General features: G+C 44.2%; 1 protein-coding gene and 1 long non-coding RNA gene across 2 annotated transcripts in view; both read right to left on the bottom strand.

Moving 5' to 3' along the window:
- The window catches only part of LOC135373058 (uncharacterized), a 1,532-nt gene extending 994 nt beyond the window's left edge, over positions 1 to 538 (bottom strand). The window contains exons 1-3 of the long non-coding RNA XR_010416248.1: positions 507 to 538; positions 276 to 370; positions 35 to 152 (exon numbers count right to left, since the gene is read on the bottom strand). This is a non-coding gene — a long non-coding RNA (uncharacterized LOC135373058). The remainder of the gene's footprint in view (positions 1 to 34; positions 153 to 275; positions 371 to 506) is intronic.
- Positions 539 to 29,286: 28,748 nt separating this feature from the next.
- On the bottom strand, positions 29,287 to 71,053 carry LOC135373059 (xaa-Arg dipeptidase-like). Its single transcript, XM_064606363.1, has 6 exons — positions 70,793 to 71,053; positions 70,137 to 70,288; positions 63,915 to 64,064; positions 60,886 to 61,027; positions 52,296 to 52,538; positions 29,287 to 29,735 (listed from the first exon to the last, which is right to left on the bottom strand). Exons 1-6 carry the CDS (start codon positions 71,007 to 71,009, stop codon positions 29,440 to 29,442), a joined length of 1,200 nt encoding a protein of 399 aa, XP_064462433.1. The 5' UTR covers positions 71,010 to 71,053; the 3' UTR covers positions 29,287 to 29,439.
- Between the last annotated feature and the right edge of the window lie 1,036 nt (positions 71,054 to 72,089).

The following is a 72,089-nucleotide window of genomic DNA, read 5'->3' as shown; positions in this document are numbered from 1 at the left end:
CAAAAAACAAATTAACTGAACTAATGTAACGTACCTTCTATATCAGACAGTAAAGCTTGTAACACCCCATCCACAGGAACCAGTGTCCAGACACAAAAGTGCTTGAACTGGGAGATAGCAGCTAATCGGAATGGCGATCTTTGTTTTCCACCCTGGAAGCACAGGTTGTAACTTTGAGGGCAGATTTAAAAGTGGTGTCAAGATGTCTGCATGCGAGTGCACATGAAAAGTTGAACATAGATGAATACTCAAATTATAACATCACATTGTCATACCTGTTGGTGGAGGTGGACTGCAACTAACGTGTCAGCAATTTCTTCATGACCAGATGCAAGCCAGATCATGCTTCATTTCCGCCTTCAGCGTGCACCTGTGATAATTCAGAAGTTAGATTATCAATAGTACTATTGTGTTGTTAATCGTGGTTATATCAGAGTAAGCGCAGTAGGACAGCTGCCAATCGATTCATTACGCTTGCTATTTTTTATATCTGAACCTCGACTTACCATTTTTTGCTCTCGTTTTTTGCCTTGATCCTTAGTGGCACGTTCAAAATGTTATGCGTCGGGCACCTCAGATTTTCATCAGACGATTTCGTGCCGAGATTCCAAATTGCCTCTGGAGTCGCGCGTAACCTATGATAACATTCGTGGACGAAATCCTTGCAGTGGAAATTAGCAGGCACCACTGTCAGCCAAGAGCTTCGCACTGCTTGGTCTTTTGGCAGCTTATAATAGGTAACACTTGAATGCACCGATGAATTGTTCTAACAGCGTAGCACTCTCGCATCTTCGACAACTTCGCCGTGGCATATTTACGATTCATATCGCTCCAGCCCATAAAAGGCAAGGTCAGAACAAGGAAGTGCACTTTCCCAACGACGCTGTGCCAAAAAAAAAAAAAAAACATTCACATGCTTTGTCTCCGGCTTAGCAACAACATAACAGCTGTTCGCTTATGTACGATCCACAGAGGAGGAAACGAAAGAAGCCAAGCAGCCAAGCCAAGAGTCCATGCCAAGCCAAAGACAGATAAACCGAGAGCAGTGACGTCGGTGCGCCCGTGCGCAGGGTTTGCCGACGGTCTGACGACCGGGCGTGGGAACTAAAAAAACTGTTTTCTAAAAAACTACGAACAGTTGGAGCAAGATATTTCGCACACATATTCAGTGTTCGGTAATGAACACACAGCGCGAGTATCGCTCAGTTCTGCGGCACTTCAAAATCGGCATATCTGACCTTTAAGCTCGCGGTCTCCGAAACCGACCACGTCCAACTGACGACCAGCCCTGTCAGACTAGACGAATCACCATGCCATATGTGAAGGGAATCAGCGAGTCTCTGACACGTATACTAGCGAAGGAAGGAATACGTGTGTCTCACAAACCCGTCTCAACAATCGGACACTATATACCGCGGCCGAAAGATCGCCCACCGAAAGAAAAAGCACAAGGTGTAGTCTATAAAATTCCATGCACCAAATGCAGCACATCATATATCGGCGAGACAAAAACTTCCCCGAAAAGCTACGGCAACATAAGAATGATGTACGGAAGTCGGACATCGAACGAAGCGCTCTCGCTGAACACTGTCAAGTTCGAGACCATCCTATCGACTTTCAAAACGCCTGCATCATCGACCTTGAGGGTAATCAAATCAAAACAATGTTTGTAGAGTCCTAGCATATACAATCCACACCTGGAAACTTTAACCGATCTGTTGGAGCGTTACCCAGCGTATACGTCAGCGGCCTCCGTCACGTGACTGAAAAACAATCCGGCGAATCACGAAATTCGAACCACGGCAAGAACGCTGCTGCCAACGGTCACTACAGTCACCCCTGAGGAAGGAGCCGAACTGGCTCCGAAACGTCGGGTATCCCCGTCCTGTAACTTGGTTGGAGATTTTCGTTACTATCATAGTTCTCACCCAACCAGACACACTTGTGTCGAACATGTTCACTTTCAAGTCTTTACGCCTTGACTACGGCCAAGAAACAGCAAAGTTGGCGAAGCGTTACGTCAATGTGATTCGCAGCATTTCAATCTTCAAAACCCACCTCCAATTTACGACCACCTGCCGAGACATGGACTTGATCCCCCGAAGCCTACGCATCAAACGTCTCGGTCACACTGCGGGGGGACAGAATATCTTGGCACAAGCCGAACGCCGTTTGGTAATTGCCCGGATCCACGAGTGCAAGTCAACATTGAGAAGAAAAGATCTAGATCTCTTTTTCATTCGTCGGCAACTCGAACATCGCATCCCAGACTTATTTCAAACGCTGGACTCGTTTGCCAGGACTTGTGCCTCCACTGTGGCAGAAAAACAGCGGATATCTCAAGACCGAAAACTTACCTCGCTAGCGAAGGCAGACAGGACACAGCCCAGCGCCGACGTCGCCGGATTTGTAAAAAACATCTCTTCGAGACAGCTCTCACCCCTCGAGACAAGTGTGCTGGCGAAAGGTCACGGCTTCAACCTTACAACGGCACGACCACCTCTGGCAAAGACGGTCGCAGCTGTCGAAGACGGTATAAGACACCTGGATTCCAGCATTCAAGAACAAGTGAGACTGAAAGCGATTGGAATTATGTCAAAAATCCAAAAACAGCAACGTCACAACATAACCAGGGAAGAGCATAAAGCACTTCGAAGCCTCGAGGAAGACTCGAAGATTGTCATTCTGCCTGCTGACAAGGGAAACTCAACGGTCGTCCTAGACCGGCAGGACTACGATGGCAAAATCCGAGACCTCCTTGACAACAGTACGTATGAAAATCTCAAAAAAGACCCGACATCGCAGATTCAGACTAAGCTCGGATCTATATGCACTAAAAAGTCGGGGAATATGCATGCTACTATGCACTAAAATTGGTCGTAATATGCAGTAAAAATATGCACCTTCCGAGTTGACAGTTTTGACTATATCTTAAGTTACGTCGTACAGCAGTCGAAGTAAAGTTAATATAACGTAACAGCAACATCTTTATTGCAGATAATACAGAGAAAACGTCATATTCGCAAACACAGAAAAATGTCAGGGCTAGGCAAACGCAGGTTTCAAGGGCTGAAGCCGTTGTAGAATACGTTTGACACACTGTAGCGTTCAATGTTCTCCTCTGTGAACTTCTGGCGCCTATCGCTCAAAATATTCTTGTAATTGGAGAAGGAGCGCTCTACGTCGCACGTTGTCAGCGGGGCATATTTGTAGGCAGGCAGTAGTCCTGCTGGCACGTTTTCGGGCAGGGTAGCGTTGGGCGCCGAAGCCATAACGTTGCCGTCTGCCTTGAGGGTGCTATATCCAGGGTTCTTTTGGAGCACGGCTTCGAAACACGGGATATTAGCAGCTACGAAAGCTTCTGACAGATCGAAGCAGAATTCGTCGAACTTCGGGTGGAACGATAGGGCATGGGCAAGTAGGGGTTGCGATGTGCTGCCTTTCTTTGCCTTCTCAGAAACATGGAACTGCGACCGCACGTGCTGGTCCACCTGGAACGTCCGCGTTGCGTTGACCTGTCGGGAAAAAAAGGAAGACGAATAATCGGCTCATCAATAAATTATTTGCGTAAGGAACGGCGTATAATTCCGACGCAAGGGGGCTAAGGAAACAAAAAGCTAGAATAGGAAATAGCGGGTGTGATACGCCTAGTGTGTCCCGTACGAAATGGATATCGAACTCGGAAATGCTATGGTGTCCCAGCGACACAAGCAACAGCGTCGAAACTAGAATAGACTACGACGAAGAGAACTAAAAGAGAAAAAGTCACCCACAACAGAACTTGTTGAGGCGTTAACCCCCGGCGCCCAGCGATAGAACGCGGAAGACAGCTCTATCTTGAGCCGCAACCACTCATTCTTTTTCACAGCTTTGATTAGCAATATTTACTCGAAATATTTCTGCTCATTGACCAGTGAGGAGTACCATGCCACTAACGCAATCGACGTCAAATGTTGACAGTTGTTCATGCCCGGCTTCGTTGGCCGCTGGTACTCAAATGCAGTTGCGCCTGTCTCTCTAAAAGGGTTCCATCCTTACCTTCTTCTCACATATCCTGCAGAAGAGCACTTTTCCGTCCGTAGACAGATCCGCCCGGTTTTCTGTCGTCCATCTCTTGTACAGACACGCAGTTGAAGGTTTAGGTCTCGTCATTGCGGGACGACGCTTTCCACGCATGCCAGGCAGACGCAGACGCTTGAAGTGACAACTCCCTGCTCGGCGGCGCCCAAGCGACGGACGCGCGTGCCAGTCAGAGGTCATAGTGTCGTCGCGCGAAAGAAATTGAGGAAGCAGGCGAAGAGACGGTATGAGTCGAGCAGCACGTCAGATCGTCGGCTTGCAGTACAAAAATATGCCTTTAGAAGTTAGCAGTGGTTGAAAAATGCCAGGCCTAGAGCGGGGAACGATCATGTGGGGTTAGCATGAACCGGTAGCAGTTGCCTGGAACTCAAATCAATGCGTCATATCGGACACGGCGGAAAATATGCAACAAAAATGCGAAATATGCGGTTATGTACGGAATATGCATTTTCATGCACCTAAAAACCATGTTGAATCGTCTCTACTTGCTATGAAATGCGCTTATGTATCGCCCAGACCCAAGAGCATGTCAAGGAAAAAATATGCATTTGCATGCGGATCCGCCCTCTAAGATACTTGCTGATATATTCAAGAAATACCCAGATGCAAGAGCCCTCTACTTACGACTTATCTGCAGGAACGGTAACGCGCCTGGTTTCTATGGTCTCCCTAAGGTCCACAAGCCCGGTATCCCCCTTCCCCCATTGTAGACTTCAGATCGTCCCCTCTTCGGGCGTTATCCTGCTACCTACACAAGGTTTTATCCCCGCTCACCGGAAACACCCCAACTCATGTACGAAACTCTGCCCACTTCGTGGAGCGCGTCTCACCACTCACCATCAGCGCTGACGAGTCCCTCGTTTCGTTTGACGTTGTCTCTCTCTTCACGAACGTGCCGGTCCCACTGGCAGTGGACGCTGCCAGGATGGCACTTGAGAGGGACAACGACCTGGCGACTAGAAGCAACCTCAGCGTTCACGAAGTGTGCCGCCTCCTAGATTTCTGCCTCAGCGGAACGTACTTCTCATTCAACGGAGAGTACTACAAGCAGACTACCGGAACAGCAATGGGTGCGTCAATATCGGTAACCGCAGCGAACTTGGTGATGGAATCAATTGAAGAAAGGGCCCTGCTATCCCCCGATATTAAACCGAAAACATTCTTACGGTACGTAGACGATTGCTTCTGTATTTTGAAGAATTCCGATGTTGACGAGTTTTTGGCACGCCTAAACCGCATCGAGCCATCCATCCAGTTTACCGTGGAACTCGAGAGGAACAACGTTTTGCCTTTTCTCGATGTACTCGTAAAGAGAGAAGGAAGTAACCTAAAGTTCACCGTGTACAGGAAGCCCACTCATACGGGACGATATCTAATGTTTGATTCCAATCACCCTACTTGTCACAAGGCTTCGGTGGTTTCGTCCCTTTTTTCGAGTGCTAAGAAGATTTGTTTGTCTGAGAAAGACAGGAAAAAAGAAGCAGCAGCAATCACTTCAGATTTAAAAAAGAACGGATACACAAGTAGCTTTGTTCAGAGAGTCGCCCGTCGTCAAGCTCGCGGTCTCCGAAACCGACCACGTCGAACTGACGACCAGCCCTGTCAGACTCGACGAATCACCATGCCATATGTGAAGGGAATCAGCGAGTCTCTGACAGGTATACTGGCGAAGGAAGGAATACGCGTGTCTCACAAACCCGTCTCAGCAATCGGACACTATATACCGCGGCCGAAAGATCGCCCACCGAAAGAAAAAGCACAAGGTGTAGTCTATAAAATTCCATGCACCAAATGCAGCACATCACATATCGGCGAGACAAAGAACTTCCCCGAAAGGCTACGGCAACATAAGAATGATGTACGGAAGTCGGACATCGAACGAAGCGCTCTCGCTGAACACTGTCAAGTTCGAGACCATCCTATCGACTTTCAAAACGCCTGCATCATCGACCTTGAGGGTAATCAGATCAAAAGAATGTTTGTAGAGTCCTGGCATATACAATCCACACCTGGAAACCTTAACCGATCTGTTGAACCGTTACCCAGCGTATACGTCAGCGGCCTCCGTCACGTGACTGAAAAACAATCCGGCGAATCACGAAATTCGAACCACGGCAAGAACGCTGCTGCCAACGGCCACTACAGTCACCCCTGAGGAAGGAGCCAAACTGGCTCCGAAACGTCGGGTATCCCCGTCCTGTAACTTGGTTGGAGATTTTCGTTACTATCATAGTTCTCACCCAACCAGACACACTTGTGTCGAACATGTTCACTTTCAAGTTTTCTGAAACCTGTATTATTATAATACGTAATACAAATACAAAATGTATTAGAGTAATACTTTTATATTACAAAGTATTGTAATACATGCCCAGCCCTGGCCTTGGAGACCAGAACAAAAGCTTACTTAGCTGCTCGTAAAGGGATTATCGTCAGCCAGCATTGTCGCGGCCCGTGTAAGAGACCACCGAGACCAATAAACCTCTTCTTTTTTCGGTGCGCTTATAGAGAAGTGAGATGAGTTTATTAGCTTCACATGAAACGTCAATTGGCTCGATTTTGCCGCTTCGGGTTTGTGCTTACTCAGTCAACTGTCTCATAAGCCTAACGAGAATCTCTCGTATTTACGGTTAGTGGAAGGCCGACTTCACAAACATTCCAGTAACGTTCAACAGGACTGCCCTGTAATGTTCGTAATGCTGAAACAGCCAGCAAGCGGATTACACACAGATAAATGTTTCTTAGGATAACGGCACTTGGAACTGCAGCTTTATTTGTTGTTTCTCTTTCTTTCTTTTATTGATCGATTTATTTTTACTTTTATCTTTCTTATTTTTATTTGTATTTTTTCATGAACGCTCCACGTGAACCAATAAGAAAAAATCGATCAAGCGGCCGCTGCACAATTATTTCCGCCCACGCAATGAGCAACAGCCTTTTCCGGAACCCAAATTCACGTTCGCGAAGCAAGGAAAACCAACGACAGCGACGGGAGGATATATTTATTAGACGAAAAGGGGGGGAAAAAACGGGCTAAAGGTCAGCCAAACGGGACGTCGGCTTGCTATTCCGGAAATACATAAATAAAATAAATTAAGAAATAAGAGATAAATGAAACGGACGCGACGGAACAGCACGTTAGTTAGTTCAGGGATCCGGACAAAATGTCCCCGGACGAAATGTCCCCGGACAAATGGTCCCCGGACAAAACGTCCCCGAAAATGTCCCCGGACAAAATGTCCCCAGATGCCGTCCGGTTGCACAGCCGTTGGTACCTCAAATGTGACAAACGTTTTTCATGCTATCATGTGCAGGGTTGATTGATTTAAATCAGCCAGATTTAAATCACCGATTTTAATCGGGATTTAAGTAATCAATATTTAAATCACCTCCCTTATGTTATATTTGAATTCGAATAGTAAATTAAAACTGGAGACGCTGGGGAAGATGAGACTGAGCCTGGAAATGAACCACAGCCTGAAATATATTATACTTCAGTAACTTTTAGCGCAAACAGCGTCACGTGACCCCTTCAGTGGCTCTCCGGCACACTGGCAAACAATTTGGTTACACATGGCGGGTGGTCATTCCACGAGCGTAAAACTTTTCCAGTTATTTCTTTTTCCTATTACTATTCGGTGTAATTCATAATATATAGTTTTCAAATAGATCTCCATTTGCATTAGCTAGTAACTGTTAGCCGCACTGTTAGAAGTCTAGGCGCCCTTGTTTGTATGTGCTCAAAAAGTGATTTCGCTACTACGAGGTGGCACACGGAAGCCATGAGGTGAAGATCTGTCTTAGAAGACAAAAATCAACTCAGTGATTTAATCAATATTCATCATAGTTAAATGAAAAAAATCTGAATAATTTGATTTTTTTAATCCGCCGAACAAGAATCCAGTTGAGGACTGGCAGACGGCTGAGTGACGGCAGCTGGGGACATTTTGTCCGGGGCCTTTTCGGGGGACATTTTGTCCGGGGACGTTTCGTCCGGGGACATTTTGTCCGGGGACATTTCGTCCGGGGACATTTTGTCCGGGGACATTTTGTCCTACACCCGTTAGTTCATTATTAGGTTAGTAAAAGTTCGGTGTTTGCATTTTCACGTTCAGGTTAGTCTAAGTGGGCTTTGGCAGTTTCCGCGCAGAAATAGCCAGATGACATTTATTTACAGTAGTTTATTTTTCAACGGGGACTTCCATCACGTTATTTTGAGATACGGCCAATTTTTCGATACCTGTTCCCTGGATTTTCCATCTTTCTACAATCCTTGCTAGTTGCAGGTTGGATTACCCAAAACCTGTACCCGTCCGTCTTTGCACGGCGAACAAAGGGAGGCCTTCTGAGGAAGAGACGGGAAAGCTCCGTGTCACTGGGGATTCTCCGCTGAACTAGTGTCTACAGTGAACGAAAGGTCTGGTGTAATGTGAAGTACCCTGTGAAAACCAAGGAGTGTCTAAAAATATAGTACTGAAGTTTCCGGGTAATAATCAGCGCAATTATGAGACGGAAATCGTGCTCCGAGACCTCGTCGCGCGTCTAGTTCCTTTCATTTTATCTTGTTCATTTATACATAAAGATGGAGTTCAAGGAGTTTTAGGAGCTTCCTCCTTCTCTTTTTTTCTTTTTCCCTTTTTTTGAATAGCTGTTGCTAAATGCAATGCATTTATTTGGGCTGATTAAGCCTATCAAACGATCAAAAAATCATAACGCCGAATTGTCAGAAGGCTGAAAATGGAAAGGCCAAAGAGACACAGGGTGAGCACTCCAGTGAATGACCACTGAATGGGATGGTGTAGATTATGAAAACGTTTTGTGGCTATTGTATTAGAAATCAAATAACTGGAAAGCATAGCATTTGGTGCTCGCAAATAGGCTTGCCAGCGAAGATGAAAAATAATAATCTACAACATGTTTACTACAAAAAGAAAGTGTGTGGTGGGTAAAGTGAGGCTAATTCTGCATTAAAAGCCCCTGAAATATAGATGCAAGTAAGAACTGAAATCTAGACAGCCCATGAAGCACATCACAGCCGACCGAGTGTTATTGTTCGCTTTTCGGATTTGTTGAAATTGGGAGACATAGGGTTCCCTTTTCGTTTTTGTGTGTGTTAATAATGAATAGTTAAATGTACATTCCATTGAACAAGCAACATAAAATGGACGTAGTTCGCTAGCGATATCGTTCGCTGGATGCTAGTATTTCTCTACTGTCGGTCAGACACAGGTGTTACAGTTGTCCTTACATCTTTTTCTGGGCCGATGTTTATGGGTCATAAAAGCTCTACACCCACTTATTCAGGCGTTTCAGTGCGGTTTCATTGCATTGACAATACGGTTCACCAACATAGAAAGTATTAGACAACAACTACAACATCACTGTGTGACCGCCACCAACAACAAAACAGAACTATATATGAAAATACTAGTATTCCGGTTGAGTTGGGAACTACTTCCGACGATATCCACGTTCAACGAGCGTGAAGTCAGAGCCTCAGGATAGTGGGCATTTGCGTTTCATTTCATTGATACGAATACAGAAGGTAATGCGTCATTGCGCTCAGTATTCTGTAGTACTCCCCTTTATAAAAGAACGCGGCTAACATATCTGCCAGAAATAAGTAGAAGGTAGCAGGACCTTGGAAAATCACCACTGATGAATCACCTTGTGTCATAGTCAAGATTTATTTGTTGTTGGAGAATCGCTTCCTAATCTTACCGCGTTGTCTGCACTCAGCAAACTTTGCGAGAGAGGAACAGAAAGAACAGATGTAATCGGCACAATGCAAGCGGCGCAGTGGGTGTAACCGCATGTATGTTCCTTGTTCAATGGTTTTACTGTGCATTAGCATGCATGTTAATTTAAAAAATCCCGTCTCCCAATTTAAACAAATAATGTGATAGCACTTGATGATCCGTTTCCTCGGCTGTTCACAACGGCGCTCCTGTAATTACCGAGATACGGAAAAATCGTCCCCGGTGGGAACCTAGGTTAGAGCCCGGTCCTAGGTTAGTTTTCAGGGTTAGGTTAGGTTAGTTTAGGCTTGTTTTTGACAGTTCACCGTCCACAGTTCATCGCATCGTCCTCATCACATTATAACTGGATATTCCGATATCCTAAGCTGTTTGGAGAAGGCGTTTGATCGAAGACCGCTTGGTCGAAAGCCGGTTGATCGACGCCGTTTGTTCGAAAGACGTTTTTTCGAAGGGAGTTCGAAAGTCGCAGCGTGTTTTTAGCACCTCTTTTTCTGTAACTTTTGACTCGAGCATATGGAGCATGAGGCAATCAGTGTCCTCCCCTTTTTTGTTTGTTTCTTGCTCTTTTTTTTTTCAGCTAAAGAGGGGAGACCACTGGTTATTTGCAAACCTTTGTCATTCACGAACAGCACAGCCTTCTGGCTTTTTACTCCCATCCGAAAGGAAATAAAATAGAATTGAATAGAACAATGCGGAAGTATCCCGCGTAGCAGTAGGACACATACCGAAGAAAATGTCTTCAAGTTGGGAGCAGCCAATAGTCTGTGCTTCTTCTGGGCACCCTTTTCATTGCTGGGATCCGAAATGGGATAGTGATATGTGCACGAAAGGCACTCGAAGTCTGAATGCTAAGAAGGAAATTTCGCCATAGTATAAAATACTGTGGGAATATTTATCCCACTCGCGGGTCCCCCTGTCCATTCTGTCGTTGAAGAAGGACACAAGCAACCAAAGAACAAGCAAACGGACAACAGTTTAATACCATACCGGATCCAGCCCAGCCCAACGTTCTCTGTCCACCAACGCCCGGAGCAGCTGTCTGCGTGCCAAGCCAGATAGGCCCAGGGAAGCCTCTCTCCCGTGCTGCACGCGCAGCTTCGCTTTTATACCGAAAGTACGGCCCATACATGACATCACAACCACGTGTGCGCACCACCCACACCACGTTCTGAGATGATACATGATTATGTTATCGCAATCTGAGAGCGATGCAGCGGTGCTACAGAAAACACGATAACAGTGATCGCTTCCTAAGTTAGATAACATTCGAGATAGTATGTTCCCTACAATACAGATAATGTATTAACAGCCATATAAAACTTTAGTTCAATCTTGTTTAGAGTATGCATCTGCTCCAAACGATGCAACAAAAAAATCAATCAAACGACCGCTGCTGTTTCGATCAAAAATGTCCCGCGTTCGATCAAACGGCTTTCGTTCTTGCGGAGAGGATTTGTCCGGGGGACTTTCTTCCTGGGGAAATCTTTTTCGGGGAGGAAAATCCGGCATCTCGGGCGAGCTTTGATTATATGAAACGACTTCTCCGTGATCATTCCTTCATTTGGCCAACTAGCGCTCATATTAATCTCTGGAAGTCCCAATTTTGTAATTGCATCTGTGTTGCCCTTCAAGAATAGTGATTTTCCTAAAATACGCGTAAATTTGGCTCACATGGTGTCCAGTTCTTCAGCTTTTCCACGACCGAATTTCACGTTTTCAAGTTTGGATTGAATTAACTGAGACCTCACCATCCAACACAACGAAATCTGGAGTAAAAATTTACGCTTCAGAAGTTCTTCTAAAAAAAGAAAAGGCATATATTATCCTGTCCCACATAATAAGGAGGCCGGACTGCACTTTTTTGCAACACTCGAACAAGAACCTGTTATGTTGTCAGGTGGCCATTGTTATTATTTTTCTACTCTGTGTCCTTCTATTTTTTGTCGAATCGTTCCTCTTGGCGTCCAGGAAAAAAAAAAGTACTCTGTTGGGAATATCGCGACTCCCGCTGCGAGGCCTTGCCGCTCGACCTTTCCATATCTTTGGTCGGTTTCCGTGTGTCGACCTGAAGCCTTTATCGCCCTTCACCTCCTTTGTACGGTTTTGCAAACTAGCACACCAGAAGAAAAGGCGTCCCGTGTCACTGGGGTTGTCGACTGACATTTTTTCTGAGCGGGTGTAATGTGAAAAATGTGTATAAAAAATGTGTAATGTGTAAAAAAAGGAAGAACATGGGGGGAAAGGAGCCTTTCAAATACGTTACTGAAGTTTCCGGGTAATAATAAGAAGTCTGTTCTACGACGGAAATTTTGAAAAGTCTTTTGCACCAACACCTTGTAAATGAGGGGGGGAATATGTTTAATGCAAAGTAAGAAGGAAAGGGAAAGGTTAGCCACGGTGTGGGCTTGCTATTCCCTAATGCTTTCAAGCAAACAGAAGAAAACAGCTGGGGTACAGAAAATTATCAAAAAATACAGAAGTAAATGAATTCAGATATTTGGTAATGCTTACTCACCAGAAATATACATATCAAAATGTAATTTTTGCATGAATAATAGAGTTATTATCAAGGTAAATGTAAGCGAGTGCAGAAGAAAAAAAAGGAATATCGTTTCGAGCACTAGAGTTTCCAGACTCGCATTGTAAGCGCTGTGTGTAGGCGATGTATATAGCCTAATTTACAGCCGCTGGTAGATCCAGTTGAGAGCCTCCGAGATACCGGCATCCGTACTATCCGATCACTTGTACGTCGGCATACAGTAAGTATGCACTAGTAAAACAATACGAAGAGCAACTAAAAAATTCCATAATCAGTCAGTACAGGCGCCAGTGACTTGTGAAAACAATAATTGTAGCATAAATATATAACAACAAAATAAAAATAAAGTGCTCATATAGCAATAGGAGACAAGCAAAAAGACTTGAATGTCTCTAATCGAACTGCAGACCTTTCGTGGCAAAGTCCGACCTTTACCTGTCGACAAACAGCGCAGAGGGCGCTGGCCGCCTTAAACCCGCGAGATCAACCATGCACAATGGGGATTATTTCGGGAATCGGAAGCGAACGGCGTGATAAGGACGGCGAGCGTGGCGACATCTAGAATCGGGAAAATCGTGAATCGGAGTTGCTCCCCGACTGGTGGTAGCAACACATATCCTCCAAACGCCCATTTCCACGACGTCCCAAATCAACCAAAAGCTCACTTCATCCGAAAAAATATTCGGAGGTTCTGAGCTTTTGGTTGATCTGGGCACGCGGGTGGCAGTGACCCATATCCCCCAAATGCTCTTTCCAACCGAGCGCCCAGAACCACCGAAAGCGGGATACTTCAAAGGACACCTTTCCCCTGTTTAACAGGGAGAGGAGGAAGAGTGAGCGGTTCCCAAGTGTGCGGGAATCCAATGTACAGCTCGAAGCAGAGTTAACTGGAACGCTACTTCGACTGGCGGAGTTAAAGTCCAGAGCTCTGTCCAAACGGTTCTGCTAAAGTCGGGGAGAGAGCAACCCTAGCGGCTCTTACGAGAAATAAAGGCAAATAGTGTTTCGACTGTGTCACTGTTTCTGCGGGGGTGTCCGCCTTGGCATGAGCTGTTGACTCGGCGTTGCCCTCAGCTGTGGTTATCATGGCGATGTTTGTTTGTGTGTTTGCGGCGATTATGTGAAGGTGTATGTCGGCTGAATTGCATGGATGCGATGACTTTATTTCATTGATACACGCGAGAGTGGTCGCGTTCGCTCAGTGGGGCATTTTCAAATTGCTGATGAAACAAAGGAGGATACACGGAGTCTAGTGGCAAATTTATTGGATTTGGTGTCCGCCTTTATGTGTTAATGAGACAACAGCATCGCATCCGCGTGATATCGGTCAGCATACACCTTTACATAATCGCCTCAAACCCAAACAAACGTGGCGATGACAATCACAGTTGATGGTAATGCCGAGTCCCCAACTCTTGCCAAGGGCAAGGCGGACACCCTCGCAGCATAATGGCGAATTCGGGTGGTCATTTCGTGGCAACTTTTTTTTCCAGATCTCGAACAGTCTTGTTCCTTGGTCGAAACAAAGCAATCTCGCATGTTCGCGTGGCGCTTTCCGAACGCCCAGAATAGCACTTTTTTCGCGCTCTCTCGAAACTATCGAGCAGCGGGTTGCCCAACTCTATCCGGTGCCGTCAAATCAGCACTGCAACGGTGACAAGTGCCCTCATTGGCCGGTACGTCGAAGTTCACGCAATTTCACAGATGACGGAACCCGAAGACGGGCGATCGCGATGCCGCAAGCTTGATCCAAGTGTACGAACTCTGCCCTGGTTCAAAAGGGATGAGGCGAGCCTGATCCTGATCTTAAAACCGCTAGATCCCTGGCACTCATGTTCGGGTGGCAACTGTCACGTGATCCAGCTCGGGAGCCGACCTAGCAATTTTCGAGCGCTAGGCCGTATTGCCATAAAATGACCACCCGAATTCTCCATAAGTAGGACAGTCGAAACATTATTTCGCTGTATTTCTTCTAAGCGCCGCCAGGGTGGCTCTCTTCCCGATTCGGCAGTCGAAGTCGCGTTCCAGTTAAGTTTGCCTCGAGCTGTACTTCATGCAACTCACCAGAGAGGGTCACGTGATCCTAGCCGTCACGTGGGTCCTCGGTAGCTGCTCATCCGGTGCTCGAAATGTTCTGTAACGTGATGTATGTAGTCCGCCGACTTCTACAGCTTCTTTTGCTCCCGTGCATGTTTAATAATTCCCCTTAGAGATCTAGCATCGGAATCTCCGCTAGATGTAACAGATATGACTGATATAAAATTAGAGCTGACGCACGGAATCTAAATTAAAGAAGCCTGAGCTTGGCACACGACACTCACAAATGAGATCGCGTTCAAGAAGTGATCTGAACAGACAGATATTTCTAAAATAAATTTTATTCGTATGCTCGTCGCTCACGGGAGAAGCACTATCTTCGGAAGCTCATGGAGGTCCGCATCATGACTCATGAGGCACGGAAAAAGAACATGGTGGGAATGGCATGTCCTGTGGCTGGAACATGTAGCGGGACGGCGGAAAACACACAAACCTCAAGCGCCTTCTGAGGAGTTTGACAGTTCAGACGATATGTTGGTTTCATGCACTCCTACTGCTTGCAAGCTTATTCTAGGGTTTGTTTCAGACGGTTACAAGAGTGTTTTCTGAACGTCTGAACTGTATTAACAGAAAGCATTAAAGGTACTGTAAAGCAGTAGACAAGGATGATATGCCGGTGATGTGACTAGAGACTTTGTTGCTTCTAAATACCATATGCGTGGCCATGCGACCGACAACGCGCTATAAATATTTTTAATTTGCCATGAAAGATGCGGCGTAGTGGAGCGGTGCGACGCCTGGTGTCAAACAACCCCCTGTACAGCGGGCAACACTGAAAATTGGTATTACACACTATGACATCGGAACTTCGTTATTTTAGTAACCATATTATTAGTTTTCCTGTTTACCTATGCATTCTGAAACCCCTGTTAACAGTTTAACCTATTAACCCCTGTTTTTGCGAAGTAACCTAGTGCTGGCCGCTGTTCGATGGGGGCTCTCCCTACTTTTCTGCTGCGCCTGCGCGCTCCTTTTGTTCGCGGCCTCTTTCGAACGAACAAACTCTCTGTGAACAAACAAGTCCCGACGCTGTCTGGCTTCTTGAACGTCTGACACATTTTTTCAACGGCTCAGCATTTCATTTCAGTTCGCTTATCCGTTTATCCTCAGATGTGGATCGTTGTGTGGATCGCAGGGGCGGATTTTATGGTGGATTGTGGTGGATTGTTATGTCGGGCCCAGTGTTATACGCATGCAATGTGGTTGCCGCCGTATGTGTCAGAAGTACGGATTCATTTCGAATACCTAGTACAGTGTTGCCCGTAATCTTTAATTGTAATTTTCTAATTAACTGCACCGTCGATTGGAACGAAACTTGCACAGTTTTTGTCCTGGTGGCTGGACTATCGAATAGCCACACTAAATGACATTTGATCGGTGCTGCTTTACAGTACCTTTAAAGAAAAGTAAAGGAGGTCCTTTTTGTAACCTTTTTAGGGACCTATGCCGTGGGAGCTTTATTATTATTCGTTTTCCATTATCATGTGACTGGACTCCAGTCACTCATATAGAAAATATCTCTCGATTCGGATCGGATCACTTCTTGAACGCGATCGACATCAATAATAGCTTTCCTTGGCAAACTTCACTTCTGAGTTAGTTGCAGGAAGTACATTGGATTCCCGCACACCCAAGAACCGCTCACCCTTCCTCCTTTCCCTGTTAAACGAGGGAAGCGTGTCCTTTCAAGTATCCCGCTTTCGGTGGTTCTGGGTGCTCGGATGAAAAGAGCATTTGGGGGATATGGGTCACTGTCACCCGCGTGCCCAGATCAACCGAAAGCCCAGAAGCTCCGAACATTTTTTCGGATAAAACGAGCTTTTGGTTGATTTGGGACGTCGGTGGAAATGGGCATTCGGAGGATATGAAGCCTAACCCCGACTGGTATGGCCTCTTAAGACTAAGATTGTACAAAATGAACTATTCAAGACCAAACAAGCACAATGCTACAATACTTTGATGGGATGTTTCACTACTACTACTTCATCTACATAGTGACGTGGACCCTTATGCCTAAAAATTCCATTTGCATCTAGAAAGGCAGAAAATACGCTCTGCAAGTAACCGAGCGTTCTGCGCATATCTCCTCTCCCGGTTACTCCACTCGGGAAGCCCCATTGGCTACGGCGGCGCCCTCCCTCTTCCCTCTCACTGCCTCCTCTCATGCGCAGAGACGCATTTGCACAGCGTATTGGCAACCTTGGGCTTCTTAGAAAACTCCGTTTTTCCTCTCAACTAATAAATTTTATCCGGATATGTTTCCGTCTTCGAAACAGGTATCGGAACCGGACTGAACCCGAACCGACAACCGTTAGAATTCGTATTTTTCGCCGAGCTGGAACTGAAATGAAACCGGAATATTTTTTTCTCGCGTTGACCGAGTCGGAACTAAACCGAAATAAATTCAAGCGGTTACCGGTTCGCGAATCGGTTCAGGCATAATGTTGTGATTGTGAATAGTGTGAATAAAGGTTGTGTAATAAGGCGTTGTAAGAGATCGGAACTACGATTTACACAGCAGATTCTGCCGCGTTGCCAAGCGAAACCGAAACTGAACAAAACAAAACTACTCGCAGTTATTACGTTCATTTAGTTCAACTATTTCAGGTCGTCCTTTTGACAGTTGTAGACTTCCTTGTCCGCGATTGTTCTCGGCCAGCAACCCCAACTTATCATTTTGGGTTGTGAGAAAAAATAATAGTAATAATAATAACCGCGACTTCCCACAGCACGATGTAACAGGGTGTACACGATGAGTGAACATAAAGTAGAGAGTGCTACCGTAACGTTACACCTGAAATGCAGATCTGTAACACGCCATGTTGCTGTGAACCATTGCTGGTATTAGAGAATTCTAAGGATGTGCTTGCTTTTAACCCATTGCAATCTGCTCAAAATTCACTTTGCCGGTTCGAACCGATATTTTGCACTCCTCGGGAGCTGAACCCGAACCCAACCAATATACCTGAACCGAACCGAAAAGAATCCAGCTTCCGATACCTGCTGCGAAGTATACGCGCCCAGTACGTCTCAGAATGAAGAGAGAGAGAGAGAGAAATACATGATGACGATGATATGGGGATGACTTCCGCTCATTGAGCAGAATGCTACCCCATTGCTATTGGGGGAAAATGAGAGGATGGTGATGAGGATGATGCTGACGACGCTGACAGGGTTTTAGAGAGAGTCGATCAGGCCGGTAGTTTGCGGGAATTTGATGAAGGGTCGCAAGACGGACATCTGCTTTCGTGTGTCCCATGGTCCCAAAATGAGTCTGAGGTCAAGGGGTCGGCTGTCAATCTGCGCAAAGTCGTTTGCCAACAAGTGACGCTCCCTCCGATAAGTGGGACATGCGATGATCACATGGTCCGCGGTCGCTGGCACACCACACTCCGTGCACAAGGGACTACTGGCACACCCTATCTGGTAACGGTAGTACGGCGAAAAGGCAACATTCAGCCGTAAGCGATGTAGGAGGGACTTAATGACGCGCGGTAAAGATGTCGGTAAGCGACACGAGAATGTTGGGTCTACAATTCCCAGTATGGTACTGGCCGGGACATCCCGACGCTATTGTTCGACGGATGAGGAGGCAGCCCAGTCACGAAGAAGGGACCGTCTGTCGCCCCTTGGGAGAACAATCGGAACACACTTGCCCTGGTGGTGAGCGGCCGCTGCGGCAGCGTCGGCAACGTGGTTGCCAGAAATTCCGCAATGACCCGGAATCCATTGAAAAGCGATGGTGTGGCCGTGGGCAGTTATGGACTTCAGTAGGCGTAGAATGTTTATCACAAGTGTGGCCAGTGAGCCGCGGAGACCTGAGGTTTTCAGGCATCGGAGAGCTGACTTGGAGACCGTACAGACTACCCATCGCCGTGGATCGCAGGTGGCCGCATATTGTAAAAACAGCAGGATTCCGTACAGCTCGGCTGAGGTCGAATGAAGAAGTTCGTCTACGGTCAAGGGGCAAATGAGCCGCTCATTATTGTGCCGACAATTTCAAGCGAACCGAAAAATCCAGGTGGTCGTTCGCAAGACGCAGGGGTGCTACCTGAATGCAGTCAAATCGAAGAGACAGACATAAAAAAAAGAGATTGTCACTACGACACGTTAAATAGGAATCTGCAGTTTGCACAAAATATGTTTGTACCTGTAGACGAATACCACACCCGAAATATCGATTGTGATAAACAGAGATGAAACACTGCTGAAGTACAGGTATACAGCAGAGGAAAAGAACAAGTGCAGGGCACACAAGTGCAGGGCACACTTTATTATTACTATTTTTTCTTGTAATCCCTGAGATAACACCAGCCTTACGCATAGCGGATCTAGTCAAAGAACTGTCGAAGAGAAGACCCGAGTTCTTAAAAGAGCACTGAGGTGACCTTTAATCTCTTTTATTTTTTTCGCTAAAAAACAAAACAGAAAATGATGACCTAAATAAATATAGTGACTCACAACCTATTACAATAAAATTTGGGACACTATCATAGCCAGCTAAAGAGCTCGAGTTCATGTTCAGAATGGCAAGGTGAACATGAAATTCCTCAATCTGAAAACTAGATAGGGTGGGGTACCTAGAGCTTTGTCAGGGTCCAATTATCACTCCTTATCAGCAACACCTTATCAGTCGATGGTGTCTAATTATCTGATATATAACTTGTTCTTATCAATCTTATTTGTTTCGTTGGAGTGACCTTATAAATAAGTATTCAGTCATTGTATCACACTGAAAAGAGCAGTGGCGTTACCAATCAATCAGCAGTGATTTGGTCCTGCATGTCAGTGGATCCTTAGCATTCACTTCATGAGGAGGCAGTCTATATCAATCAGCTATGCATATTTAGACAAACACTGTCCACTGATCGTCAGTAAGTTTCACTTATCATAACGCACGTGACTGTGTCTACCGTCCTTGTGAGCGAATAGTAGCCGATAGCTAATATAGGGAGCCCCAGTCAGGTAAGTCTGCCCTTATCTCGTGGGGTTGTCGCCTGTCCGGTTTCACCCGAACAGTTCAGAAATTCAAGGTTTCCGTTCGGTACATGTGATTCGGATATAAAATATTCGGAAATTGGTGAAGTCGGGGTAAAAACCTTACAACTTTTTTTTCTTTTTTTGAGCCTTATTTAATGTTTATTAAGAAAAAAGAAAGGAAAGGTCAGCCAGACGGAGGTCGGCTTGCTATTCAAAAAAAAAAAAAGGAAAATGGAAGAAAAGAGAAGAAAAGAAAAAGAAGACAAGAAAAGGAGAAGAAAAAATGAGAAAAGAGGAAAGAAAACAAAAGGGGAAGACAAAGAAGAAAATAAACGAAAAAGGAGAGAAGAAAAGAAGAGGAATAAAAATGCGACATTATGCTCTCCAGCCAGTCAATCCGGGACCTTCCTGCTCATCTTGCCGTTCGGCGTGTCCTGGTCAGGGGTCGAAACCAATACTGAACCGTAACCGAAAACCGCAAAAAAAAAAAACGTTATTTTTTGCCGAACCGAACCGTAAGCATTTTTTCTCTCCCCTTGAACGAACCGGAACTGAACAAAAAAAATATGATGCGGTAACCGGTTCGCGAGACTGTAAAAACGCCTATACCTTCCCACATGACTGCCGCGCACCAGCTCTCTGCATCGCTCAGAATCTTGCCGAATTCATAGAGCGGACAAATTGATAAACCAAGAACTGGTTAGTCCATGCACCTCCTACAGCCTCACATCCAAAAGGTTCACGACATCACTGTACGTTTTTGTGATTCGAGGTGTAAAAAAAGAATGTGCTACACGACAGCTACACTTCGCATTGTTTCCTTGGCTGTTTGCATTCATTCAGCGTCGCAGTGTGAAGGCGACGTAAATTTTAATAGTACACAGAGTAACATCCCCAAGCAACGCAGACCTCTAGCGACTACGGGAAAGAGGTTGGAGTGTGGTCCAGAGTAGGGAGGAAGGGGGGGGGGAAGGAAACACAGGAGCGGGCCCTCTTTTCAACTTTCTTCTCTCTTTTTTTCTTCTTCTTTAGAAATTGGCCATAGCCTTTTGCAATGGAGTTCAATTGGATGCTAGCTGTACGCAATTTCCCAGAATGTTTTGGTGCAGTAAAAGATTATCTGCTGCGAACCACATGGTTCTTTGTACCAATGAAGTGTAGAGGCGAGGGAGTAAGAAGAAGAAAGATGGAGCAAGCCATCGCCGGAACCTAATATTAATTCTCACATGTGGTACACTCATTAGCACGGCGCACGTAAACTGGTTCGAACCGATTAATATCGGTTCAAACCATTATTTTGGTTGCGCTGAACCTGAACCCGAACCGATAACCTTGAACCAGAATTTGAACCGAACCCCCAAAAATAATGGTTTCGAGCCCTGGTCACAATCGACTTCTACTGGTTTTTCCGCGCTACGCCCTGTTATTTGTTGCAGTAATTAATTGGTTTCGCTGTACATATTTTTGTCGCGGCTAGCCGCTGCGAATCGCAAAAGGACGCTCTTCCACTCCCATGTCCACCAATGAATTACGTCCTTCCGCGCTTCGCAGCCACCAACCGCGACAAACATATGTTAACCAAAACCGATTAATTACTGCAACAAATAACCCGCTTTGGTGGCAGAGTTTTCTCTAAAAGGTGCCCACTGAAGGTCCCAAACGGGGTAGTACCCATTTTAATGCCGACGGCGCCCTGCTTTAGAAGTTACGTTTTTTCACAAAACTCATTTGAATTTTTATTTAAATAATGAGCGCCTCCCACTCACTGCGCAGGTTGTAGGCTGTATCGGACAGTACTTCTAAAAAGGAATGCTCTTCGATTGATGCACCGGTTCGAGAATTATTTAGCCCGGGGATTTAACTGAGATACCCGCTATATATAGCTGCCGCACTGCAGGGAGTCGAGCCCAGTCAAGCCACTATCCGTTTTTTTTTTCTCGTCTCCTTTTCGTGCATGAATAAACATTATTATATCATTATTATTGTTGTTGTTGTTATAGACACATGACCTACCTTTCAGTGCCTGAGTACCTTTGCCTTACAGCGGTAAATGGAGGAAAAACTGAAACATTTTCCTGACCCTAAAAGACCGGACTCACCATGACCCCTTTGACACATAATACTCATCCCTTTAAATAGTTTGCAAATGATGGTGACTGCGCCCAGGAACAAGTTCTGGTTCGAAACATCACAATCAACATGCCCTTACAATAGGTCTCTTATGAACCTGCTTGCTATAATGTGAAATGGTTTCCACACAATGGCGAGAAAGAGTGCCAGCTCCCAGTTAGATTCCCTGTTTTTTAACTTGCACGCTATGTTTACTAACGATATATATACTGGAGAAAATCGGAATAGGACTCACGCTAGCTTGTTTCCAAAGAAAGGCGTTTCCTAGTACTACAGTTCTTACACAATCTCTCGCATTCCATTGGAAAATATGCTAACAAGTCAGGCCGACAGGTCGCATATGGTGTTAATAACAAGATGCCAACCATGCATAAGATCAAACAAAGCATAGAAAACGATACATTCCTTGCCAATCCAATGTATAGTCTTTAAAATTCCCTTGTCTCGTGGAGGATATTGGTTAGAGCTACGAGAATATTCGAAATTTCGAATACGAATCGAATATCTGATGCTATTCGCAACCTATTTCGATAATTCGAAATTTTAGAATATTCTTCGAATAGTACTGAAGCGAGGTATTGCTATCGCCATTCTGCAAGTGGGCTTCGCCTAATTACATGCAGTTAGGTGAAGCCCGCTTTACATTGCTTACAGTATTCTGTCACTAAGGTCTACAACTTCTGTGACCTCATTATCAACACTGTACTCTGTGCACTGCATGTTCCAGGAAATGTAGTCCGAACTTTCAGTTACATTGAGTAACAGATGGAAACATGTGCAGTTTCTAAAAAATAGTACTACAGGAAATTCACGATGTAAACATAAAAATGAGATGCGCACAAAATAGGCTGCATGGATCATGTATGTTTACTAATCCTCAATGCAGTTCATCCCACTGACACAGACTACCATACACAACACGGAGGGACCTATGCTGCATGAAAAGGCTCACAAGCTTGGAGCACAACATCATCGAATGAGCACACCACCACAAAATATTTCACCATGAGGTATTCGAAATTATTCGCACTGGGCCCTTTTTTGATTATTCGAATTTGATTCCCCTTCTGAAGAAATTATTCAGATTTGATTCACAATGGAATTTTTGCTATTCGCACGGGTCTAATATTAGTACATGGGACAGACCGTCATGTATGGTGGATAGACCATAGGGACATGCATGAGCCCTAGTAGCACAATTTGTTGCCAGAACGTCGTGGTAATGTTTTACTCAAATGTTGCAGGAACGTGGCTAATGCCCTCTTGCAAATCTGTTGCAGCAACATTGCTGCGAAACATTTCTGCAACAATGTGACAGCACTAGAACAATGTCTCCCCTACACAAAGACAATATGGAGGCAAAATTTCCATCATGTTTCCACAATATAGTGACACTGTTACAGCAATATTCTTCAACACACACACGATATTGTGGCAACATTTGGGTAATGCTTTCCCTACATTATGACAGTGTTACAGCCATATTTCTTTAACATAACGCAACACTTAGGCAAAAGGTTATGCGATGTTCCCACAGCATTGTAAAGCGTTACATTCATATTTGTTGAACGCACCCCAAGTAGCACCATATGGTATGGCAATATTTCATCAATGTCATACTGCAACGTTGCCCGAACATCACTAATGTCCATGACTAACTCCACATGCAACATTCATTTCTAACACATGAGCAACGCATGCACAACACTGCAACAACCTTGCGGCACCGTGTGTACACATTTTTTTTCAATGCGTGGGAAGCCAGATGCATGGCTGACTACATATGAACTGGCCCCTTCCAAGCCTGACTGGGGGTGGGGGAGACCCGTATTGACATCAAGCAGGAGAGCTACCTATAGAGGTAGACTCTGCTGGGGAGACCGCTTCGGTGTCCTCCTTAATGGAGCATATACTGAAACACAAACTGTTGGGGTACCTTCATTAACTGTAGCGGGGCATAAAACATTTGTAACGCTGACAATGATGCAGCTACAATCTATTTATAACGAGTCAAGTATACCCCATAACATTCCTAACACCTCTTTCAGTCAAGTACCATGTCATGCTTGTACTACATGGGATATAAACTGAGAGGAATACATGAGGCCCCCTCACAAAACCTGGACGCATTATGAATATCTTGCCTGAAATGTCATATTTCTTTTCCAAGAAACATCGCTGTAACGCTTTGCAAATGTTGCAAAAATATTACACAAATGTTGCCTCCACATTGTATTTGTGTTGGAGAAATATAGGTGTAATGCTGTCTCTTGCAGGAACATAAGACAAATGTGGCCCCAATATTGTATTTGTGTTGGAGAAACCTGGCTGTAATCCTGTCTCAATGTTGCAGCAGCATGGCACTAATGTTGCCTCAGTATTATATACGTTTGTTGGAAAAATATGCCTGCAATCCTGTCCCAATGTTACAGCAACGTAACACAAATGTTGCCTTAATATTGTATTTTTGCTGAAATAACATAGCTGCAATGCTGTCTCAATGTTGCAGCAACATAACACAAATGTTGCCTCAATACTGCATTTGTGTAGGAAGAATACGGCTGTAATGCTGTCTGAATGTCAAAACAGCAGAACACAAATGGTGCCTCCATGTCTGCAGTTGTCCTGTCTACTTCTACCCTGTTCTTGTCTTCTTGCTGCTATTCGTCATCATGACCCTATCCCAACTACCCCGGATTGTTCCTATTGTCCATATTTTATTTGCATTGACGAAATATTTTTTTTTAAATTCGGTGTTAGCGCCGCGAGGCAACTGTGGCTATGAGCGGCGTACAGATGTGGACAGATGGAGGGAGGAGAGCAGGAAAGAGCAGGGGACAGGGGGGTTAGTATGTGTCCTGGGCCGACTTGAGGGGGAACTGTGCCGACACCGACGGAATATGGCTGGGTTGCTGTCTCAATGTTGCGGAAATGTTCTCCAGCATTATTTCTGGCAACAATTTTCGAGGGAACAATACCCACGTTCGCGCGATGTTTGAGGTGACAATTTCACAGCTCTCTTGCAAAATATTGCTAGATTATAGGGTATGGTCAGGTGTTTGGACGAGTAACGTTGCTCGAAGGTGACTGAGGAACGTTCAGACATTGTTCCCTAGCAACATTGGAGAAACATTGCACTGACACGTTGCAGGAACATTGTAAAATGGATAGTAACGTTGGCCCACTTTTGGTAATATTATAATGTTAACGAATGTTGCAAAACGTTGCTCCACACTGGACAACATTTGTAATGTTGCTCCAACGTCACAGCAACAATGTGGACTACTAGGGTGTTCTCTCCAGATAAAATACTTTATATCTTCCACTCTGTACAAGATCTTGCCGGTATGACATATTTCGAAGCTTTTGTCATGTATGTGTGGAGTGCTAAAAAAGTGTAAGAACGTTTTAGCTCCCAAATTTGTTTCAGTAAAAGCAAGCTGCAAGGTTAGTCAAGCTGTTAAAAATGCAAGCCAGACACTTTCCATTTTGCGACCAGTTGTGAAGATGCAATGGCACTCTTGTGCTACTTCGAACCTGTGCACGCTATATCCAGAGACCTTCCACTCACTGTTGGACAGCACAACAGTATATTCAGTATATCCAAGACGAAAATGAAGGACAACAACAATTGTGAGGTGATGAATAGGGTATGTTTTCATATTTTTCGTATGTTGGTACAGCTGGGACAAAAGTTTACGGAACACCAGGGTGCTGCACATCTCCATTAGGGCAACACCTTAGCAGCAAACAGGAGCGCAACTGAGAGATGGACAAGATAGGCATTCAGCCGTTTCTTATTTGACCTCTTCCTGATATGTTGCAGGAGGTCGCTGCTTTGACGAAATATGGTAGTGCAGTGTTCCGTAAACTTTTGTCCCAAGCTGTGCCCTGAAGGTGTGCAGAGCATGATAAAGGACTCTGGTTGTGCCACTACTGCGAAGATGGACCTGGGGGCAAGTGTCTTAAAGCTTGTACATGCCTAAATGCTTACTGACACATTTTGGTCACTTGAAACACGTACAGCTGTCATCAGTTCTGGGTTTCATAAGGTTGGTATTGCTGATTCTCAAGAACCCCATTAAGAATAAAGCAATGTTTTCTTTCATAGCAGCCCTCCACAATCGTGTTCTAGGCTCAGTTGTCTCGGTGACAAGTGATTGCATGCTCAGCGCCTAAAATTGGCATAATCTATTTCATGGGCACATGATTTTGCAAATTGTTTGCTCATGCGAAAAGTGTGAATTATCATTCCATGTGCAATTAACCACTCTTACAGTAAATAATTCTCGACACGACGTCAACACCCTATCTTGTCATATTTTTAAACTGTCGGGATTATAGCGACTAAAGGCGAAATGACAACAATGCATGTCGTGCCTATGTATATCAAGTCTCCATGTCCTCTTTGGCGTGCCCCTTGCCCTCTAGTTTCCTAAAACTCAAGGAAATGTTGTCCATTTCATAAGATGCCTAGCAGTATCATTGGAACTGTTCTTGCTCAAACGTTTTCATTATTTTCACGATTTATCGACAAAGAACCAAGCTAAAATTTTTCTGTCAATTTTGGCGTTTGTTTATGGTCTGACTTATCCAGGTTAAACCCAATTTCTCCCTGAATTCTCACAATGTATCACGTTGTACCAGATGTGAAACAACACAGGCAAGGTGGTCCGGACACCATGAGTGATTTTTATTGAAAAAGTATATGTTGTAGCTCACTCACATTGAGAATGGAACAGCAAGTCTTTTTCTCTAGTTTCCGTAGTTCCCGAGAAAAAAAAAATCCAAAAGAATATGGCAGATCCGACGCACTTTCAGGCATGGCGACTTTGGCGTTCAGTGCCTTTCCAATGCGTTCACCAATGCGGCTTTGAATTGTTTTCCTCGCACTTTCAGCTATGTTGTCTTCGAGTGCTTGGGTTTAGTTCTGGCGGAGATTCTGTTATTTTGCAGCTAAAAATAAGCAAAGTTGGTGGTGACGATGAAAATCGCTCATACTCTTACAGCTATTGCGGCACATGTGTACATGCCAGTGAAATGAGAAAGGTAGCGGCGTGTAGTGGAGACTGAGCTCTGTAGTTCAATATCAAATTTAGGAGTCTAGGCCAGGTTGCTGTCATGCATGGAGGCGTCTACAACACGTGACATATGAAAAAATGTGGTTTTTGAGCGCTCATATCCAAAAACCCCACCTCGAAAATTCTTCAAACTTCGTAGGCAAATGCTTCTATATATGGTATTTGAGTGCACAGAAAGTCGAAGGTTTTTTCCTTACAGAATAAAAGTTAGAGCGTGCCAAAGTTTCAGTGTCCGACTGTGGTGCGCGTAATGACCGTGCAAGCGATGCAAGAAGTTAACTGGTTGATATTCACGCTTTTCTTGTGACAGCCGCCCGTGCTGTTCGTGCTGCCATTTGAGAACCCAAAGAGTCAAATATTTTCCCCAGGACGTCGAAAGCAGCACGACGGCTTCACAAGGACACTATATAGAGAAATGTAGATTGAGTGTATGTGTACCTGCATGAAAATTCGATGTTTACATCCATCTCTCTAGATCATGCCAGTAAAGATGAGTCAGTATTTGTTTACATTTGATTGGTTACATTAGCAGTTGTGGTAAAGATAAACCGACTCGCGCTTGACGCGATTCGCAGCAGTGTCAAAACACAGCTGTTACAAACGAAATCACTATTGCAACAGGTACAGGAACCACTCACTCTCGTAATGACTCCAAACTAACTTGGGTTTTGTACCTGAAGCCACATACGGCTCCAGTGTGGGTGGCGCTAATCTTGTTGCTCTCCTCGCTGTTCATTAGCAGCGGTGGCGGCTCATGACATGGCAAAGCATACTCGCCGACAGACACAGAAACCGTTGTCTATGCCAGCGTTTCCCAAACTTTTGGCGGTGACGGACCCCCGGAAGCGATGAGAACCAATTCACGGACCCCCCCCCCACACACACACACAAATATACCGGGATACGCGCTGTGTACACTGCATTGCAGACTGAGTTTAATATGCGCGACAGGGTATAACGAGGAACGAAACTAATGTCATCTCTCAAGATTGATAATACCAAACAGAGGTATCATCTGTAGTGCCACCATCTCTGCAAGAGGTCCCCAGGCTGCCAAATATAAAATGCGCTAAACACAGGAACACTCTCAGTCAGTTCGAACTCGAAGCAAAACGATATGACGAACTGTATTTCCCATGCTAGCCAGTGCATAACCAGCAACCTCGTCAGCTGCTGCGTGCTTTCGATACAGCTTCAGAAACGATTCCGGACTGGTTTCTTCTTCTTGTTTGTATGTGTATGACTCGGACATATGTGCATTTCAGGACTTTTCTATCAGAAATTAGAAGCTAGCCGTTGAAGCATGCTTGTAGCAATTTTGGAAGTTCTGGGTGTTTGGAAATCGGGCAGCATGTACGAGCGCGTGTTTGTGGGGACGAAAATCCTCACTGAAATGTGAGAGACGGTCGCGGACCCCCACGGACACTCTCGCGGACCCCCAGGGGTCCGCAGACCACACTTTGGGAAACACTGGTCTATGCTTCAATGCTAGCTGAGGGATGTCTCCTTGGGTAGAAAAGTGCTGCGGTCCGCTTTGTCACGAAAAACGCGAATATCGACCAGTGAACTTCTCGCGGCCTTTCAAAAAATTCAAAGCCGTGAACACGTTCGTGGGAAAGATACTGAATGCCAAAATCGCTATGCCTGAAAGCGCGTCGGATCTGCCCTATTCTTTCCGATTTTTTTTCTCAGGAACTACGGAAACTAGAGAAAAAATACGCGCTGTTCCCTTCTCAATCTGAGCCAGGCTACAACGTACATTTTTTAAATAAAAATTACTGATGGTGCCCAGACCACCTTGCCTGAGTTGAGATGGAATCACCCACATACTATGTTCTGCCCATACTGAACTGTGTTTTTCCTCAATTTCCATTTTTATTCTCGTAGACGAGACATCGCAACAGCCTGGGTTCCTCGGGGCCTCTTCCGGTGCAATGTGCGCGTAACCTTTTGTCTATAAACACGGGACCTGAAAGACGAAACCTGCGGGGGAGCTTTGCTCTCGGTCTCTGAACTCTCACTATTCTCGCCTTCTGTTCTCACTTTGCTTTCGGTTTCCAACCTGTGCACATCTTATGTAATCTCACTCCGTGTAACAAAGCATCGCTTTTCACCTCTCTCTTTTTAACCACTGGAGGAAGTTTAACTGGCTGACAAGTCTCTTTATTCGCTATCTACGGAGTATTGTGATGAAGTCAGCATATACTATTTGCTGGAAATTTGCATGTACGTCGGTGTAAATAATATTGCAGTGCAAGAGCATGCTATGCAAAGCATACTTGATGTAACAACATGTAAAAGTGTCAGTATAAATCAAAATGCGTGAACATTTGACTAATTTGACGTTTGACTAAGGCAGATTGCTGGGAAGAAACAAAACGTAATAACCTGAAAACACTCAAACGCATAGATAGCACCAGATTTTACCCTGAATTACGAATTTTAAAACACATTAACACATTTCATCACACTTGTTCGTAGGCCTTTGTTCTGTACACATCTGCTGTGGATAAACTGGATCAGTGCAGTTCAGAATTACATTACGGTATGAATGTCACGGCTTTCTGGATTCTTGTTATGACAATAGTATTACACACATCATTCCAATACTGATACCAGATGCAATTTTCATCAGAATTTATTACTAGAGATGCATATGTATAAAACTCCAATTCCCCCAACAAACAACTGAGTCTTTTGTTTTTTAATGGTTATGTAGATATTATTCGTATTATGACTCCAGGCCTAAAAACTTCCACTGTCAGACCCAGTGCTATAGTGAAAGTGACCTTTCCATATCTTTCTTGAAGCCTTCTTTAATGGCAGGCAATAACTGAGGCTTTCTAAACAGCTCCAGAGCAGTGAGGGCCATTGCTTTGGCAGCCACAAGAGTTGGCTCCTGGGCTGAGGGCTGTCCAGCTGCTTCGGTGAATTCAGGTGTGTGGTTAGGTCCGTCTGCTTTGATGCGATATATTGGATGAATAGAAGGCACTGTGTGACACACGTTCCCCATGTCGGATGATGCCACAAAGTGCACCACATCTGGGTTGTCGTCATCAAACTGCACACCTGCAAAAGGCAATAAAAACATTGAGGAAGATGCACTACAAAGCAGTCTTCATGAGTCTCTCTCCATCATCATTCCAGAACACAGGTATCGTAAGAACTGTCCGAGCATGATAGTACTGGGGAACAATTAAATTAGACAAAGTGATTACTCATGTACTGAAAAGAAGGATTAAACAAGGGGCAGACAGTAGCTTTTTAGAGAAGTTAACAGATAATTGTAAGATGACACTTTCAGCCACTCCATGGACATACACAAGGTTTTCACTAAAATTTGTAATCGAATGATAAATTATCAGGGATATTGCATTGTGAAGGCACGGTGAATTCCTACGACAAATAGTACTGAAACCAGATGGCCAATACAATTAAACTGTAAAATTTAATAACTGGAAATTTAACTGAAAACGGATGCACTAAATTTGGGCATTCCACTGCTCACTACTCAACCTTGAAGACTGAAAATATGGCAGTCGTGCATATTTTAATCTTCCATGTTCTTAGGCACCTTGAGGCTTTTGTTGTGTTCGTCTGTTTGGATGTTCCAGCATCAAAACAGTTACTTTCCATTATATTGAACTTTACTTCTTAAGATTATTCTCCACAGCATTATGAAAACAGTAAGGCAACTATTGTTTGAGACAACCTATTTTGATCCAAAATGTTATAATTTCTTTTATCACAGAACAAAACCTGAACAGCAGTGAACACAGTGTGACATAAAGCCTTCAAATCCTGATTACATTGTACGTGAAAAAATAAATTAATATGTAATAATGCAGAGCCAATGATTGTGAAAGGGGCACTAAAGTGCACAAATATCTCTTCGCGATATGAAAGATTCAGTCATCATTTGAATAATGCAAAAGTGATTCACCCGTTGTGCCGTTTGTAATTAAAGCACGAATAAAGGTGCCAGTTCTGAGGTTCCTCTTTCCTTCCTCCGAATCGCCATAAAACGTCACCCTCATCCCATCCAATTAAATAAGCAAACATTATTGCGGGATCCACCCCTCTCCACATTTCTTCACAATCAACGTGGTGCGTGGGAAGCTCCAATTTGGCTGTGATGCATAAGGATAGACACCTCGCCGGGGCGGGGGGCAACTTTATTTAGCGACAGTCGGATGAAACCAGGAACCACCAGTGAGTGAAACCTTTATCAGTTGTTCGTGCACCTGCCAATCAGTGAGTGGAGCATTGTCACGCGACTCCCGATGGCGCAATGTGATTTCATTTGTGGGTTCATGGGTTCAAATACTGCAGGGCCAGCTGAGAAGTATTTTAACGGGTTGGAACAGCTTCGTAGATGTGGTTCATTACATCATGGACACGTTGTACTGCATGCAGGAATACTGAAGAAAAAAGAATTCTACATGTCTCAGTTAGCGAGATACAAGCCCTTGGATACACTCCTGAGCAAAGCACCGATGTCAGGGAGTTGCGTCCTTTCCTATTGGCAGCCACAAACACGTGACTTCTCGTGCGCTGCTTCAGTGGCAGCGGCATGCGCTGTGATGTGATGTCAGAGGCACATGAGTTTCGGTACTAGTGGTGCCAGTTTTCTTTGCCTATATTAGGTACTCTTTTCGCTGCGAAACTTTCAATGCAGGTTCACATTGGTGTAAAGTACCATCTTTTGTGTTTATCTGGGATAACGTGGGGTGACCTGTCTCAAGCCCTTTCATATTTTTTTTACTAATACCATACAAACGTGTCAATAGTCATTTATTGAAGATAATGGTGATCATTTTGCGTAATAAACTGATTAAGATGGTGAACAGCACCTAAAGCAAAGACACCATTGGTTGGATTCGAACCCACATTCTCCGATTGCCGTAAGGATGCTTGTGGGTGGAGCCATGGGACATTTCGTCATTACAATGTATCAATTCGTCACTTTGAGGTGGAACTCCCCATTACAAACACCTCACGATCAGTGTGCACTTGTATTTCTTCCTACGTTGCATTGCGAGTGCATTCGAAATGATGAACATTGAGTACGGAATATACCTGCTTCCAGTATCCTATGAGACCCACAAACATCAGCCACTTTAGAGCCCGTTGAACTGTGTCTAGTGACTGGCTTCAATTTTATTCTCTTGCATACAATTCACAGAGAAAGATTGCAGTGCATTAGCACATAACTCATCCGTACACATAGTGAACAGCAGTGCTGTCTGACGTTTCTCACAGTTGCCTTATTTCACATACGCGTATGCAAAATGTGTGTGTCTACTAATTGCTGCATTGTGTTCAGTAAGACTGCTCACGTAAAAATGTGGCATGAACAGCAAAAAAGTTTTTCCGGCCCAGTGCTAAAGAAAAATATATTGTAGCATAAGATAACCTGCTAGTGCTCACGTCAAGAAAATTTTTTCAAATATTGTGTCGTGTTTTTCAAAAATTATTCAAACATTATACGAAGCTTGTGTTGTGTTTGTTCTTTGATGTTTAGTTGGCTCACCCTCTACAACATTACATGAGAAAGATGATGCCCACCTCGAGTGTGTTGGTCTGTGCGAATGTAGGAGTGATGAGGGTGAGTGCATGTCCCTGTGTTTCCTAGCGTGGTTTGATACATTAAAGAGGGTAGAGAGTAACTGGTGGTGTCTCTGATCGGCAATCAGGGGGTTCGGGTTCCACTGCTGGCGCCTTTTCTTCAACTGCCACCATTCAATTAAAAATTATTCGCTCGCACAACTTTGCACGCATATTATCGGCCAGTTATCTTTAAGTACCTGAATCACCTGCATTGCTCTAAGCTAATTGTGACGGGTGACTTCAATGTTCCGTCAATGTCATGAAGCATTCTCACAGTTGGAAATTGTGATAGGCATTTTCAGTTGTTCTTTAATTAATTTTGCCAGTAACCTGGACTTAATCCAGGTAGTTGGCACTCCGACCACATTCAATCTACATCCACATTGACCGTTGACTTGGTCTTTCTTGGTAATGATATTTATAGCGGGGGATATCAATGTGATATTGTCGATGGTCTTTCTGATCACAGAGCTGTCTTGGTACGTGTAAATATCAAGGAGTGTAGTATTACTCCCACTGTCTCCTGCATTACGGATTACTCTAGAGCTGATGACACTGCAATAATTGACCAGAACCGCTTAGCACAGAACCGGAACTAACCCATATTTTTTTTAACCAACTAACCCAACTAATCCACAGCTGGAACTGAAACGGAAGTGAACCGTAATTACTGGCGCCATCTTGGATCTGAACTGAAACCGAACCGATCTAGGAACATCGGTTACCGGTTCGGGATACCAGTTCGGTTCGGGTTGGTGTGTAGTGTGGGGCGATGTGGGAATTCAAGCGTTCTGCCTGCCTAGATTGGAGGCACGTTGCTCAGGGAAGGGATGAAAGGGGGTCCTGTTGGTGGAAAAACAGAAATAGATGCACAAGAAATGTAACTATGAGATCTTGTATCATTTTTAGTGGCTACCAATAATTTTGTAGCATATTAGAACCTCAAACCCGTTCCGAACGGGTTTACAGCCTCTGAACCGGTTAATCGAACCGACATATGTGAACTCCAGAGCAGAACCGGAACCAAACCTTTACGGCCGAACCCCAACACAAAACAAACCGAAAAATGGTTCGGTTTGACGCTCTGACTGTAACAGACAACATGCACAATTAATATGAGAAATTAGTCTAATCTTGCATCTGCAGATTTGTTCCTGTCAATATAAGAAAAGGAATTCTGTACATCCATGGATCACTCACGAGATTTTGCAAACCCAACGTCATTTTAAGAAGGTCAAGGAGCGCACACTTTCACTGACCATCTCAGTATTCGTACACCTTGTACAGGACAGGGGTGTGATTAGACTTTGCAGTTTTGGAGCAGAAATCAGAGCAAGGAAAATGCCTGTTTGGAGCAGCAAAAAGCAGTTTTGGAGTAGCTGAATAAACCGAAAAAAGTGCAGCGAGATAAATGTCCCACGAAACGTTTCATAATTAGCTGACTGTTAAAGTGGCGTACAACATAGAAACTGTGCTAAAACTATAAATTTTAGTAATCAAGTGCCTGGGAAGTGCCTCAGTTGCTATTTCTATTGCACTATGCCTTTCTGTTCCTTTTATAGATTTGCCAGGGCTGCTACAAGCTTGGTCCTGCTTTGTGATAGGAGGGTCTGCCTGCTCTCCATGTCCCTAAAGGTTGTTGATCTCATACCGTTTGCAATGGGATCCTCGGCACGATATGATATTCTTGTATTTTCAATGTCATCCTTCAGTTTTTGCTCCTTTTTCTTCTCATTCGTACCAACTCATAGTAAAGAATTAGGATACTGAAAGCCAATTCCAAGGACAAAAGCGCAGTTTAAAGCACAGTGACACAACTGCCTTTGAATTTGCTTTGAGATACTGACGAAAACAAAATGATCTAGTGAGCTGCAGAATGTCACGAATTGAGTATGCCTTTTTTAACAAAAAGAAGTCCTAAACAATGAGTATCAATGCGGCTTACATCTATGTATACAGTTTTACACAAGGACGTGGTTCTTAAACAAAAGCAGACCAAGACCCTTCTGTAAGAAATTCTTTTGTGCAACACAGGTCAAATACTAAACTGCTGTAAGCCCTCTAAAATAAGTTTGTCATGCCAGCCAACCGGCCGGCATCAAGAGAAAGTGTGACCGAGAGACGCAGGTCACATAATACATTCCCTGCTTATCAGGAAATTCTATTTAAGTTGCAGAAAAGAAGCCTAAGACTGATAACTTTCTCTCACACGAGGCATCCATCGGTAGACCTTTTCACGAGACTTAACATACTACCGTTACCTGATCTAGTTCGCTTTTGGTACCTGAAGCTAGTGTATAAAATAATAAATACCGGGGAATATCATGGCACAACAGGGTTTAATTTGTGCCCTAGAAATAACAGGAGTGTACAACGTCTTATTTTCAAACCTTTTCGAGCAAACAATGTTTATGGGAGCCGGTTGCTAGAAAGCTATGGTATCAGATTGTGGAATATGCTGCCATCCGACTTAAAATATGGCAAGCATTTTGTGCGCAGCTTACGTCGCTATGTGATGAACAGCTCAACCATTCTTTCATCTTAATTATTTTGCTGTAAAATTGTAGTGTAAGTGTATGTGGATAATATTTTTAATGTCGTTGCACTGCTTCTCAGTGTCTTTCTATCTGACTGTGAATTAATGTTATTGAGGATGAGCTGTGGGAGTCAATACTAGCCTGTGCTAATGACACCCATAATTTCATCCCTAAGCTTTGTATTTAGTCATTTTAATTCCATACTTCAATAAACAATAAACAATAATAATGGACTCTCCCGTGGGGGTAGGGCAGCAGTATCAGCTACCAAGGTCACATTACAATAAAAAAAATTACCCGTTACTTTCGACAATGCCAAGGCTATGTATGAACCGCAATAGTTTGAGAGCGCCCGCAGAGATCAGAGAAGCACAACCGGAACCATGTGACCACCACACGGCAGAGTGCTTGATTCGGATTGGATTAGATAGATGGCTTACCATGGCTTGAACTGACTGGACAGTTGACCAAGCCAGTTGGGTTAGCCGGATGTGTAAGCTAGTGGTGGCTAGTGGAAGCAAATACTTTGTTTTCGTACTGTTGGTGTTTAAAATGAGGAAAAAGTCGGAATGGCCGCACAGTGGCACAGGAAGTTTAACATTTTGGCGTTTTGTACCAGAATGTATAAGGACCTCGCGTGAGCACAAAAGTGCGCAATCGGAGCAGCAATCACACCCCTGACAGGAGTTTGAGGGATACGGTCAAACCTAAGATGTACAGTGCAAAATGTTAGTATGTATTATAACGTGTCTCTTTCCATCCTTCCGAGAACCAATCCTAAGCGATTTCGGCGTACGGTCCTTCTTAAAGCAACAGCCTCACAATCATTTGTAATTGATAGAGCACTCTGTCCTGACATGGCCACTGGCTACGTGGCTACTACGTGGAGAAGTGGCTACTCATTTCAACACACATTTCTTTTCAGTTTATTCCACAGCAGTGAAAGTGTGTCCAATTTTGATGAGAGAGATAACACACCTGCGTTGGGTGATATTGTCTTTGCTGCTACTGGACCAAAAAATTATCGTGGATTCCCTATGGTATGATTAGACATTTCCCAAAGTTTTACTGGGAAATATTGAGCCCCTGTCATTTTACGCGGGGCCAAAGTTTTTGGCAAGCACGAAAACCATAGTATGTTTGAATTAATCTGGCGGGTGCATCGATCACGTTACACGCATAATTATGGGGTTGTAACAGAGGACTGGGTTTGAAAAATGTGCGAAAGAAGCAATTTTTGGGAATTGTCAAATTTTAGGGCCCTAAAAGGCCCCGGATATCTGCACTTTTAACGTAACAGCTATAACACAGCTGGAATTCTGGAAAGCTTTGTGGCTATTGAGGACCAGTTCTACAAGCCAGCTGGTTTTCAAAGCCGTCTATGCAGTAGGCTTTGCCTTAGTACACCTTAAACCTGAGTTTTTCGCACAGTTTGACGTTTTTATGGCCAATTTTGAAAAGGAAGCGGTCGCCATAGAACAGTCATGTGGTATACATTGGGTAAAGGAAACCCTCAACAAAAACATAAAAAACACTAAAGAGGTACTTCTTGATGAGCACGAGAAAATGTTTTTTCGCTGAACACACTACGCGGAGGCGCGTGTACTCTCCGGCGTAGGAAGAGCGTTGGTGAGCATCATGGGCATGGCACGCTGCGCAGCTCCGATACGCCACTGCCTGTCGCATGATGCCAAAAACGATAATATGGACTTGTGGGCACCGGTCTAGTGCATGCACAAGAGAAGAAACTGCCTGCTCCAATATAGCAACATGAGTTGGATATTTTGCATTACAAACGCGACAAACGTATAGCCGCATGAAAGCACTTTTAGTTCCACCTTCCTCTTATAATTTTCATGCGAGTTGTACAAAAGCAAACCGTCTGCAACACAAATAAATGGTGGTGCTCAGTACCCAAGTATGCACAAGTAGACCAAGATGATGCCGATTCCGAAGTGCCGCAGAACTGAGCGATACTCACGCTGTGTGTTCATTAGCGAACACCGAATATGTGCGCGAAATTTCTTGGCCCACCTGTTTGTAGGTTTTTAGAAAACATTTTTTTTTAGTTTCCCCACCCGCCTGTCTCACAGTCAGCAAACCCTGTGCAAGGGCGCACCAACGTCACTGCACTAGGTTTATCTGTCTTTGGCTTGGCATTGACTCTTGGCTTGACCGCTTGGCTTCCTTGGTTTCGTCGTTTCGTTCTCTGTGCATCGTACATTGGCAAGCAGATGTTATGTTATTGCTAAGCCGTAAACACAGCATGCCGCAGAGGATCAAGGCAGAAAACGAGAGCAAAAGTAAGTCGTACGAAAATAGGAAGCTTCATGAATTGATTCATGTCCTACTGCGCTTCCTCTGATATAGCCACGATTAGCAATACAGCAGTATTGATAACCAAACTTGTGAATTACCACAGGTGCACGCTGAAGGCAGGGTCTGGCTTGCATCTGGTGCATGAAGAAATTGCTCACACATTAGTTACAGTCTAGCTGCCACCAACAGGTATGACAACGTGATCTTATAATATGAACATTCATCTATATTTCACTTTTCATGGGGGCTCTCATGCAGACATCTTGACACCACTCTTAAATCAACAAAGCATTTGAAACAACATTCTCAACATTACAACCTCTGCTTTCAGAGTGGAAAGCAAAGGTCGCCATTCTGAATAACTGCTATCTCCCAGTTCCAAGCACTTTTCCTGTACAAACACTGGTTCCAGTGGATGGGTGGGTGGATGGGGTGGTACGAGCTTCACTGTCTGATATAGAAGGTACGTTACATTAGTTAATTTGCCTTTTGCACATTTTTGTTACTGTTAGCTGCATTACTGTTGGACATACAATCCTTTCTGACACGGTCCAGAAAGCTGATGTCATCTTCGATAACGTTTTAGAATTTTCACTGTTATCAGCGGCCACTGAGGAAGGTGCCTTTATTATCTGTGAATGTTTGATTGAAGAATAGCCCATAATTCATGTTAACACAGTATACTCTTGTTAATTGATTGTCTGTTTTCTGATAGCCTAAGAAAAATGGGAACTATTTATTTGTCACAACTTCACACTGGATTGTGAGACTGGATTGGCATGTATGCTAAAATACCTGCATTCTACAATACTTGCGCTACACTTGGTGCATTAGTGTGGGCAACGCTACATTCGTATATTTTTAGTGGATGTTGTTCACTAGGCAAAAATACCTGAGCAGTGCTGTGTAGTCATATTATCCAAAGTCCATAATCTTACTGCAAAATCGTAGTATGCAGAAGAGCAATGTGCAAGTATCCCACGATAGAGATGATCCACAACAGAAAGCATACAGTTGAGAGCATCTAAATTTTAATGAGACGACACATTCGTGCAGAAGGCTGCACTTCTTCAGGTCCAACATGAAGTTACAAAATCCCAGAATATATGACACGTTGTAAGATACAGAGCGAGGGTTGGTACAGACATAAAAATAGATATACAAACATATATAATAAAATAAAGAGGGGTAAAACTCAATGAGTTTTAAGCTGGCAAGGGAGAAGTTGGCAAGACACTGTAGCACTGTTTCCCCGAATGTGTCACCCGTGAATGCCTTTTGTGCCAAATACTGACCTGGCCACTATGGTCATTCATGTAGTATTATACTACACAACTCATCCCTTGTCTGTTTGAAACTGATGGAGTCATGACCCCTTTTTATTTTATTATATATATATTTGTATTTTTATTTGTAGGTTTGTACCAACCCTAATTCTTCTTGCTCTCTACCATACAACATGTCTTATATATTCGTTCTTCTTTTTTTTTTTTTTTTTTTGTAACTTGATGCAAGACCTGAACGACTGCGGCCTTCTGCGTGAAAGTCTCGTCTCATTAAAATTTAGATGCTCGCAACTGTCTTCTCTCTGCTGCGCAAAATCATTACAGAGTAAACATGACTATCCATTTCTTGGCATTGCATTCTTTTTTTTTTTTTTTTGCAGTGGTGAGCAACCCTAAGGACACATGCAAGAAAGGGAGTCTCTTTGGGATGACGGGCCCTCATCACCTCATGAGGATTCAGTGGTTGATGAGTCGTTCATGTTCTCAGGCATATGGAAACTTCCCCAAATAATTCATGAGGAGGCCAGTCAGTGCCAACACCAGGGGTTGAACATGGACTGTCCTGCTACCAGTGAGGGATGTTACATTTCAGGCAACTTTTCGTGATTTACTTGTTGACTTTATCCCGGGGTGGAGCTTGCCACAGCTCATTTGCCTATCTGTTAATGTTGCAGCTTGTGTTGTGTTTTTCTATTTGTGTGTTTCACACTCAGAACAGTTACTTTGGATCAGTTCAGATACATTGCATGTAGACGTGACAACCAGGAAGTAGTGTTTCTCAACACAACATAGCATATTATATTCACTGCGTTTTTATTCTGTGCTATGCAATCCTGTTCAAGTTCTGTCAAAGGAGCGCTGTAATGGCACGCAATGTAGTAATTTAGTTCAGTAATTGCTTAAAGTGGGAAGAATGGTAGCGTATGAATGCAGGAAGGAAACTGTCATGTTATGACAGGTGTCTATGTATTGTACATTTATTTTCACGTGTTGTTGAATACGTATACGAGTTAGAATAAAATGTTTTCAACTCTTTGGACCCGCTAGCTGCCACCGAACCTGCTACACTGAGAAGAAAAGAATAGTCGACTTTGAGGACTTGAGCTTACTCGATCAGAAGACAATATCACTCTGGGCACGTAAAGAATGGAAAACAATGAAGACAATCTGCAGTCACCACTTTACCGTCTGCATGCACAAGTACAGTTCCCACATCGCATGGAAGAACTGCGCGGACCCATTCGGCACCCATGGGAAGAGATGTCGTGGTACCAAGGTAATAACTTGGGAGCTCTTTATAGGCGCACCCTCCCTGAGGCTGGTACCAGGGGACAGACTGTGTGCAGGATGTCTTATCCGCACAAATGAGCTAACCAACGTCACATTTGAAAATATTGGACAGCCGTGTAACATGGACGAAGACGACAGAGCCCATTTGGGAGCCCTTAAAGGACTGTGAAAGCTACGACAAAAGAAAATTAGGCCAACTGCAAACTAAAGCGAGAAAGTGCCTGGAGTTTCAGTTTCTCTGGAAGAGTTGGGTTGGCATGGTGAGATTTCCGGCGAGTACAAGTCCCTGCTGTCATGTTTGAAGGCACAACCTCCTGTGCGAAAAAAATATCCATCTTTACCCTTGTACCACTGAGATGGAGCATGCGACCTCTGTGGGGCAAGTGAACACATCGCAAGAGAGGGAAGACACCTAAGGAGGACTCTGGGACCACTGAGTGAGCCAGAACTGAAGCGAACTAGAAGACTGGCTGACCATTTGAAAACAGTGGTCACGAGCTTCTATCAAGACGACAGAGTGTCGTTGAATATGCCTGGAAAAGATGATGATATTCGTGGACGACAGAAGCGCTGATGCTTGTAAACCTTCATGATGCCTACAAAATGTGTAAAACAGAAAACTCGCGTCTTAAAATAGGCTTTTCAACGTTTGCTTCCCTCCGTCCACACTGGTATGTACTGGCAGGTGCACCGAGCACACATTACATGTGCGTGTGTCCTTCAGAACATCAAGCTGATGCTGACTGTGTGCGACATTAAGGCCACACACCACGAACTATTGCACATGATGGTCTGTACATGCAGAACAATTGTTCAAAATGTCCAGGAAAGGAAGTGTTGTCTGCTGATTTGACGGAAAAGAACAATCTGTGAGGACGAAGAAAGCCCAGTGATATTTCAACAGTGGGTTACTGGAGTGCGATGCTCCCTTCAAACAACCATACTTCCGCCTGATGACTCTGTAGATCATTTGATGCATCAATTGGAATCATTGAAATACCACCACTATGTGGCAAAGCAACAATGAGAGTTCCTTCGACATCTAAAAGATTCCCTCCCTCCTGAAGAAGGTGTCATCCTCATGGATTTTGCCGAAAGCTACAGTTTCATGGTACAGGACGCTCCGCAATCTTTCTATTGGGATCAAGGACAGGCCAACATTCATCTGATGGTTTTTATGGATGGATGGATTCATCCGATGGATTTTACAACCGTTTCCCTGGTGATATGAACTTGCATCACTGTAAATCCATTGGGATATCAGATTGCTTATGGCGTGACAATGCCACAGTCTATACCTTTCAGACAGAGCTCATACACAGAATAAGAATGAACTATCCCCATGTAAATAACGTTCACCACATCACAGACGGCGCAGCTTCACAATACAAAAAGAAAAAGTGTTTTGCGAACCTCTGTCACCATTACTCGGATTTCACCATAGTGCATCGTGGCACTTCTATGTGACCTCACATAGGAAAGGGCCGTGCTATGGAGTTGGAGGGAGTCTGAAGAGGTTTGCTGCCATTGTGCTGGCATTTTGACCAGATTGCCATGGGTTAAAAGCATGCATATCCTGACAATATATACTTTTGTTATTGCTGATACAGCAGTGGTCCACAGCAACACTACATGTTACAGATATGCATTTCAGGTGCAACATTATGGTAGCGTACTGTACACTCTATTTTCACTCATGGTGTACACCTATCGCGCTCAGAGACTGGCCGTTATCTTCACAGGCCAAAATGAAAAGTTGAGGTTGCAGGACGACAAAAATCGCATACAAGGAGGCCTACAACAGCCAAGAGAAAGACCGGAGAACTAACGCAACTGAAGGAATGCAGTAGCTGCAAGGAGGAAATACCTCGCGCACTTGGATTGCAGTTTTGCTTTGTTCAGTTCCGGTTTCGAATCTGTTTGGCAACGCGGCTCAATTAGCTATCATAGTTCCTATCTCTCACAACACACATTACACCTGAACTGTTGCACAAACCGGTAGCCACCTAAATTTATTTCTGTTCAGTACTGGTTCGGTCCAATGAGAGGAAAAAATATTTTGGTTTGGTTCATTTCTGGTTCAGCAAAAAATATGGGTTCTTAGTGGTTTTCGGATCGGGTTCAGTTTTGTTTCTGATCCCTGCTTATAAATGTCTACAGCAAATAAATGTCTTTTTTGCGTCCTTCCCTTATCCTTGCTCCCCAAAGCACTTACGAGGCATTTCTGCATGCTGAACAGTGCTACGTGCTCTAAAAGTTGTGGGTTAGTATTTCCAACTACTTTTTAAACAAGTAATTAGTAGTTATAGTTTAACTACTTTGTGCTCATCACTGCATATGACATTTACACAATGTCATGCACCTTTAGCATTTCAATACCAAATGGGAGACACTCCAATAATGGAAGTTGATTTTCATCAGTATTTAAAGAAGGTAAGTACTCCTATCTTCAGCTATTCAGTTACGGGTGTAATAGGTGTAATCTTGTTCTTCTACGTTTCATAGCAGAACAATTCTTGTTCTTCTACGAATCATAGAAGAACAAGAATTCTATTCTCTTCGTAATACTGTTTACAAGTTCTTATTCAATGCTTCTCCTTCATCACGGGTGCAGCATTACCACAAAAACACACTTTTTCCGATACGGGTGCCTAGACGTTCCGCCATCCGGATACCTCTATCTATTGTTAGGTGATTTGAAGAATTGTAGCACCCAATCAGACACCAACGTGGAGGTACAGTGTAGTCTGCTCTAGTGGGACTGTGCATTTCTGTGTACTTCTGTGCATCATTTGTTTGACACGCCTTATTTTCTACAATGTGGTGCAATTCACTTTCGTTCTGCCTCTGACGACGACAACGACGGCAGCACACACCACAGGCATTTCAGCCACAAAACATGCGGGCACCTTTCTTTCTTTATGCACATGCTTTCTTGCGATAAAGCCTAAAATATGAAGTAAGAAGAAATGCATGTTCACATTGAAAAGCAGTGGCAGACCGAATGACCGTGGAACAGAGCCTAGGCGACCGTGATCGCATTGGTTGAATATGGACCTATCGGATTCAACTATACAACAGGTGTCACAGCCAACAAGTTAAAATCATTGTTTGGTGTGGACACAGCGGGCTAGTTTGGTAGAGTTAATAGCCACTTTAAGTGTATCATTTAACTATAAGCTGACTTGGTCGGACCACACTGATACAGTCGCTTCCAAGGCCATGCAAAAGCTGGGTTACTTAAAAAGAAGATTAAAGTCCTCTACCGTTGAGACTAAGTTGCTTACTTACAAGATATTAATATGCCAAATTCTGGGATACCCAGCAGAAGTTTGGGACCCTTATCGTATATTGCATGCAATGTAGCTGGAACCCATACAGAACAAGGGTATAATCCTCTTCTCTCTTCTAGTTATGCTCTTTCTGACCTTGACTTGACAACATTTCAGGCTAGGAGTTGAGCGATTTGTTTAAAAAGCTTGCAGTTGTGTGTGCATCAACTCGTATCTTATCTCACACCACATCACTAAAATCATCACACAACGTAAACATTCTACCACTTTCTTCTAGAGTTGACTGTTCGAAGTTTAGTTTTGTCCCATGCTGTATCACTGAGTGGAATTCCTTTGATGGCTTTGTTCGAGAGTTGCTTCAATAGGAGTTCTTTTCATTATTCCTGCCATAGGCTCAGCTAGAAGCTGCAGTATTTGCAAATAAGTATTAATGACAATTGTAATGTCACATAAGTACAAGTATAAGTACATTGTTACAACTTTTAAACATTGTTTTTAAACTAGCACAATATGCAAACAGTCGTCCATCTTGACACTGGGGATGATTGTGAGGAAGTAAGTCGTAGGTAGAAGCTATGCATGCCCCACAGACACCATCAAAGGATTCAGAGGAACTGCCCAGAATTATTTCAAGCCCATTCCACTTACACAATAAAACAACCCTAACGAAAGTACCAGATGCCTGTTGTTCACAAGGTACACTAAGGACAATAATGTCTGAGAATCAGGATGAGTTTAGGGAGTTGCTTGCTGAGAAGCCTACATCAACGAAGTACTAGCTGTCAGACAGCCACAAAGAGTACTTCCCTGTATACCTTACGCAAGTGAATATGTGAAACACGTACCAGTCAAGTCACAAAACATTTAGCGTGAAAGGGATGAGATCATCATCATAAAAGGTTACATCAAGTTAGGTGCAAAGAACAGGAACTGAACTGTATTGATCTATTAATAACTATGGCTTTCACCAAACAATTGACCTTCCTCTGAAACGCCTCATATATCAAACATGCCATAACTGTAGTGGTTGTGAAAGCTGGCCTGAAGTGACAATGATATCTCAATAAAGAAATATCAAACGAAGAATGTGTGCTTTCTTTGGAGCTTGATCTTGCACAGCAACTGGATTGCATGTCATAAACGTGCACCGCTATACTGTACAAGAAACGAAGTTTTGATGCTCCAGCTAATTGCTTTAAGAGAACTATTCGGGTCACACATGGCAGAGCGACTCCGATTGGAAGTAGTAATCACTGTGTCAGAACACTTAACAATGACACAGTTAAAGCTGTGGGCCTTCTAAACGTTCAAAGCAACAATCTGGACCCCAACCAACCAAACACTTTCACCAACTTTCTCATAATGCTCGGAGTCACTGTGCAAAGCATTTCAAATAACTTTGCAGCCAATTATTTATAATTAAGCTTTATAGCTAGAGCTCTCACTGTTTGTCTCTGTCCTGTCAAACAATCAAGCTACTCATTGGAGACAGAACTTGCCGATCATGCTTTACCATCTATCAAAAGAGTCATTGTTTTTGTTGTTTATCTCAAAAACGGTGATAAAATTTTGCAATGGGCATCGACACAAATATTATCGAAATACAACTGTAGCCTCAAAATCAACACACAGACTCCAGGTTGTGCCTTTAAAGGGTAGGTGCTGGTCAAAAAAACATGATTTTCATTGAAAAAATGACAATTTAGGTTTTTGGTGGTTTTATCATCCGTAATCCTTCGTTTCTTTGGTCAAAAAGTATGGATATCGAAAACTAACACTGTCTTCAAACGCACTAGGGCAGCTGTACAAGCGTAAAATTATCGCAATCTCCGAACGCGATACCGGCTGGAGAACCGGCAAGAAAAAGTTGGATCATTTGGATTCATACTTTGTACATCCAGTGAACCAGGTGTATGAGATTGCCCACTTTCAAAGAGTCCAACAACCAGAAGAGAAGGTGGGTAAATTTTTGTACACTGCAGTGTGATATGTCGTGAAATAGTGCATCTATTGTCGAACCACTGAGTCATGGGACATTCAATCGACACCTGGAAACATTAACCAATCAACTGGATCACTACCCCGTCTATATGTCAAGGGCCTCGCTTCAGGTAGATAAAACGAAGAACACAAGTGTATAAGAGCGGCTCTCCCTGGCTTCAAATGTCACCCCTGGAGAGCCAGTAGGCTTCGAAACGTCAGGACCCTCTCATGAGCAAACTTTGGCTGCCGTTTGTCTTTTTTCCCAGCGAGAGTTTATCCCGACCAGACACAATTTTGTCAAACATGTTCACCTTCAACTGCGGTAAGAGCATGATAGATTTGTGGTAGCCTTGAAAGGCGTACCATTATCGAACAAATTATGTTCAAAATACGTCGCAATCCTGAGTTAACACAGGCTGCAACACTGATTCAAGCTCATCAGTATGAATATGCTGATGAAGGAAAGCACGAAAACAAAGAACCTAATAGTGTTGTAACGTGGTAAAATACCGGGGAAGGAGAACACGTAGAAATGAGATAGAGAGCAGATCGCGGCAGAGGCAGCCCCGGAGGGAGAAGCAGCCGGTCGCCCGCTCTGCGTGACACTAGGGAGAAAAGCCGAGGAGTCAAGATGTCCGCGGTCGACAAAGCAACTCTGCGTCCCGACAAGTCACTCCCCTGAGGACGAGGAAGGGTGCCTTTTATAGCCCCAAAGTCACGCCGAAGTGGGTCAACCGATGATTCATATAATCCCGCTTTGTGACACGTTCCCTCTCCGTGGCGCCGCAAGCGGCCCTCTTCGGAACCCTTTTATTTTCGGTTTCTGTTTCCTTTACAGTGTATATACCAAATGCAGTGATTGATTGTATTATTACCACTGATAGTTTTACTAGTAACTGATACTATTCCCGCTGCACTACCTGATACTACCTGCCACGAACACTTGCTGGCATCCAGGATAGGTACAGTTGAACATCTATTTATATAATGAAATTTAAAATGACCGCACTTTAATTTATTAGATAGAATTATTCGTTAAACCAAGAATGTCCAGAAAAATGGCCCAAGCACCAACCCCAGCGATGGAAGTGCCTCGAAGCGTTCCGGCGCAGCCATTGGCACAAGAAAAATTGAGTTTTGGCACAGCATGACACAACTCTGCAATCCTATTCCTGCTATTCCAGGGCCTCGGTCATGTATGGTTACTCATTGATGTGCAATGAGTGCTTTCCACATTTAGTTTCAGTTTCATTGTGTCTGGAGCAATTTTCCACTCAATTTAGAGGCATGAAATCAGCCAACCTCAACAACCTCGCCGCAGCCGCTTCTGAAGAGTCAGCGCAAAGCGGGCGTTAACTGCATGTTTCGTTGTCAAAGAGCTTACGATTCCTCAAAGGTAACAACTAACAGTGACCGTCAAGAACAGGCCTAGACCAATCGACAAGCGGTCATAAATGTGGAGATCACCTCATGCTTCTCATCTTGGATAGTGATCAACATATACTGCAAGTAAAAACATAGGGTGAAAGTTAAATGCAATCGAGTTAGATGAAATTCATACCTCATGTTACCTTAATTAATCAATAACTAACAGCTTAGATTAATTACATTAGTTCTATTAATTTAATCCCACACAAATCCTAATTTCTGACATTGCGTGTTTGTCACACAAATGATGAGAAAGATGTAAACATGTTGTCAAAATGGGAAACTTCCTAGCTAGCAGCACCTTAGCAAGTGCAGGATGGTACTCACAGAGCAAAGTACACCAATTTAGAGGCTAATTGACGTACTGTAAGCTCAAAATCTGTTCAGGAGCAGAGGTTACGGTTGCACAAGATAATCTTCTCTCGGTACCAAACATCTCGCCAATGATGCAAGTGCTGCGCTATTTGTGCTAAAGTGTGCCAATCACAGGGTGCTGCTCCATCCTGCGCTGTAGAGCGTGCATTGAGCGTTTGGCTGCATTTGTGCCAAAGTTGTGCCAAAGCGCAGAGTAGGCGGCTACTCTGCAGTCCACAAAGGTCGCACGTGTCAGGAGAAAATGAAACATGAAGTGAACGAGACACGGAGCGTTCGACAAAATTTAAATGTGACAGGGAGCTGTCAACACGACTTACTTAGCCTGCTAATCTGTCGAAGCCGATGCCGCTAGGTCTAGCCTAGCCTGTCCTGTCCTAGCCAAGCATCTCAGGAGGCACAAGCGCACAGTCACTTTGACGCTCCAGTGACTGTGCTGTTCGTATTGTATTATCTTTTGTGTTTTTGTCAAGCGCAGGAGCATGTTGCCAACATCAAGTATACACTCACCAATATCAACTCACTCGCATTTTACTTCTATGTTCATCACTATCCAAGCTCAGAGGCATGAGGTGATCTCCACACTTTAAGAACAGTTTTAGATTCCTAAGGGTAGCTCAACAGGTCTCTAAAGGTATGGTCCAGGCATATTGTTGATCATAGATTGAGAAGTTACCCGTCAAAAAGAACTCGTTACAAGTTAAGTTACCATGTGAAAAATGTAACTAAGTTAATAACAAAGTTCTTCAGCCTGAAACGTAACTCACAGTTACTGGGTTACTTAAAAAAAAGAACGAGTTAGTACTTCCAAGTTACTTCGGACACAAAATAGCATTACACAGGCGCAGCGCGCATGAGCAGTTGAGTTAGACCTTGAGTTACCTGCGGAAGAGTGCAACACGCTTTCATCGTTTTCGTTTATGTCCCACAATTGACCTCTCCCTGTTTGTAAACAAATGACGTCATAGTGTTCGACAGCGCCACAAATTTGGTAGAATTTAACTACGCTCGAAGGTAGAGGTGAACAAGGTCGCGCACGAAAGTCACGGTCTTGAGGGGATTACGATATGGTCCCTTAAAGTGACGCGACCCTCGGTCCTGCTTTTCTTTCAATGGAAGGCAGAGAACAAGTGCCCGTTCGTGGAACCCGCCAGCCCTCTCCTTCCGATTTGTTTCGGTTTCAGTCTGTCTACCAATGCCATGATGACGTTTCTCTGGTAGAGGTCTATTCGAACGCTTTGCATCGTACTCCCTGTAGGTGCACAATGGTTCAGCTTCATTTCAATGGCAGCGGTTCTTACTTCCTGAATATAATACTGTCATTGATTGAATATCACGTTTCATGGCAAAAAATGCAATGAAGGAACGGGAGAGAAAGCAAGAAAATATGTGGACGTGAGTGAAAAGCGAGTTAAAAGTAACGTGAAACTTAACATAAGTTACTTTGGCAAAGTTACCCGAAAAAGGAACGAGTTCCTCTGAAAGTTACCACGGCGCAAAAGTACCGAGTTAATTCACAAGTTACCAAAAAAAGGAACTTCGTTACACTAACGAGTTACCTCGAACTCTGTTGTTGATGATCGCCATAACTTGCTACTTTTGATGACAACGAAACACGCTGCATATGTAGACACGCAGTTTACACCCACTCAGCAACGACTCCTCGGAAGCTGCTATGCTATATTAGCCACACTGTTTAGCCCAATCATGCGCCTCTAAATTGAGTAGAAAATTGTCCCAGACACGATGAAACAAACTAAACGTAGAAATGATTCATTCCTGGTCATAAATGAATAAAAATAAATGCCCAAGACCCTTCGACGAGGATTGCGAAGCTGCGCCAAAACTCGATTTTTGTTGCACCAGAACGTTTCATTGTACTTCCATCGCTGCATCTAGGATAACGGAGACGTCGCTAAAGTCTCTAGATGGGGTCTGGGGGGCATTTCAGATTTTTGCCTCCACTGCAGTATTGCTTACTTGGTAAGATAAGTGGCAGGGGATGCATGCATCTGGCTGCACTCATCAACAACTCCACTGGGCCTCCCAGTGATGTAAGCCCTAGGAGTGGTCAGGTTGAGCGATAATCTACCAGTGGGAAAATATAAGCTGCTCGAAGGCCTTTGAATGCTTCCGGGATTCTAATACATGACTGATTGAGATTGATGATTTGACTGAGACCGGGTATGGTGCTATTTGCACTTTCAGTGCCTATCTGATTACCCATCCAGCTACACTGAGCAGGGCAGCGAAAGAGGGGCTAGATAAGCCTAAAGAAGTGCGGGTTATGTTAATTAAGCATGTTAATTACCCTCACACCCGGTGCATGCGAATGGTGGTGGGAAAACAGAAAATCAAAATACCTCTGATATCACCTATCCAAGGAAGTACCATTTGAAATACCAAGAAAACAAAGTAATCTACAGCAAGCAATAAACGAAATAAAGAAGAAAAAAAAAAAACGCAATTGGGTGCGCTTCAGACAGAAAGGAAATTAGTTGGTATCATATATGGCCCTGACGATGTCATGATGGTATATACCTGCTATTTGGTCGTTGCAATCAATAACAGTTTTGCAGAAAATATATTTCAAATAGGTACCAGCGTGGCAATCAAAACGAGCTATCTTGAACTGATGATCAAGCCTGAAGTAGAATGTGGACCAACCAGAGATTGGGGAGATATCTGAAGGAATGATATGAATGACCAGCAAAAAAGTGATATCGTCACAATTCGGCGACATTTGTCAACATTAAGAAGTTGTAATTGTTGCTTGACCAAAGAAAAAAAAGGTCAGAAGTCACAAATAATGAACCTTGTGACTCTGTTTTAAACAGCTTTAATAGATGTGTCTAAGTTGAGCTGATGAGGATCCCACAAATCAGATGTGTATTCCAATCTTGAGCGTACTAAAGAGATGTACGCTAATTTCTTGATATGCTGGGAAGCCAGTTTGAGATTCCGCCTAATATAACCAAGCATGTGGTTAGCATTGCCCACTATAAAATCAACATGCTGGTGCCAGGTTAGGTCATGATTGAGAATGACACGACGATGTTTATATTATGAATCACCTTGGAAAGGAAGATGTTACTGATAGAATATGTAAAAGTTGTAAAAGGCTGCGACGGCAGAAAGACACGACGCAATGCTTCTCAAGATTAAGTGGCATTTGCCAGGTGACGCGCTGCCAACATTTGATGAACGAATTTCAGCTAACTTGGATTGAGCACATGTTAAAAAACCATTTCGAGTATCTTTCATAGCAGATAGGATTTGCTGGCTTCGCTTTGTGGAAGGGTAAGTCTGTGAACCAACTTACAGTTCGAACATGACTAATATGTAATTGGCCACCCTATTTCAGACTTGGCTTTCTTCATGCTGCAACTCAATTGGATCTCGAAATGTTCCGAGATTCACAGTACCTGATCACCTCAAGAAACGTGGACTGCAGCTAGTCATATTGTCTGTCCATTGTGCGATACCTTGTGACACTGAAACATGTTACGTGTGAAACACTTCTCGACAGTGTGCGTGTAAGTGAAAGTTGTTTTTTAAAGTGGACAATTTCCAAGTGGCTTCTCAAAGGGGTATTTGTTTCATAAACAACTTGCAAGCAGGGTGTCGAACCGAACCCGAACCGAAAACCGTACCCGAACCGTTATTTTTGCCGGAACCGAACCCGAACCCGAACCGAAATTTTCATGACACTGTTGAACCCGAACCGGAACAGAACCGTAAAAAATAATAGCGGTAACCGGTTCGCAACAAAACGGTTCGGACATAAAAGAAGTCAGCATAAGAGTTCCTCTCTATCCCCGAACGAAGACACATTGGTATCATCATCACGCGCCTATATCATAAATTTCAGAAATGTTCACCTAGCAGTCAGACGACGACGTATAGTAAGTATACTTTCAGCGTCGTTTTAACATGTTGAAGCGCAGTTGTCCTTGTGAGTGCCGCGGCTAGCGCCCCACGCACGCGATGCGGCGTCTACTCTTCAGAGACCAGAGTGCCACGCGGACGAATGCCACGCGGACGAATGAAACACGAATGGAGTAGGCCAGTTATATAGCTCTACAGGACGAATATGTGATCAAATAAGCGCCCAAGATTTCCCTTTACACGTGAGCAGCACAAATTAAACAAGTCAGAAACATGAGAAGTGGAGAAGGAGCGTACGCAGAACGGTGCCTGTTTGATTGGTCGTGCTTTGAAAAGTAAATGTGGTTCTGCTTATTGGTAGCGCAGTTGTGTCGTCGTGACACATTGCCGTTGTGTTGTGGATTAACAAGTACACTGCTGTGAGTTCGGACAGAGTAAGGCTTGCAGGCTTATTTTCGACATGCTTCAGTACGGTTTCAGATCGATTCACGCTGCGAAGGCAGTGTGCCGGCAAGTACTGTCGTCTATGTTACGCTGTCCATCTTATTAGGCTTCCTTTAAGTGTATGTTGCTGGCACTGTGCGTGTGAAAAAAGATATTTTGGGAACAGAAAGTAGCAGGACTACACCGCTTCAACAGCGTGAACTCTAGTTGCAATAAGTGTTCATCCATTTCTCATTTCTCTCACTAAAGGGCTACCTTAGCGCTAGAGACGTCAATGCAGACAACAGCAGTAAGCCATTAGCCACGCATTTCCTGATAAAAGCAGTTTTATGAAACATATATAACGGAAGCGTTGAACCGGTTCGCGAACCGGTTCGGGGCTGCAAACCGGTTTGCAAACTGGTTCGATTTCTGGCCTGGCCGAACCGGAACTGAACCGGAACGAAATCAAAACAACGCGAACCCGAACCCGAACCGAACCCGTATTTTTTGCGGTTCGACACCCTGCTTGCAAGTGCTTGCACTTGCAGATATTTTACACCTGGGACAGATATACCTTTATAGGTAGGGAGTGACTTTTTCGGGTTAAATTCCTTTCTCAGATTCGGGGGGTAAAAATCGGGCGCTATTTTTTAAATCTGTAATTCGGGGAGAAATCGGGCGATAATTGTGCCTTCGGGTGTTATCGGGTGTTTTTGTTTCTCCTTTTGTCTATTAAATCATTTCCTAATCTCTCTTTTTTTGTTGTTGTTGTTGTTGTTTTTGTGGGATCCTGACCTTGCAGCGGTAATCCCCGAAGACATAGACAGTGTTAACACACATGGATGTATTGCTGGGAACGTAGGTGACCCATTCTTACATGTGTTACACGCGGCGACCTTTGTTCGTCTTCAGTGGAAACGTCACTTGAGGATTTCATAGTGACTGGAATTCGGGGAGAAATCGTGTTTAACCCGAACTGGTCGGAGGTCAGTTCGGAGGGGAATAACCGGGTAGAATCGGGTTTAACCTGAAAAAGTCACTCCCTATTTATAGGTCACCACCCTGAACATTGGTTCCATGAATGATGGTGTACTTGATGGCAGCTTTTTCTCAGTGTTGACAGCAAGTACACTTTGAAGACTACCCTACATGCATACACATTTACCTCAACCTGTGCATACAAAAAGGAAGTCTTACCGAGCTGTTCAGCGGAGCTCTTGTATAGCTTTGCTAGCGCAGCATTCGTCACCACAGGGTCGATGCTATTATCCTTAGTGAACTTGACAACGCAGCCTGTAGCCTCAGCTCCAGCATTGATACAAGACAGCACCTTTTTCTTCAGCTCAGCCAGGGCACCTCGACTTGGGGCACGGTATTGGATTTCCATGGAGGAGAATTCCGGTACGATGTTCACTGCTGCTCCTCCATTTGTGATGATGGCTACCAGTGAGAGAACGCCACCATTAGAGTGCGGATAAATACTATGCACTAAAAACCAGAGAGCTGAACCGAAAATGTTATCGGTTTGGGTTTGACTATAAGGGTTCCGTTCCGGTTCAGCTCCGGAAGGCAACTACAGCGTTTCAAACCGGTTAATTCTAAACAGTTCCGTTCATGAACCAGCTCAATAATATGAACTTTGCTGCGAACTACGAAAAATGTGAACTCAGCTGATTAGCAGCGGTACGTGTATTGCCCTTAACACTTTTGTTATATTTAATTTTCCATGGCAGACAGAGGCAGGAGATTGCGACGCTCATGGCGGATTTTTGGGATGGTTTAACGCAGAGGATGGGCAACAAACACTATTAAATAGAATGTTCTCCTCCTACCACGATCAAAGTTACCTGCCAATTAGAACTTCATACGAGATGTTGAGAATACGGGGCCGTACCACTATTTTACGCTTTGAATATATTTTAATTGTAAGTAAAAAGAGTACGCCCTGCTTTCGTAGCTAACTGAAAACATACCTTTGATCCTTTTAATTTGCGCCAGCATCCCTATGGCATGTAACTTTCACCTACGTAGCGACTGGTCCTGAGCGTGCTGAACGGTGACGCTCTGCTTATATACTAACTGGCCTACATCTTAACTTTTGACCGTCATCATGTCTACATCTCATCTCATATTGATGCATCTCAAGTCGGCTACAGTCGTGACGTTGCTCAGATGAGGGAGGCCACTAACGGCAAAGCGGTATTGTCACCACCACCACCCTTTGCTTATGTGCCACCCAATTGCAAAGATCATTACCATGGGCTTGAAATGAGCAACATCGGAGCAAACGCCAGCAGAGGGTCACTTCTTCCCCCATCACCATTACTGTGTGGGATGTTTATGGGACATGTCTCCGTTTGCGCGCACCTGTGACTTGGAGAAAAACGTCCTGATCGGGTTTCTTTTGGGGAATTTGGTGTTCTGGGTGAGAGTGGCGACGAACGGACAGGGACAATTCTACCTCGCTGCCGACCAGACGCTCGACTTATAGTTCTTTCCCATGCATTTATGTATCTCAGTCTTTCTGGTACTTATTAAATGTTGTGTGTTAGACAGAGTCTAGTCAGAGTGTAGTTCTATTAAGCAGCTACAACAGCATTCAGCATTCCCTCACATTCCTCTACAAACTATTGGTGCCGAAACCCGGGATTTACGCGACTCAGTGGACTGAGTAACTGTGTTGTTTGAAGGTGACTGCCTGTGGATATGAGCTCATCACCAGAAGGCATGGAGGGCATGGAAACGCTGAAGCCGAAGCGAACTGCACAGTGAGGGCGGAACACAAAAATAATCAACGAGGTGAGTTACGCTCTTCAGAAAACTGACGTAACTGTAGAAGAGCTGACAGTTCTGATGGAACGATTAACGGCCAGCAACAAGAGGTTGGAGAAGATAAATGAGGAGAAACATCCACAAATACTGAGTGCTGCGCTAGAGAAAGAATATTCCGTGATCGCTGAGTACGAAGATCAAACTCTCAGCGCACTTGCTCGACTGAAGTGCGCGATCAACAAGCTAAATGCCAGACCTATAGTGACTGCTGCGCAAAATGTAACTGAAGCAGGCGAAGAATCCGCTGCAACTCCAGTGATGACCAGCAATATACGTGCGGCGCTTTCCACAGGCACAGGGGGTATAAAGCTCCAGAAACTGGACCTATACAGGTTCGATGGGGACCTGCTTTCCTGGCAACCGTTCTGGGAGCAGTACTGCAGCGCTGTTCACGATAACCCCAACTTGTCCCCGTCAGAGAAATTCCACTATCTCAGATCTCGGTTAACGGGACAAGCTGCAGTGGCGATGTCAGGCCTGCAAACTATACAGAAGCCTGTTACAACGACGCAGTTGAGATTCTGATGAAACAGTTCGGTGACAAAAAACGAATAGAACAGCTGTACCAATCTAAACTCAGACTGCTGACTCCCGTCAAGTCATCGAACGATGTAAGGAGTTTGATACACCTCTACGACCATGTACGAGGCAATATCCAAGGACTGAGTGTGCTCAAGGTTAGTCCTCTGACATATTCCTCTCTGATGTGTGACGTGCTCCTAAGGGCCTTGCCGGCGGACATACTAGTTGTCGGCTACTACAGAAGTGCGAAGCAGGCAACGTGGATTTCTTCGGCATTCTCAGATGGTTCTGAGGCAAGATCTGACGACTCGGAAGTGGAGCTTACACAAATCCTGGATTATCTCTGCGTTGAAATAGAGAGCCGTGAGAGGGGCGGTTTCGCGGATGACAGTGCGAGAGATACGACCCAAAAAGGAACTGGCGCATGCCCTGCACAAGACGAAGGCTAGGATCCTGGAAGCAGTGTGTACTCCACAACAGCACGAAGGTGGCAACACAGTGTTTCTTCTGCAAGTGATCGACGCATGCTGCTGAAAACTGTCGGTCATCCTTGACCATAGAAAAGAAGAGGAAGCAGCTATATGCACGCTTAGAGGCCACAGGGCAAAGGACTGTTGTCGAAGGACTTCTCTTGACGTGTTTGTGTAACGGGCACCATGCGATGTCCATGTGCGACACTTCTCAGAAGTCTACGGCACAGAAGGATGACAGAGTCGAAAGCGTCCATCTCTACGCATCGAATGAAGGAAAAACCACCACACAGACTGTGATATGCTCCTCCAGGCATTCCAAGCAAGGGCTGCGACCGACACGGACTGCACCTATTTGCGAGGCGTTATCGACGGTGGCAATCAAAAAACCTTTGTCAGGGAAGACGTCGCTCGGAAACAAACTGCCGGTGTTAAGAGAAATCGACCTTCGACTGAGCACCTTTGCTGACAACGCACAATCGCGGAGTCAGCGTCGCCATGTAGTGCGACTCAAGCTGAAAAGCCAGTTTGACCAATCGGAAGTGACACTCGAAGCTATCGAGATCCCGTTCGTCTGCAGGAACATGGCACAGATTCCGACCCAGTGTTCGTTTGTTGCGCAGCTAAGGGAGTGCGGAATGAACATTGCAGACAGAGTCATGTTTCCAAGCGTTCATCGAGAGACAGGAATATCGGTGCTCATCGGCACAGACCAGCTTTGGAGAGATTGTAAAAGGGAACGTGCAGCACGATCACAAACAACAGTGCAATGGTTGCCATCGACACCTCGTTGGGATGGACTTTTCAGGGGCCCACCAAAACCTCGGTATCCGAGCAGAGCGACACCCTGACATGTGTTCTACACACTGCCGTCGACATCGAGGATGACACATCATTGGCACTGCAACGTTTTTGGGACCTGGAGCATCTTGGAATTATTGATAACCCAACACCAGACCAAGATGACCAAGCACTTATGGAGCATTTTGAAAGCTCGATTGAGTTCCAGAACTGTCGCTACCAAGTGAATCTACCGCCCAGCCGAACAGCCCAGGGTAGACCTACCGAACAACAGAGGGGCAGCGCTCGAACGCCTGAGCACGAGAATGGGACGAGACCCAGAGATGCTCACCAGGTACGATGAAGCCATCCGGACGTACCTAGAGGAGGGACACATGGAGAAGGTTAAACCGGCGTCTAATGAAGCGGACACAGGACAGGTGTACTACATGCCCCACCGACCTGTGATTAGGGAGTCTTCAGCCACTACTAAGCTGCGCGTTGTTTTCCATGCATCGTTGCATGCTGGCGGTGCACCTTCTCTTAACTACTGCCTCGAGAAGGAACCAAAAATGGTGCCCAACCTTGTTCGGTTGCTCTTGAGGTTCCGACTGCACAGAATTGCCATAATAGCGGACGTGCAGAAGGCATTCTTGCAGATTGGCATAAAGGAAGAGGACAGAGACGTCCTTCGGTTCCTATGGTTTTCTACATCTCCAACCCCTGGCCACGAGATGTCTCCGGTGGAAGAATGGAGAATGACTGCTATACCTTTTGGGACAGCAGCGAGTCTGTTACTACTAGCGGCAACCCTCTCCCATCATCTCAGACTTACGAAGGAGGAATTCCCCCAGACTTCAACAGTGCTAGAGAGCTCCATGTATGTTGATGACATGATTACCGAAGCTGCAACATTGCAGGAAGCGCTACGCATCTGTTCTGAATCAAGTGATATTTTCAAAAGGGCAGGGATGGAGCTGGGCAAATGGGCGTCTAGCTCTAAGGCACTAAACAATGTGTTTGAGGAACATACCGCAAAAAACGTGACCTGCGCACTGGGCACAAGTGCTGAAACAAAGGTGCTTGGAGTCGTTTGGAACAGAGAAGGTGACCTGTTCAAATTCGACATCTCTGCCATCGATGAGTTCCTCACGAGTCCAAAAACACAAAACGATTTTTGCTTCGAGCAAAGGCTAGAATATTTGACTCTTTGGGATTTCTCTCTCCATTCGTGATCCGCGTGAAGATACTGTTTCAAAAGTTCTGGGAACTCGGAATCGATTGGGACTGTGAACTACCATATGATCTCAGCTCAGAGTGGGACACGTGGTGCCAAGATTTTTCGAAGCTGAGCCTGCTACATATGCAGCGGTGTCTGATTCCTATCAGCGAGCAGACTCGGTACACTATCTAGCTTCACGTGTTCACCGATGCCAGTCCGCATGCGTACGGGGCTGCTGTGTACCTGCGAGTGCGGACTGAGACTGGACAAGTGCACGTGAACCTCATGCTCGCGAAGGCACGAGTAGCACCCATCAAACGTCTCACGTTGCCACGACTCGAATTAATGGGGGCCCTGATTGGAGCTAGGCTACTCAGTTACGCGGCAGGTATTCTCCACGCGCCTGCAGCTGAATATCACATGTGGACGGACTCCACAATAGCGCTAAGCTGGATCAGATCGTCAGCGAACAGATGGAAGCCCTTTGTGAGCAACGGGGTTACTGAAATCCAAAGCATCACCGATCCAGCGAGATGGAGACATTGTCCCGGCCACTGCAATCTGGTCGACTTGAAAACAAGAGGCATCACAGCTGGAATCTGTTTCGAGCTCATTGTGGTGGAGAGGACCGGAATGGCTTCAGCGAGAAGAGGGAGGCTGGCCGGAGCCTTACGCTCACACGGCCCCTGACGACAGAGCAGTGGAAGTTGTCGATGAAGAACGAGTGGGAGCATCCTCACCACCACCTTATCTTATATTGGGTGTGGCAGATATTGAAGATATTGATATTGCAACTTGAGCACTTCAGCAAGCTATCGAGGGTATTGAGAGTGACCGCATGGGTCATGAGGTTTGTGGTGAAATGCCGCCCAGCTGAGGATGCACCCATTGGACCACTCACCACCGAGGAAATAAGAGCAGCGCACATGTCCTGGATACACAGCATGCAACTGAACAATACCAACCAGAAATTCACGTGCTCGGTAAGCAGCGCTCAGTTAGTCCTGAATCCTTCCTCGACGACGGGGAGTGCCGCGAGTGACAGGATGACTGCAACAAGGACAGCTGGAACCAGCAGTTCGGCACCCCGTCATTCTACCTCCACGACATGGCTTCACGGAGCTCCTGATTCAGAGCGCACACTGTCGCATTTAGCACGGAGGAGTGTTGGAGACTATGACAGAGATAAGAGAAATGTATTGGATACCGAGGTGACAACAGGTTGTGAAACAGGTAGTAAGGAGATGTACAGTCGGCTGCAGGTACAAACTGCAGCCTGCGCCAGGCTCCCACGGCCCCTTTACCCGGTGAGCGAATCACACATCCCTTTGCCGTCGTGGGCATTGATTTCGCGGGACCTTTGTATGTGAAGACGGCCGTCAGAGACGCAAAGAGTTATATCGCTTTATTTACATTCGCTGGAACGAGGCTATATAATTATGCAATATTTTGCCCACACAGTAAGAAATAGTGGTTCTTCCATTGCAAATTGTGTCTTATGTGTGTCACAAGATTTTAACTTACTCGATATGTCACGGACGGTTCATGGTTCAATTTCAAATAGTTCGATTCATGCACATGGATTATGTACATAAGGACAGTGGGGACAAACCCTGAAATGCAGTTTCCACAGTGGGACATTCACTTAGCCCCATGCATTTAGACTAATGGTTGTGGCAATTCATTCGGTCCCCAAAATGAGCGAGGTTGCTCACGCTGAATAAATTTAATCCTTTGTGAATCATCCATTGCGATACTCCTTAGTGATGTTACAACTCCTGTTTTTCTTAAAGTGACATGAAAATCTTTGTCACACTCTACGTAGCATAATATAAATTTCTCCCACAGTCAATAATTAGGGTAGGCGTGAACCGTTGTTTGGACCAGTTACTTTTTTTTCTTTTTGACGTTTTAGTTCCAGTACAGCTCCAAGATGGCACCGATTGATTCAGTTCGGTTCAGTTCCAGTTCGGCTAAAAATAACGGTTTATTGGTCCGGTTCGACTCTCTGCAAAAAGCTGCCAAAATAAGCATGCAACCGTACACTGAAAATCTTGGAAATATGCTGTAAAAATCCTCAGTACAGTAAACCCCCGCTAACTCGAAGTCGTAAAAACTGGAAAAAATTTCTAGATAAGCGGGGTTTCGAGTTAAGCGAACGGCGAAAATTACATTGCCACGATGTTACCACAATGCACTATGTTATGAAATGAAAAAAAAGCGTTCCTACAGTAATAGGGCTCGTAAACAATTTCGAAGCCATTTATTTTTTAACATAATCCGAGACGGAATAACTCCGTAATAGCAATCTGCTATTGCAAAATGCAATCTGCAAATCAATCTGCAAAATGCAATCTGCTTGACATTCGCGTCCGGGAACAAGAAAGAATCTTCAAGCACTTCAATGCAACGCATGAGACACTCCGCCTGGCACATCACTTCCGTGACCACACTCGACGATTTCAGTATCACTCAGTTCACCGCTACTGGAACATCGCCATCGTAAAGCGCATAGTCCTCGATGTTCAAGTCCTCTAAGTCATCTCCCCACAACATGCAAGGCTCATCACGTCGTTGCACAATTCATCACAGCCACTGAACTAGTCTGCTGGCTCTGGTGCGACGGTGGAAGACCAGAAACCCGCATGAATGAAACAATTTACGATAATGGCTCGATGAACTTGCTGCCAGGCCTTTGATAAATGCAACCTCCGCTACAACGCCAGAGACTTCTATGTGCGTTGTTCAGCCATCACGCCGCGAAGAACGAAACGAAACCGAGACCTAAGACGCTCGGACGAATGCAGAGGGGGAGGAGGAGTGATGTTGGGTGGAAAGGGGAGTGCGGTCTGCCTGCCACAGCTAGCGGCATTTTGCAAGGATGAGAGTGAGTCACAAGGACTGAAAGGCTTTGACCTGGACCTAGCCTGGGGGACCGAAGAATGCACGTTACCAGCCGTAGGGACGCTGACCTACCGGTGATGGAATTTCGAGATATCCGTACTCGGGCAAAAAAAAAGCGTAGACTTAAAAGGGCCCAAATACATAGGAAGCATTGGGACGAGGATCGGGATGCAAAAAAAAATTCGAGATAACCGATGTTTCGAGATGAGCGAGTTCGAGTTAACGAGGGATTACTGTATATGAAATGTTTTCCATTGTTTTTGGTATGAAAGCGATGCACCAATGCCTATCTAAAAAAATTTGTATATTATTATAGATAACACAGTTTAAATAAAGCCACTTTCATTCTACAGCGTGCAACAAAGAATACTTGCACCGCAGATATAAGTCATGGAGCTGAAGGCTCTGCATTCGTAATTGATGAAATAGCAGGAACGCAGCATGGCTGGTGCATGAAACCCATGACAAAACAAGCCTGAGCATGGGCAACATGAAGAGCACTAACATACATGTCCGCGTTTTTCATGTTACCCAGGCTTATTTCATCATTTGCGTTCAACGCTGCAACATGCCGATTAAAATGTGAATGCAGCCTGTCTTCGTAACAGTCATGGGGCAAAGGTGAAGTGTGGCCAATCAGCTATGCATGCAGGGGAGGATGGAGCAGACAGGGTACAGGCTAAACACCGCACCGAACCGAAACGTGGCAATATTTTATTCAGACCAGAATTCTCGCGAAAGACCACCCAATGCCATCCTGAAAGCTGCAAAACCATTTCTAAAAAAAGAAGAAATAAGCTCTCGCACCTGAAAATATGGCAAAATATGCACTGTTCATGCACTTTCAAGCAAAATGCGCCACAACGCGCAAAGCATGCATTTATATGCACCATAGAACACTTCTGATCAGTCCCAAACCAAGACCAAAGGGTTTTTCCATCGTCCAGGTATGAAACCAAATCGAGAAAAAAACGTGCATTTGCATGACAATCTGCACTCTACGCATCACGCACACTTTCAATGTTTCCCTCGACACAATGAACTGAACTTTCGTTACCATGTATTCGGCAGTGCGGTTTGATATGCTGGCGTAGATAAGCCAAGCTGTTATAGCAAGCTACAGCAGCATCCAAGGCGTTTGTGCCTTCCCAAGGGTAGCCAGAGGCATGTGCTGCCTTTCCCGTGTATTCTATACAAATCTAAAGAAAGAAAGAAAAATTATTGCAATGTGTTATCAATTGTGCAGAATCCACTGCACCTGGATAGGGCAGCACTGGCAGCACACGAGCAATGCACTATAACTACTCAGGATTCTGAAGATAATTGCAGTGCTGCGAGGAAGTGATAGAATATAACAGCAAACAACAGCTTTAGTTATCTGTACTTCCTACATGCTCCCACAGGAATAAAAATGTCCACAAGTCTGCAGCGACAGACAGAAAGGAACATTGCACCCCACAGTCTACATGGCTAAACCCAAGGCACACATACTCTACCACACCGATGGCAGTCACTTCCTATGGTACATTAAGAGACTAAAACAAACCTGCATCACCTCAGTGTAAATAATCAAATAATATATAATAAATAAATCGAGATGAATAATTACTCGTACGCCATCAAGCTCACCTGGCCCAGTTGTACACATCTACCATTGCGTAACAGAAGGTTCCTCAAACTCGCACTGGTGCAATGACTGAGAACCACTTTTGTAAACAATAACTCAAATAACAAGTATACGAAACATATCTGAAACTTCAGCATTCTTTTCACCTACGTTTGACCAGTTTTAGGGCTGTATCATTAGTTGTCTAGGTCAGTTGCAGGAAGAAACAAGCATATTTGTGAAAGACAAACATCTGCAGTTGCTCTTTCTTTCCCAAGAATGAATGGAACCGTATCGGGTGTTTTAAATGAGAAATACCTTCTTGTCTGTTTCATTATTGTTGAAACTGTCTGGTATGTGAGTAACTTGGGTCTATGTACCAATAGAGGATATAGAAATTACCGTGTGCCTGTCATAACAACTGCTGCTCTTTTGACCTTTTTCATGTCTATTTTTGATATTTTAACATATTTTGTGTGTATTTTCCTCTTTATTGTTTATACCTTCTTCCTTTTTATTAATTTCTCGTACTTTGTTATACGGTGTTGTCTGTACATGATATTGATATGGCTGCTGTTGTGTGTGCCAATAGTAAGGCCCTTGAGGCTGCTCTTGGGGACAAATAAAACACTGTTATTATTAAAACTCTCTCTCTTATTATCCCCAGTAAAGTAATGCCACTGGCGGTGTGGCATATGGACATAAACAAAACATGTCTTTCTCTTCACTCCAGAAATTAAATTGTGCAATCTAAAGGGTCATGCAGAGAACAAGATACTGGAGAGAGGCCACCTCATAAAATTGGGGCGATCAAGTTCAAAGGCAGAAAGGTCGAGTCACTAGGTAAAGTCGGGGCTGCCTGATCATGAAAGAAATTGGAGATTACAAAAATTGGGTAGCGAAAATTAAAGTGATGGAACTGACAAGCTTCCTGTAGCAGCTCTTGGAACAGGAAAAATCCAGTTTAGTAGCAGCTTTTACAGTCCATGGAGCAGAGCGTACAAACTCACGATTTCCTTGCATATGGTGAAAGCGCTGTTCTATACCACAAACTTGTCGTTGCTATGAGATTGAAAAAAGCACAAGCCTCGTGTGCTGTCATGCAGCCAAATAGAAAACATCCCAAACACACAACCCATCATTCATTTAGAGAAAGGACGAAGCAGTAAATTTTACATGAAAGGTTACAGTTTCTCAGGTCTTCAAGGTTTGGAAGAGTTGGAGCGCGAGGAACACGTTCGAGCACCGTCACATTTCGAATGTGGTGACGACACAGACAGGACTACGTGTGTGATATTACGTACACGAAACTGTATGCCCTCATGAGACCCGCTCGCTATTAGGAATTACAGTGTGTATCGCTTAGCAAGTTTGAACTTTGTTACAATGTGTCACTAAGCACAACACAGTGGGCTTTGTATGCACAGCGAACACGTGTCAGGCCTTTGAATCAATACAATGTACCAAAATAAATGTTATTTTAGCCAAGAGTAGCTCTAATTATTTGGGAATAGCAAATAACTGGGCATCAGGCATGAAAATTGGAAGAACTCAATGGTAGCTAGGACCGGCCAAAAGGCGAACCAAACAGGAAGACTCCCGATTGGCCAACTGGTATGCATAATGTCGTATTTTCATTGGTCCTGTGCCCAGTGCTGTGCGAATTATCTCAGCATGGTCTCGGCTCATGCCATGGAAGGATTCTTCCGAAAAGTGTCGCCACAATGGAAAGAGCAACGTACAACTTTCAGTTTCGTTTTCACTTTCATTGCACATCTGGCAGTTCCTTTTGGAGCAGACATGGTGCAATAAGTCAGAAAAACACTCGTTAGTAGCAGCATGTAGCAGGGTCCGCTTTTTGGCACCGCAGTTCCATCACTGAAATTAAGCTCAATATAAAGAGGTTAAAAACATGTTGAACATATGCTTGATTGCAATAACTCCTCACAACTGATGACACACAAAGATAAAATGACATGAAGGGGGGGCTGAAACTCACAAAATTTTGCGACTGCAAGCAATAGAATAGTTCAGAAAATCCCAAAGGGCTTAGCGTCACTTTGAACTGTGCGAGTTCATTAATTCGAAAGAAACAGGTGGCCTCCAAACCGTTCCAAATTCTCCCCTACCGGTCGATTGTCACTGACGTGTCAAGGTCAGCGAAAGCAAAATGTGAAGGCTTTGTTACCCGCTCAGCAGCGTCCAGGATGCATTGAGTGCACCACAGAGCACTGGGATTTTCTCAACTCGTCGATTATACAGTTTTCATTTTTGCATAAATGTCGAAACTGCCGCTTCCACAAGGCAATTGTAGAAGCATAGAGTGATACATACACAATATAGGCAATTAAGAAACTGATCCTTTGAGACCATAGGGTATGAAGAATTGACAATTTTAACGTGTCCCTTCTTCGAAGCTCTTTTTTATGACTTTACAATGTACAACATGCAGCCAAAGGAGACTTGGAAGGCATACTCACATGTCCTACTCCTATGAAGAGTGGACATAACTCGTTGCTTCTGCTAGGATGCACCATCATGGCAACATCAATGTCATTGAACGCTCCAGCAGCAATCAGGTCTTTTTTCCCACCATCTCTTTCTTCAGCTGGTGTTCCCAACACAACGACCTGACAAGGATGCAGGAGTACGTATGGATAAATGCTTTGGATGTTCCTCCATAGAGGAACATACTACAGCTTCAAATTATGTTACGTAACTGTCAAACAGCACCAAGTTTTTCTCCTATCTCTGGTTAGCTATGCTGTAGAGTATGTCAAATGCATCTCAAATACTTCATCGCCCAGTAACATAGCAAGAGAACCAATACACATCTGCATTGCACCAACACTAATATTACTCCAATGGTTGGAATGTGGTTGTTACTGAACTTTACAAGCCAATCCCGTTACACATATCTGCTATCATCAACATCTTATTTTTTGTTTATTCTTTTAAAAGGGTAACACTCTGAAAGACCCAATATTCCACACGAGCTAAAGCCACCTTCCAGTAAAGTGGACCTGACTTAGTAGCATGCTGTATGTTGAGGCAGATTAGCTATGTTTGCTATATTAGATAACCACCTCTTATTATTGAAGGTCTTGATATAAGGTTATACATATAAGGTTATATAGGTTAACATTACATTATTTTGTAGTGTACTGCTACAAGTAAAGCCAGCTATAAAGTTACAAAAGCCAGATATGTCATGCAGATCAAATGCAAATTCAAATGCAATCTACACTGTATTGCAAATATTATGCAATCAACTTATGTCACTGCTTCACAAAGCTGTCTTATATTGATTGTGGCTGATGAGAAAATCCAAAAGTTTGAGTTAAGTTAAATCCCAAGATGGTCAAACATGAGCACTTTGTGTGGAGTGCACAGTACAGCCAGTTTAATATTTTAGCCATGTTGGTTGACCAGAACCCGCAGAACACCTTGCATGAAATGTTTTTCTCTTCACTTCTTTTATGTTTGTTTCCTTTTTCAACACACGATGCATCATCACTACGGATAGGAATGGCTGCTCATTATGCTGTGAAAGAAGCGCAATTAAAACTATCCTCAATTTCTTTACGAGAACATCAGAATGAATTTTAAGAATTGTGATCTCTCTTTCTACTCTGGCAATCTGGGCACCTCGACCTTTGGGTCTTGGGTGATGGCTGATCCCATGTAGTGGATATACAGGGTGTCTCTTGTAACGTGTCAATAAATTTTTTTTAAAGAGAGCAATAAAAGAAAAAACACTGGCTACTTTTCTGCTACTTGAGTTACAAACAGGTGATACTTTTGATGTAGCACCTGTTTGTAACTCAAGTAGCAGAAAAGTAACGGGCGTTTTTCTTTTATTGCTCTCTTCCAATAAAATTTATTGACACGTTACAAGAGACATCCAGTATTAGCCCTCTGTGAGCACAACAATACAGAATAGCATTTTACTCTCCTCACAGGTTGCAGTAGGCTGAGGGGCAAGCTTAAAAAGTGCTTGGACACATTTATGGCCAAAATCGTACTCAATGCAACACACAAGCTGTGGCCTTTGACCCGACTTGAGCACCTGGTGACAAGATATGAAGCGGGTCAGATAAACCACCGTTTGAGGTTGTGGTAGCTTAAGCTTTGCATTCGTCCCTTCCATGTTTCATTGTCTCAACTATTATTAAGTTATTTGAGAATGATGCTGCCAACCACAAACACGTTTGTCTGCGTGAATGTTAGAGCGTCTGGCAACAAAGTTTGAGAGATTGTGTCAAGGGTGAGCGTGTCTCTCTGTGTTTCCAAGCGTAGCTTTGTGCACTGGTAAGAAGGTAGTGGGGAGATGTCAGTGGCATAGCCAGAGAGGGTTCAGCACCCCCAAATTGTACCTTTGGTAGCACATTTGGGACAAGGAAATGAGGGTGAATTCCTCCTCCCCAATGTAAAGTCTCCTAGAGCTCATCCCGAAACATTTCTCTGGCTACACCACTGAGCAGGGTTGTAACAAAATCAAAAAGCGATCTATTTGGCTCAGACAGAATTTGTTTAATTACCGATAAAGGGGTATTCAGGAAAACAGACAACATGCCTGCAAAACTTTGTGACACAGAGCCATGAAGAGATGGATTGATCCGAGGTCACTAATGTAATGGACAGAGAGCTGGAGAGATCTGTAAAAAGCACTGTTGAGGTTCTAAAGTAAATATCAATTGCTCCTAGCAAACTGTAAGAAATCAGCTACTATGAGATTATGTAACAGTGCATGTAAGGCCACATTTTCTAGCCAGTATCAATATACAGGGTGTTTGCTCTAACGCGTCCAGAAATTATATTTAAAGCAGGGTGTCAAACCGAAACGTTTTTCGTTCCGGTTTTCGTTCCGGTTACATCATAAACGATCCGGTACCGGTTCTGCTCCGGAGCAAAAAAATAACGGTTCATACCGGTTTTTAACCGGTTCCGCTTCTGCTGGGAATATTTACAAAAAAATCAATGTTACAAAATGTAAATCCGTTTATTCCGCATACATGGTATTTAATATTAATAGACAGCTGTGCAATTGGTAGCTCCTGGTTCCTGTAGGTTACTGTCTGTTCAAATCGGCTTTCTCCTTTCTTGAAGCACATGCTACAAACGGACTTGTTTGTCGTGATGTCATACGTAAAGTAATTTCTTGCTGGGTTGGAGCGATCGCGTCCCATCCGAATGTCTGTTGCTACTGTCTAGCCAGCAAGCACCACCGCACGAGTACGACGCAAATCGAGGAACACCTTCACTCACAAACGCGCTCGACGGCTCCGTTTTATTTTCTTCGTGTCCTGTCCACAAAAGAGTTGCCACTTCGCACGGGCTTGCCCTCGCGTATACATAAATGTATCCAACTTAGCTGCTCTCAAACAAGGGACGCGTTGCGCGACATTACCGATAAAGAAGCCGTGATGCAGCCCCCTTGGGTCGCTGTTTAGTTGAGGAGAGTTTGCGGGGATCAAATTAGAACGAACAGTACAGCACATTGCTAGAGTGTCACATGTACCTCTAAGTCTGTGTGCGTGCGCGAACGATAAACCAAAGGGAGCCTAAGGGTCATAGTATACCGACATACATTCCACCGTAACCGTAACCCTCGTATGGCACCCATGACATGACTTCAGAGCACACGACGCCTGTTTCATTCGCCTATCCGTAGTCCAAACCGGCGAAGTTTTTTTTTTTGGACCAAAACCATTAAATATAATTTTCGGTTTCCCTCCTGAGCGAAAAAAACGTATACGGTTTCGATACTATTCCGGTTCGCACCAAAATAGTGTTTTTTTTTGGTTTTCACTTCGCTCCGACACCCTGATTTAAAGCGAGCGATAAAAGAAAAGCAAGTGGTACTTTTCTGCCACTTGAGTAAGAAACAGGTATTGCTTCACTAGTAGCACCTGTTTCTTAGTCGAGTAGCTGAAAAGTAGCTCTCATTTCTCTTCTATTGCTCGCTTTAAATAAAATTTCTGGACACGTTACAGCAAACACCCTCTATCGGTCCAGTCAAGGTTGCAAAATTGAAGAGGAATGGAGAAGGTAAAACTAGTCTTTCCTCTGCAGCACACAAACAGTTTATTTCAATCCTTGAAAGCAAGTGTGCTTATGCAGTTGACACTGTACCTGCTTGTCACGTGTGCTTACTTGACGTTTGTAGCATTCATTTATTATTCTGTGCAATGTCCAAATAACAATTAAAAAAATACTTGTCATGTTTTGCACCTTCCTTCCAAATTTTGGATTGTTTTGTGCTCTCAATTGACTTTTTTTCAGAACTCCTTGTACGAACACGCTGGAGTGTCTATTACCTTGGAAGCGCCAGACAAGGTGATCTCCGTATTCAATACTTTGGCACTGGATGAGGCCACTGGGGAGACTGCACAAACTCATCTTTCCCACACAGAGAGCTGTTTTCATCCTCTATGCTACCCACGTGGGTCCGTTTTAAAGAACACCGAGGGTGGTTCACTGGAGAGTCTCTAGAACACTGTGCAAGCGTGAAAAAGGTCCACGAAAACAACTATTTAGTTGTTCATTTAAACCTTTATGAACCTTGGTGAATTAAATAGCAATTAAAATTGTGATTTAAACTGGGACCATGTAGAATGGTCAACTCTAGAGGGTAACTAGCATCTGCTATAAGAAACTGGAAGGTCCTACTGCTGGTGCTTTCTCACCAACTGTCATCATTTATACCAATATCTGTTTGTAGACGAGGAGTATATGCATGTACAGGAGCTGGGACAAGTTATAAAGGTCATTGCCAGACACGAGATAAAGTGGGGTTGCTGTAGAACAGAAATAAGAGCTGCTTCTGTGCACACACAAACCGTAATTTTCCATGTATAACACGCATCATGTGTAACATGCACGCGTTGATTGCAACAGGATTTTGACGCATTATCACGCTGTGTGTCATACAGGGTGATTGGCGGTCTGTATCGACGTATAGCACACACTCATAGATAACATGCACAGCCTATTTTTTCAACTTTTTGGTGAAAACGCGTATGTTATACACAGAAAATTACGGCACTCTGTCCCGCAGATATCTAGTGGTATGTCTGGCAGGATTCATATCTTATCACTAGGTGCTCAAATCACACAAGAGTCCACAGTGTTGCACTTCGGTACGATTTTTGGTTGTAGGCCCACGAGAAGATAACAGGCTATTTTGCTTCAGCCAACACTTATCCCTTGCAGAACTACCCTTCCAAAAAGATGATAAATGTGACATATTTTCTAGATATATGCCAAGGGTAATAAAATGCACGAGCTGTGGGGGTAATAAAATATGAGGTCAGTGAAAACTTGCAGGGATGCATTTTATTGCTCGGTGATATGGCCAGGTAAATTGCTTTCCCTCCAACAGCCCCGCAAATTTAGTCTGTGCAGACAACTAATCGGCCGCAATGCTGACGTTATACAAGTCAGAAGATAAAAAACAATTACAAAAAAGGGGGATATGGTTGTGGCAGCCATGGGATAATGCTGTGTTTCTCATCAACACAGAAGTGCTATTATCCTACTGACCCACATCCTCAATGAAGGTAACAATTTTAACTGATATATGGTGGTTATCGAAACTTGTGTTGGGTTTGTACCCTTTGTAGGTTCCAACCTCAGAACAAGTACTTTCCAACATAGAACAATTATCACCTACAGATTGTGATGTATGCTTCTTATTGTTACCCATTGATCTTTTTTTTTAATTGTGGACTAACGTAATAACTAGGGCCTGGAACTGAAGCCTTTGCGTTCCTTCCTTGGAACCATATAAATACCCAAATTGTCCAAAACTTTCTTAGGCACAGTCATTTTGTCATCACCGTGAGATGTGTTCACATCAAGGTTATTCTGGGGAGCATGCATACCCAATGCGCACCCAGGCATTCCTGTTCGCCATTGCAATATGCCACCATAGCCATACTCCAGTTTTAAAAAGTGCACACACACATAAACACGCATTTTTACGTGGGCAAAACATTCCTGTGTTGCCAGTTAAGAGCACCATGCACCACGAAAATGTGTGCTACGTCGCTGGATGATATTCCGACAAATAGCTCGTCTATGCCATGTACAGACAGCTCTTCACTGTGCTGTTCATTGCCTTCGAGAACGGCACTCACAGACAGCAATACTTTGATTTCCTTATTTTTTATCAAGCACAACTTCAACTCGCTGATTACTTTTCACACGTGCTGCGTTCAGAAGTTGGTTGTGGATGCTAGTGGTGCTATCCAAATCCACTGATTGTGTAGTATGTAGCAGCCTAAAATGCAGCATAGTAGCTTAGATGTACAGTTGTGTGTTTAGGCTTTGGGCCAATGACCTCTCCTTTGAAATAATGTGGGAACTGGCAGAACAAGAGGAATTCAAAAGTTAAATTGTTCTAATGGGGGCAAAATATGACATAATATGCAACCATCATATTATATGATGATGAGGAAGAAATATGCGATTATATGACATACAAAAGATTGTAGAATTGTGTCGTTGTGATAGGTAATGTGTGGAGAAACGTTATGATATTGGTTAGAATGCATTCAAAAAACATACCATTTTGCATCAACTCCAGGGCCCTAACAATAACATTTCTATGGGCCTAGCAAAAAAAAAAAAAAAACATATATATGACAGCGGACACACATAGTAAACAAAGCTAGCAGCACTCTTGTGCTGTCCTGTACCTTTCCTGCAAGGTTGGGGTCGGACTGCAGCGTTTCTTTGACTGCAACACCAGCTGCAAATCCTGCCTCTGCTATTAAGTTGTGTCCACAAGCATGCCCAACTACTGGAAGTGCGTCGTATTCGCAAATGATGCACACCACTGGTCCATTTCCTGTGTTGTGTTGTGGAAAACATGAATACACCATCTGTACATTTTACCTCGACGAGGTGGGAAAGGTAAAGTCTGGCACCCTGCGCTAGTAATCCCGCTATATCGCCAATTTCTGATCGCTTACTCTATTACACAAATGGAGTGATTTTATATCGTGCTGTCATGCTTAGAAGCAGAGATTCTGAGTTGTGCATGAAATACGCTGTCTTATCACATGAGAATCTATCATGTGGCCTGTTTAGCTCTCTATTGCACCACAAAGTTAGGGGACAAATGGATGCGGTGATGAAATTTCACTGTGCATTCAGGTTTAATTGCTGTCCGCTAGCACGTTTCCTGGCTCAACTGTAGCATGCAATCTGCTATTACCTATTTAGACTATCTTTCGATAGTTTGGCGATGGAAACAGGAATTGAGAAGAGTGAGCAAGATTCATACGATGCGCACTTATGCTCCGACCAAAATATGACAAAACGACGGTGTCTAGCTGTACAGAAGACGTACCTCCACTTCCGAACTCCGCCCGGAACGCAGTCTTCAAATTATAATGCCTCTGCACCTCGAAGCCCTCGTCCTCGAGCGCTTTACAAAGGCAGTCATGAGCTTGCACCTCTTCATAGAAAAGTTCCGGATTGCTCCAGATCTGCTGGCTAATAAGGTTGAACTTCTCCTGTTGTTTGTCAATGGCTGCAACGACGATATCATGTACCGAGCTCGACATCCTTACCCAGCGGACGCAAAACAGAAGTGGCTGTTTGCTGTTTCCTGTGTGGATTCGGATTCGGCAGATTCGGTAACAAGACGCTAGATCCTGAGGGTATTATGTATCATCCGCATCACATACTTCCGCGCAAAAATGTAGCTCCTACTTTTTATTGGCTGCTGTATGGGACGATGATGATGATGTTCCTATCGCGTGGCTGTGCTATGGTGGGCTAGAAGGCTAGAAAGACTGATGTGCTTACCGCCATATTCAATACATGGAATGCGTGATGCTCCTGTTTTGAAGCCAAGCTCCCGAGCTCCGGCGCTATGCGCTCGCTGCGAACCAAGCGGGTTCTCGTTGAACTAGTCCAACACGTGCCGTGTGTGACGGTGTATGTGTGCTTGACTATTTTTATAGCGAATATATTTGGACCAGCACTACGTTGTTTTGCCGCACTGACTGTTTACTAGCATCCGCAGTTCTTTGTAACTAAACCACGTGACATTTGCTACCGTCACGTCTGCCTAGCCGACGATCCCTGCAAGCGAAAGATATTGGAATGATGCGAAGCACGTGACCGCACGTCTTCTCTTCGGGCGTTTATGTTTATTCGCTCGGAGCAGAGCCCGAGCTGAGCGGAAGTGCGTCACCGAACCGGAAATCGATCGGTCGGGTGTAAAGCAAGGAGAAAATTAAATTCCATACGCGACCGAGCGACAACGGCTTTGCGCTTGCGCAGTATCTATTGCTGTGTCGTCTGCTTCCGTTGGTGTTCGTCGTAGGGCACCGTTTATGCCTTAGTGGCTTGAAGGTTTCGCTTCTGTCAGTTTTTCTGATTTTGTGTTCCTTCTTTTTCCTTTTTGTACACCATTTCATGTTTCATTCCATGTTGCACGTAGTGTGTGGAAGACGACGACGACGACCAATTTGCTTGCCGTTCACGCGGGGCCACTCGCGCGTTCGTCCATCACGACGCTGGCTGCAAACTCTGCATCAAAGCCTGTGTTACATAAGTTTCGCGACATCTGTCAGAGAGTTTTGCATTTTCAAGCACTAATTCCACAACTGGTTCGTGTGGTACGGCGGTCTAGGTTG

This window comes from Ornithodoros turicata, unplaced genomic scaffold, assembly GCF_037126465.1.
Source record: "Ornithodoros turicata isolate Travis unplaced genomic scaffold, ASM3712646v1 Chromosome20, whole genome shotgun sequence".
Classification (NCBI taxonomy): domain Eukaryota; kingdom Metazoa; phylum Arthropoda; class Arachnida; order Ixodida; family Argasidae; genus Ornithodoros; species Ornithodoros turicata.
Note: the sequence above shows the minus strand (reverse complement) of the source record. Positions and strands in the feature narration are given on the sequence as shown.

What these genes read in the sequence shown, in the direction of transcription:
- LOC135373059 (XM_064606363.1), bottom strand. Translation starts at nt 71,009, where the DNA reads ATGTCGAGCTCGGTACATGATATCGTCGTTGCAGCCATTGACAAACAA. An exon ending in TCTTCATAGGAGTAGGACAT is followed by an intron (nt 61,028 to 63,914) that starts GTGAGTATGCCT and finishes TTCTTTCTTTAG; the next exon opens with ATTTGTATAGAATACACGGG. An exon ending in GAGCTCCGCTGAACAGCTCG is followed by an intron (nt 29,736 to 52,295) that starts GTAAGACTTCCT and finishes TGCCTTTTGCAG; the next exon opens with GTGTGCAGTTTGATGACGAC.